Source organism: Anomaloglossus baeobatrachus, chromosome 11 (assembly GCF_048569485.1).
Source record: "Anomaloglossus baeobatrachus isolate aAnoBae1 chromosome 11, aAnoBae1.hap1, whole genome shotgun sequence".
NCBI lineage: Eukaryota > Metazoa > Chordata > Amphibia > Anura > Aromobatidae > Anomaloglossus > Anomaloglossus baeobatrachus.
Genome location: NC_134363.1, coordinates 17,605,676 through 17,670,536, shown reverse-complemented (window position 1 = coordinate 17,670,536; position 64,861 = coordinate 17,605,676). Strand labels below are relative to the sequence as shown.

Here is a 64,861-nt window from a genome sequence, read left to right as displayed (position 1 = left end):
ACTACCATGCTTGGGTGATCAGTACTGGTAACTAGTGATGAGCAGGCACTACCATGCTCAGGTGCTCAGTTCTGGTAACTAGTGATGAGTGGGCACTACCATGCTCGGGAGCTCGGTACTCGTAACTAGTGATGAGTGAGCACTACTATGCTCAGGTGCTCGGTACTGGTAACTAGTGATGAGCGGGAACTACCATGCTCGGGTGCTCACTACTGGTAACTAGTGATGAGCGGGCACTACCATGCTCGGGTGCTTAGTACTGGTAACTAGTGATGAGCGGGCACTACCATGCTCGGGTGCTCTGTACTGGTAACTAGTGATGAGCGGGCACTACCATGCTCGGGTGCTCAGTACTGGTAACTAGTGATGAGCGGGCACTACCATGCTCAGGTGCTCTGTACTGGTAACTAGTGATGAGCGGGCACTACCATGCTCGGGTGCTCAGTACTGGTAACTAGTGATGAGTGGGCACTACCATGCTCAGGTGCTTAGTACTGGTAACTAGTGAGGAGTGAGCACTACCATGCTCTGGTGGTCTGTACTCGTAACTAGTGATGAGCGGGCACTACCCTATGGTACTCATAACGAGAAGTTGAATGCTCGGTTGAGAGCAACTTGAGTACCCAAGTATAATAGAAGTCAATGGAAAACTCAAGCATTTTTCCATAAGATTTCCCTTTCTTTATTCTCCTTTCTTCCATTGCTGTAACCAATAAAATTAGCAATATGTTTCCAGATTTTTAGGACTCTACACAAGAATGCTCCCATCCACTGAGACAAACAGAAATTTTTCAAATAAAAAGGGATTTAAAAATAGTTTATTGGAAAATCACAAAACTTTTTATTTGGAATTTTAGTCATTAGTCAATTCATAATTAATATCAAATTGACACTTACAATCACATCTGTCATTGATCAGGAATGCAAAGAAGTCATAGAGCTCTGTTATCTACAAAATAGTAAACTATCAGCGTATAATACATTCTAATACGACCCTGCTCCAATCACTTAGCGGTGTTTGATTGTTGGCTTCTAAGAATTATATAGAAAATCATATTGTGTATACAAAGGAAACGGCCACAAAAGTGAGTGAAACTCGTGAAATTCATATTTTCAATTTGATAAAATGTGGCCGTGAAGTTTGATTTGGATCAAAGTTATGTTCTGTGTTTTTTGCCAGACCTCAGAACCTGCTCACTTGTTTAGGCGACTTTCACACATCAGTTTCTTTCCATCAGGCACAATCCGGAAAAAATTGGATAAAACGGCGCCGGATCCATTTTATCCCCATTGCTTTGTATTAGCGCCGAATTGTGCTGGATGGCATTGCGTTGCATTCGGCTTTTGCCGGATCCAGCGTAATTGGCTAATGCGACGGCCTGATGGAACGTCTCTGAGAAAAAAACGCATCGCGCTGGATCTGGCGCGATACGGCGTGATTTACAATAGAAGCCTATGGACGCCTGATCCGGCGTAATGCAGCAAAAAACAGATGCGGCCGCCGGATCCGTTATTTAAACTGAGCATGCTCCAATTTATTGTAAAAAAACTTTTCCAGCAAAAATACGGATGAAACAGATGCAAAAACGGATGCACCGGATCCGTTTTTTAAACTGCGCATGCTCCAATTTATTGTAAAAAAAACTTATCCGGCAAAAAAACCTGACGAAACTGATGCAAAAACGGATGCGCTGGATCCGTTTTTTAAACTGACCATGCTCATATTTATTGTAAAAAAAGGATCCGGCAAAAAATGGACGACACATTTGCAAAAATGGATGCGCTGGATCCGTTTTTTAAACTGAGCATGCTCAAATTTATTGTAAAAAAACTTATCGGGCAAAAAAAACGTACAAAACGGATGCAAAAATGGATGCACCAGATCCGTGTTTTAAACTGAGCATGCTCAAATTTATTGTAAATAAACTTATCGGGCAAAAAAACGGACGAAACGGATGAAAAAACGGATTTGCCGGATCTGTTTTTTGACAGATCCGGTATACCGGATCTGTCAAAAATAAGGTTCCGGCGCATCCGTTTTTGCATATTTTGCGCCGGATCCATTGCATCAGGCACACGCCAGATTGTGCCTGATGCCAAAAAACTGATGTGTGAAAGAAACCTTAGCCCATCAACCCATCCTACACGAGCCCTGTTCTCCAAGTGTCCTTCTTGGCACTCTCATCATCTCCTCTCGGCACTCGGGCTTCTGGAACATTGTAGACCTTGGACATTGGAATGACCATCATTTGAGACATAGTAAGGGCCGTAACCATAAAAAGTGTGATGCCACAACACATGGCAGAGCGTGAAGATGACAAAAGAGCCAAAATAGGACAGTTAGAAGACCAGTTAGCAGACAAAGTAAGATTTTTTTCCCGGCACTGTACTGTTCAAAAAATGGCATCTGGATAGCTTGAAGTGCTCTGACAAAAAAACACACCGCCCCTGATCTGGCATGATACAGCGTGATTTACAATGGAAGCCTATGGACGCCGGATCCGGCGTAATGCACCAAAAACCGAATATGGCCGCCAGATCCATTTTTTAAACTGAGCATGCTCTAATTTATTGTAAAAAAACTTATTGGGCAAAAAAAAACGGATAAAACGGGTGCAAAAACGGATGCGCCAGATCCATGTTTTGACGGATCCGGTATACCGGATCCGTCAAAAAGAAGGATCCGGCGCATCCGTTTTTGCATATCTTGTGCCGGATCCGGTGTATCAGGCACACGCCGGATTGTGCCTGATATCAAAAAACTGATGTTTGAAAGTAGCCTTAGCCCATCAACCCATCCTACACGAGCCATGTTCCCCAAGTGTCCTTCTTGGCACTTTCATCATCTCCTCTCGGCACTGGGGTTTCTGGAACATTGTAGACCTTGGATGTTGGAATGACCATCATTTGAGACATAGTTAGGGCCTTAACCATAAAAATTATGATGCCACAACACATGGCACAGAGTGAAGATATCAAAAAAAGCCAAAATAGGACAGTTAGATGACCAGTTAGTAGACAAAGTAAGATTTTTTTCCTGACACTGTACTGTTTGAAAAAATGGCATCTGGGTAGCTTGAAGGGCTTTGTGGAAAGTTAAGATTTAGGAGCATTCATTAAACTTTAAACAGTTAAGGCTACTTTACACACTGCGATATCGGTCCCGATATCGCTAGTGTGCGTACCCGCCCCCATCTGTTGCGCGACACGGGCATATCGCTGCCCGTGGCGCACAACATCGCCCAGAGCCGTCACACATACTTACCTGTCCGGCGACGTCGCTGTGACCGGCGAACCGCCTCCTTTCTAAGGGGGCGGTCCGTGCGGCGTCACAGCGACGTCACTGAACCGCCGCCCAATCGCAGCGGAGGGGCGGAGATGAGCGGGACGTAACATCCCGCCCACCTCCTTCCTTCCGCATAGCGGCCGGGAGGCTGGTAGGGAGACGTTCCTCGCTCCTGCGGCGTCACACGCAGCGATGTGTGATGCCGCAGGAACGAGGAACAACCTCGTTACTGCTGAAGTAACGATAATTGGGAATGGACCCCCGTGTCGCTGATTAGCGATTTTTCACTGTTTTGCAACGATGCAAAATCGCTAATCGATGTCACACGCAACGGCATCGCTAATGCGGCCGGATGTGCGTCACGAATTCCGTGACCCCAACGACTCCGCATTAGCGATGTCGTAGCGTGTAAAGCCCGCTTTAAACTTATCTGCAAAGAAAAATTTTGGACACTGGAATCTATATATATTATACATCTCCTTTGTAGTTAAGCTATTGCATGTCTATCATCTGAAGGCCATGTCTAGCTACCTCCATATTACAGATAAAGCATCTTATCCTAACTAAGCTATGCAGGAACGTATGTGATTATGCAGCAATCTTTTCAATATTTTTTAGCGCTATAAGTATAATTACTATTTTATCCTTCTATATACCATATTTTATGGTTTATAAGACACACCCCAAATATAGAGGAAGAAAATAGGAAAAAAAATAATTTTTAATGTTAAAATGAGGGTCCGTTTTATAATCCTAGCGTGTCTTAATCCTAATGCTTACCAGGGGGGAGCGGCAATGGTGGAGCGGCTCAGAAAGGTCACAAGAGGCAGGGTCAACGATGCTTCGGGTTTAGAGGAAGAGATCTCATAAGAGTCAGTGGACAGAGGGTCAGCAAACTGCGGCCTCGGGAGTGTTGTGGTGGGTGCCATTGATCTGCCGGTGTGCTGCGAGGGTGTCACTGCAGTGGATGACTCAGGAGCATCATAGGACCAGGTGTCGCTGTGGCAGTGTGCGCCTGATCTAACTGTGGACTCCATTGAATCACCCGCGGTTGACCAGATGGACTTCAAGAAAATGGCCACAGAGGTAGTGCGTGTTCAAAAAGGTGTCCACGGCTATTTTATTTAAGTCCATGTTAATCTGTGAACGCACCACCTCCAAAGCCATTTTCTTGAAATTCATCGCATCAACTGCGGGCGATTCAATAGAGTCCACAGTCAGCTCAAGGCACCCACCGCCACCGCAACACTGCAGTGACATCCTCAGTATCACCAACCCTGCATCCTATGACCCAACTCCACCACCGCTGCCCCGGTAAGTCATATCCACATTGTAAGATGCACCCCCATTTTACCCCCCAGTTTTGGGGGAAAAAAGTATGTCTTACAATCCAGAAAATATGATAATCATTTGTCAAAAGGACAGAGCAGAGCAGAATACATTAAAGATACTTATTTCATTCATTTAATGGAGTTGTTTTAATTATGGTGTAATTTATAACAGTCGACAAACTTCTTCTTTAGTTCTGAGACTCCGACGGCGCAGTCAAAGTTAAATTTGCAGGAATCCAAGTTAATACAACCTTTTACAGAAAATTTCCCTTCTTTTTCACCTAGAGACAAAAAAATGAACAAACATCATTAGGCAAAGTTTATATCCATATTACAAATTTGGATATCTTAAGGGAGCTTTACACGCAGTGATATCGCTAGCGAGCGTACCCGCCCCCGTCATTTGTGCATCACTGGCATATCGCTGCCCGTGGCGCACAATATCGTTAGGAGCCATCACACAGACTTACCTGCCTAGTGACGTCACTGTGGCCAGCGAACTGCTTCCTTTCTAAGGGGGCGGTTCGTGTGATGTCATAGCGGCGTCCCTAAGCGGCCGCCCAATAGAAGCGGAGGGGCGGAGATGAGCGGCCATAACATCCCGCCCACCTCCTTCTTTCCTCATTGCCGGCAGCCACAGGTAAGCTGTAGTTCGTCGTTCCCGAGGTGTCACACATAGCGATGTGTGCTGCCTCGGGAACGACGAACAACCTGCATCCTCAACAATCAACGATTTTTTGAAAATGAACGACGTGTCAACGACGGACGATTTGGTGAGTGTTTTCCATCGTTAACGGCTGCTCGTTGGTGTCACACGCAACAACGTCGCTAACAATGCCAAATGTGCATCACGGAATCCGTGACCCCGGCGATATATCGTTAGATACGTTGTTGCGTGTAACGGGGCCTTTAATGTCATGCACCCTTTGTATCCGTGCATGCAAATTACTTCTACTGCATCAGACCCTGTTCACATTGCAGAGTCCAATAGGCAACCTGGTCTCTATTAAGTGCTCAGCTCGGCTGGACGTTGGCTCAGTTATTTCACTGCTTCCAGCCATGCAGGAGTTAATCCTTGTGGAGCAGTGTGCTGAGAGCCAGGTTGCTAATTTTCTTTCACAGCTGGTCTCATCCTATTTAAGGCTGAGGAGTGTAGTGGGAGAGCGCCGAAGATAGTCTCTGCTTGCAGTGGTGAAATCCCAGCATCCGTGGCATACGTCTATATGGTGACCAGCTTATCTTCTGCTTAGTTTGAGAGTTCCCTGGTGTGAATTACGCCTACCCATTTTGATTTATTCCCTCTGGTGTCATTTTGTCTCTCATCTTTGGTCATTTGTGGTGTTTCAGTGTTACCCCTTGTCTGTGCCTTCTGGAGGTTGTTATCTTAGGTCTTGCCCATCCAGGGGTTGGTGTTATAAGAAGAGGTCCGGACAAGAGACAGGGCTTACGGTGGTGACCTGGACCTCCCTACCATCAAAGGTACCTCCAGGGTGAGGGCGAGCACAAGGCCCACAATCACAGGGCCAACATAGCACCCCCTGACAGTTAAATTCCATTACTGCAATATCAATGTGACCAGAGGTGCATGTCCAATGGAATCCAACAACTCTACTCATATGGAAACTCTACGTTTTTGAGGCTAAAGGCCAAATGTCCTGTTCATGGTCTGACAATTTTGTGATAATGTGAGCACTATTTGAACTGAACTATATATGAAAGGTTGGAGCTCAACAGTGAAGAAGAGAAATGATGGAGGAGGACCAGTGATCACCTTACCAAAAGTCAGATATATTTTTGTCTCACAATGCCTATAGGTATTTGCTTGATACACTGGGTACAACTATTTAGTCCACTCTTTTTGATCTATCCCTTGAACCTATGGACTCTATGGACCAGGCTGCCAAGACAACCTGATACTGAAATTTTCTTAAAGTATATATTTTAATAAGAGTGTATTATATATAAATGAGATTGGGCTTTTTACTGTGTTTTTAGGGGTTTTACCGTAGTTGTGTTTTACTATGGGGCCTAATGAATTCTATGTACGCAAGGTTATCAAATATGCAAATAAGGGTTTTTTTCAAGAACACTTATACATGATCATGCTTTACACATACTTCAAAAATAAACATTGCTGACCTGGATCAGTTACATCTGCTCTAAACTCAAAACATCGGTCCATGGATCCGGTGCAGTTCATTTCCTTGTCTTTTTTACATTCCTGCCAACTACCGGCACAATAGGCGGTTGGACATTTTGCACCATTTGGAGTTGGATCTTCTTTAGGAACTAGTGAAATATACAATAATTGTTTTTATTAAATATTTTAAGTGAGTTTTATAAATTAAATTTTGTTAATTAGAAATGAGCGACTCATTAAAAAATTGATTTTAACGTGTTTGTCAAGTTTTTTATATACACAAATAGGAAAATTCTCCAAAATGATTTTGTTGGCTTTTTCAAAAACAATCTGGTTAATACCTTTGCGGTATCTTGGATTTAAAGGTAACAGTGATTAGCAGATCACAGGTCAACTTTAACATGAGTAGAGAAGATTTATTTTCATTTGGTGTTGAAGGAGTTGAGTTCCATTTTGATCATGCGAAGATTCCATATAGCTCTAATCTTATCTGTTGCACCTTGCTGTTCCACCCTTTCATTATTTAAAGTCCCACTTTATCAGGGTCCCGTTAAACATAGCGAAGAACCAGTGATCCCACCAGCGATCCGACCAGGCAGGGATCGCTGGAATGTCACTACATGGTCGCTGTTGAGCTGTCAATCAGGCAGATCTCCACAGCGACTAACCATCAGCCACCAGCGACCTGTGTAACAACGGCTCCCTACACACTCAGAACCGGCGCTCATTGGTCTCCCGCCGTCAAACTCGCCGATGCGTGCTGCACAGTGGGAGACCAATGAGTAAAAAATGGTCCTGATCGTTTTGTTACAATCAGCCCACTCGCTGCTACGTGTCACACACAGCGATATCACTGGCAAGGTCACTGATACATCACAAAACCTGTGACATTTCAGGGATCTCACTAGCAATCTTGCTATGTGTGATAGGGGCTTTACTCTCCCATGTGCCGGTTATAGTTCTTCTATGCTGATCTCCCATAAGATCAGTATAGAAGATTCATAAATGTCCTTGTGAAAGCTGTGGTGTTCCATTTTTTATTCCTGCTTGTTTCTCTCTTGCAGTGTTGTATTATTGTAGCAGTAAAATTAGTGTTTTGCTGCCCAGCTCAATAAACAAGGTGAGCCAGGACTTACGCACATCATCACCAATGGGGGAAGGATCTTTCTAAGGATGATAGGGAGTGCAGGGTGCAGCTTCAGGTGAGTGTTAGGGGTCACTCATACCCCTTTTCCTTATAATCAGGGCCCCCTTTTTTTCTTTTTTGTTGTTTTTTTGTTGCACATGCTATTCAAAATGCATATGTGACGCCCTAGCAGCAGTCGGACTGCTCGGCAGACACTTCGATGAAAAAAAAAGGGTTATTTACAGGGGAGAATATTTGTGACGCCACCTGCGGTGTGCGGTAATAAGGAATACCGCCGCTGCCTTATGGGAGTGCCGGGGCTGATGGTATTGGGGCAGCCTGGTGATGATTCCCTCCGCAGGTAGGGGCCCCGGGACTCAGGGTAGGGAATAGGTAGGAACAGTCTATATTGATATAGGGCCGGCAAGGCGCTGGGGAGCCAGGGTACTCACTCAGATGTGATGACGCATTCAGTGGACACAGACTCTGAGGTAAACAAAGTCTTTTGGTACTGCTGCATTCGGTGACAGCACGTCCGGTGAACCCTTTCAGTGATTCTGTGGTAGACTGGAGCCTTCCTCCATACACTGTGAACTGTGTGTGTCCCTGGCCCTGTTGGCTTGAAACCTTCAGGTCCCGTCCCTCTTTTTACTGGGGTCCTGCTCTTAGCAGCTGGCACGTGGGATTTTGTGACTGCTCTGTGTGGGAAGTCCTATCCCTCTGTTGTGCTGACACCGCTAATCTCTGAGCCGTTGCAGATAGCACGTGAAGCTACTTCCCGCTGCAGGTTAATTGCCGGGTTGTGTGAAGCTACCTCCCGACTTAGGGGCCTGTCCCCCGCTGTGTGCTCGGCCCCCAGACCGGTTGCTGTGGATCCGATGGCTGACGGTCCTCTTGCCCCGTCCAGCCCTGTCCTCCAGTTTCCCGCGACTGGGTTTCCGTCTCCTCAGGCCCAGGCCACTGTCTGTGACCCAGCCAGACTCTCCTCAGGGAGCTCTTAATCCCCAGGTCCTCTCTCTTTTTCAGTTACTACCAACTGTCTAACTGACTCCTCCCACCAGCCTGTCTGACTCATAGGTGAGCGGTTCCTTTCCCAGCTGGAACCACGCCCCTGGTGTGCCTGACAAGTGTAGTGTTTGGGTGACTAAGATTTGTGCTGTTGGTACAGAATCACTGTTGCGGACCCCGGAACCAAGGAGGGTGGGCCCTGCACCAAGGATAGAGAATAGTGCAGTTCACTGTGACACCCTGGACTAGTCCAGGGGCGTCACATTCCCCCTTGGTTAAACGTAGCTCGTCCCCGAGCTACAGTGCACCCAGAGTGTTTATTTTTATCTGCAAAAAGTGAACATTTTAATAAGAAAAACATCTATTTATCCCACGCAGGGGAGGCACTTTGCTTGAACCCAACGTTTTGCTTTCCCAGTCCTTCATCCCACCCCCAAAGTTCCAAAAGGAGGCAAGCCACAGCTCCTGTTGGTGTCCAGACCTGGGCCATATGTCTCCCAGGTCTCTCCTCCACCTGTGTCTTCTAAATGGGAAATAACCATTTACAATAGCACCAGTTCGTGCTGGCTACCACCAGTCCTGTAGCCAAAGGTCCATTTTCAATAAAACTTATCATTGGTCGTCAATCAGGTCATGAATCCAGGTAATTAAAATAAAATCAACATTCTTCTTATCAACACTCTATATCAACATGTCTTACATGACTATCATTAGCATGGAAAATAGTAGAATTAAAAGCATGGAAAATACTAAACATTTTTAAATTTACTCTATATTTAGACTATTTACATTAGGGTAGAGTAGCCGGGTTCCGCTACCATTCCTCATCTCTGAACCTATGTGGGGGCTGACCAAAGTTCACACGGGTGGACCTTCTCAGCTCCTGGCTTCCCTCTAACCCTTGTACTGTAGACCAGTGCTCTGAAGGTAGGGCCTCTACCACTGCCTGGTAATTCTGTCCACGGGAGCCTACAGCTGCCCTGCACCATATCATCATCTCACTCTGTGGGGGCACTACCACAGGAGCTGCATCCATTACCCGTACACTGCCAATTTCCCCACCAGACAAAATTACCTGTTGCATCTGCTGGAGGGCTCGAATCTCTCTTTGCAGGACCCTCTGGCGTCTCGCTCCTGCAGTTTCAGAGAGCTGTTGGAGCAGAAACAATACTTCCGCCATACAATTCTCAATAACATTAGTCCCCAAAATCATCTTAGGGTTCCGGTCACTAGGGTCATTCTGCACTACTATGAGTCCTTGGCGTGCTAACTCCACCCTGCCCACCTTGATGGTCACCTCCTTGAACCCGAGTTGTGTTACTGGTAAACCATTCACAGCGTAAATAGTGAGATCATTGTCCGGTGGGGCGAGTTCCTCAGTTGACCAGAATTTGGTATACAGTACTTGGGGTATAGTTGTTACCTGGGAGCCGGTATCAAGAAGTGCTGAAATCGGAATCCCATCCAAGGTGATGGAAACGATGGTCCTTCTTCCAACATACCGCTCCCGCCAGTCTGCTGGGCCTTGTTGATTTAGTCCTGGGGAGTGGCCCTTGGCCCCAGGGGTGGCCCGTTTAAAGGACAAAAACGGGCGTAGTGACAAGTCTTGTTGCACCTATAACAAACAAGGTTTTCATACCGGTCACGGTTCCTTCCTCTGTATGTCGAGGTCCTCCCTCTCATCCAAGGGACGTCATCTGGGTGGTTAGCAAGCTTCTCCGATGGCTCTGTCTTGGGCTGGAGCTGCATTGCCTCTAGGATCCTTGCAACATCACTGCTCAGCTGCTGCACCTGTAAATACAAATCACTGGTACCGCCTGCAGGCGCTGCTGGGGTTTTTGGCTCTGGCAGTGCTCTAACAGGAGGCGGCACATGTAGAGGAGAAGTGCCGGCTTGCCAGGACGTAGCAGAAGAATCAGCTGGCTCTGGGGTTTGCAAAGCTTTGATGGCTCGGTCTTTTAAAACAGCAAAGTCCATTGCAGGATATTCCAGATTCCACAGCCGTAGCTGCTTGCGGTCCTCCAATGACCCCAGGCCTTGCAGAAACTGTTCAACAAGCATCTTGTTTCCTTCAGCTTCACTAATGGGGATGGTTAATTTGAGAGTCCGTAGCGCTGATTGCAGCCTCAGGGCATAGTCTCTAATGCTTTCTTGTGGGCGCTACTTGCAGTTGTAAAACTTTATCCGGAGTTCTGCCTCAGTGCGGTTTTCAAAGGAAAGTCGTAGACGTTCACAAATGGCAGTTACTGAGGCCCGGTCCTGATCTGTCCAGGTTTCTGCCTCCAGCTCTGCAGCGCCTGATAACTGACCGAGTAGTACAGACGCTTGCTGCCGGTCATTCATCCCATACATATCCAGGAGTGTGCGGATTTTTCTTTTGAATCCTTGCAGTGTGTCAGGGGAACCATCATATTGGGGTAGCCAGATAGCGCCTGGCACATACGGTAAAGTCATTGGCATTATCGGCGCGGTCGCTCGTGCGTCCATGTCACCTTGATCTTGAGGGGGAACCGCTGCTGCTCTCGCTTCACCCGGCGCCGACATCTTTCTATGCCCCCTTGGTTTTCAGCGGCAAATTGGCGGCAACTGAATTATTTTATTCACTTCGGGCTCAACAGTTTTGCAGAAGACGCACATCACCCAGGTTAGTGGGTCCAGTCCGATCCTGTTCGTGACGCCAAAAATCAATGTGTGACGCCCAAACAGCAGTCGGACTGCTCGGCAGACACTTCGATGAAAAAAAAAGGGTTATTTACAGGGGAGAATATTTGTGACGCCACCTGCGGTGTGCGGTAATAAGGAATACCGCCGCTGCCTTATGGGAGTGCCGGGGCTGATGGTATTGGGGCAGCCTGGTGATGATTCCCTCCGCAGGTAGGGGCCCCGGGACTCAGGGTAGGGAATAGGTAGGAACAGTCTATATTGATATAGGGCCGGCAAGGCGCTGGGGAGCCAGGGTACTCACTCAGATGTGATGACGCGTTCAGTGGACACAGACTCTGAGGTAAACAAAGTCTCTTGGTACTGCTGCATTCGGTGACAGCACGTCCGGTGGTCCCTTTCAGTGATTCTGTGGTGGACTGGAGCCTTCCTCCATACACTGTGAACTGTGTATGTCCCTGGCCCTGTTGGCTTGAAACCTTCAGGTCCCGTCCCTCTTTTTACTGGGGACCTTCTCTTAGCAGCTGGCACGTGGGATTTTGTGACTGCTCTGTGTGGGAAGTCCTATCCCTCCGTTGTGCTGAAACCGCTAATCTCTGAGCCGTTGCAGATAGCACGTGAAGCTACTTCCCGCTGCAGGTTAATTGCCGGGTTGTGTGAAGCTACCTCCCGACTTAGGGGCCTGTCCCCCGCTGTGTGCTCGGCCTCCAGACCGGTTGCTGTGGATCCGATGGCTGACGGTCCTCTTGCCCCGTCCAGCCCTGTCCTCCAGTTTCCCGCGACTGGGTTTCCGTCTCCTCAGGCACAGGCCACTGTCTGCGACCCAGCCAGACTCTCCTCAGGGAGCTCTTAATCCCCAGGTCCTCTCTCTTTTTCAGTTACTACCAACTGTCTAACTGACTCCTCCCACCAGCCTGTCTGACTCATAGGTGGGCGGTTCCTTTCCCAGCTGGAACCACGCCCCTGGTGTGCCTGACAAGTGTAGTGTTTGGGTGACTAGGATTTGTGCTGTTGGTACAGAATCACTGTTGCGGACCCCGGAACCAAGGAGGGTGGGCCCTGCACCAAGGATAGAGAATAGTGCAGTTCCCTGTGACACCCTGGACTAGTCCAGGGGCGTCACACATACGCGAATATTAGACAGTACTCGTTATGAATATAGCCAGTACAAATAGTTACTGTAGGTACTCGCTCAACTCTAATTGTATGTTAGAAAGGCATGTCCACAGAAATTGGAGCTTCAGAGACTGGAACGTTTTTGGAAATTTTTTGGGTAAAGTATACAAGGAGAGAACAATGGAAAGGACACCTTTGTAGGTGTTTACTACAAGCCACTTGGGCAAGTTGATGATACAGTATGGATAAACATTTTGTACATCAGATGTCCAAGTTCTCAAAAAAATATGATGCAGTGATCATGGGAGATTTAAACTATTAGGCTGGAGTCAGACTTAAGAGTATCTCTCATAAATCTTGCATCACATCAACCGGCATGGCTGCATACTCTCCAGACAGGAGCGGGTTGGCCGCATGTATTTCTATGTAGCTGAGACGCTTTTGTCCGAAGAGCGTCAGGCCATGCCAGGTGATGCGAGACTTATGAGAGATATGGTCAAGTCTGACTCCAGCCTAAAGACATTTGTAGGTGATCTCTCTCAGGCTAAAAGAACAGATCCAGCTAATTCTGTATATACATGTCCACTTTTAATTGTTAAGAAATGCGGAACATGTTGGTGCTACAAAAATATTATTATTAATATTACAATTATCATCACTATTGTGTCACTTACGTTGATATCCATCAATATTACATAAATTCCCAGTGCAGCAATTTATGTAAAATCGATATTTGGCTTTGTCCATTAGTGCTGAACCTTTGGCTCCACACAAAGTTTCATTGGCACAAGATTTCAATATTGATTTATAAATAATTCCATCTGCAAAATAAGTAAATCCAAGTCACAAAATGAGAACTCAGGTGGTGAAACAACAATTTTGGCAAAAGAAAGATTTAGACTTTTACTCACTGTTGTTAGTGTATTGGCAAGCGGTCATACATCGATCTCCAAGGCATTCGGTCTCAGACACGTTACATTTTGTAGAGTTGCGAGAGAAGCCTGAATAATATTTATAGGACAAGACTGGAAAATAAAAGTGATAACCCACTGATGTTATATGGATACAGTGAACATGAGACCGTCTGGTGAAACGGTGAATATTCTGGTTGTCTTTAGGATCATGTTTTTCACAATTGAAGCCAATTTGTCAACATTACTACTAGTGATGAACAAGCGTGCTCCACACTGCATGTTACTCGATCAAGTATCAAAAGTTCATGAGCGAAAGCTTAAGTTCTTGACCCACATGTTTCATGGCTGTTAGACAGCCAATCAACATCCAGGGATTGCCTGCTATACACGGTAATGCCGTGGCCATATTGGCTATTGGCATTACTATGATTGGCTGGCCAAATTGCATCATTGGGTCCTATATGAGACACCTGGGGCACAATGCTTATCACATTCTCTTCTGGAAGTAATTCCGGGAGAGTTGATGTACGAGAGACAGCTTAGATTACAGTAGAGTTTGTATACTTGCACATTTTAGTGCCTTTCATGTGACACTAAAGGGTGTTTTTAGCTTTGTTTAACTTAATAAATAAATATTTTAAAAAGTGGGTCCCCCTATTTTTGATAATCAGCAAAGGTAAAACAGACAGCTGGGGGCTGGTATTATCAGGCTGGGAAGGCCCATGGTTACTTGGCTCTTTCAAGCCTAAACATTCTAACCTCCAGAAATGGTGCTTCCTTTAGCTGTGCCAATTCTGGCACTTTGCTTGACTCTTCCCAATTGACCTCATGCGGTGGCAAACAAGGTAATATTTTGGGGGTTGATATCTGTGTAATGTCTGCTGGCATCAAGCCCAGGGGTTGGAAATGAAAATGCATGTATCAGACACCCATAAGTAACTCAGTAAGTGTAAAGTGAAACAAATATTTTATTTAAGGAGTCATTCAAACTCTGGTTTACACATCTAATGTGATGCACCATTTCTGGGACAGCTGTGGGCTGAAATTTTTAGACCAGGAAGGGGCCAATATCCATGAACCCTTCCAGCCTGATAATACCAGTCCTGCTTTACTTTTGCTTGTTATCAAAGTGTGGGGGGACCAGATGTTGTTATTTTATAATTATTTATTTAGTTAATCCAAGCTAAAAAACTGTTTGCAACAAAAAGGGGGAGAGATTGATTGAATTGATTGAAAATGGCCAGTTCTGACATTGTCCTGGTGTGTGTGGCATTTGCTGCACATGGTGGGACCTGGATTCCCTTCATCCCCATTTCCCTACCTTGAAAACATGGAATGGAAGCGGTTTCTGAAATGTTACAGGTATATGTGTTGCTTTAATACGGTTCTGCCTTTAATAAATGTAGGAGGCCGCATGGCACAATGTAAATATTAAATATAGAGTAGGAACCCCCTATTGAGATTTGCCATGACGTGGCAGGGGTGGCTCAAAAAATTGATCAATTATTTGCTAAAAATCTCATTTTGCATTATAGCACATTTGCATAATATGGGAATCTTCACTTTTAATTGTTTGCATGCCATTCTCAAGCAGTGCTGGCTCCCCCTTTTTATAAAAAAACTGTTAAGCCTGGCTTAACTAAATAAATAAATAATTAAATAATTAAAGAAAATGATGTGGGATCCCCCCGATAACCAGCCAAGGTAAAGAAGAAAGCTTGAGGATGATATTATCAGGGTGGGAGTGTCCATGATTATTTGTTGGATTTGCTCAATTTGAGTAAGGAGCACTCGAGTAGTTTAGTTCTTGTTCATCACCAGTTACTACCTTGATGACTCAATAACTTGAATTTTGGTCTAATATTTTTACTGTTGAGCCACTGATTTATTATTTGTTTCCTTTTTTTACCTGACTATGAATAATTCTGAAGTAGGACTTATTATGAATTTGGGGATATGCTTTTACTTCTATTTTTTTCTAAGGTAATTAATTGAAAATGAGCAACTTGATTAGATTTTTATTTAAATTGTACAAAAATCAGCGTATTTCAAAATATTAATTATTTTTCAATTTGCGCTACACGAATTCTGTAAAATAGTGGCCAGCTGAACTGTAGCGGATCAGGCAAATGGATAATAAGAAGACCAAAGAGAATTTGTCGGATGCGGGAAGAACAAAGAAGAGGCCATGAGTACCGGACAGGAGAGTGGGCAGTATTAACTTCTTTTTCACTGATTTGGTTTATTAGCTCCACAGCACTTTACAGACTTGACCATTACTATCACCATCAGGGCTCACAATCTATATTCCCTATCAGTACATCTTTGGAGAGAAGGAGGAAACTGGAGGAAACTCACTGAGAACATACAAACTCCTAGCTGATAATGGCATTGATGGGATTTGAACCCAGGGCCCCAGATCTATAAGACTGCAGTGCTAACCAGTAAGCCACCATGCCGCCCATATATTAGCTTTCCCTTTTCTTACATCCTGCATTTACTATGATCTGGACTCTGAATCTCTTGGAATATAAAATGGAGCATTCAATTTGTGGAGAATAACTTTGCTGTGAATTCTAATTTTCTGTAAAATTTTCATTTGGCCATTTTGAATTTTGACAAACTTCTCATCTCTACAATAAATCTCGAAACTACCAGTATGTGAGTAAGGATTAACTCTTTAAAACTACCAAGGAAGGTATAAGATATGGCTTCTTATAAACCTATTACTAGGCATGAAAGGTTTGGGTCTACAGTATAGGTCACACCACTGAACGTGGAAGAGATGGGTCTCTTACAAGTATTTGTCCATTTCCAAAAATGAACTAATGGATGTCTCAATTACCAAAACAAAACAAACATTTTGAGAATATGCATTTTTACATTTGGATACACTTGTTGAAAGTAATTGGTGAACATTACGATATTTTTTTTTCTAACACCCCTCTATGTATTACGTGTATAGTATATGCTGTGAAGTGACTACGCAAGTCTTACCTGAACCAGCAAGGGCAGAGATTGCGGAAAGTAAAACCACGAGCTTCTTCATTGTGGATGACTGGGCATCTTCTCGGATTCTCTTCTGCTCGTTCTGTTGTCTGTACGCCAGAGTCATATATATATATACTTTTTTGAAAGGTAAAGAAACTATTGTATCATGGGATGGATGACACTTCTTCCATAACACTGGCTACGTAACAAGTTTCACCGGTAAACCATTCTCCATAATACGACAATGGCATGATGAACTATATTATGACTCCATCACAATATCTACGATTTTATCTTGCCAAAACCAGTTCTGTTTTATTTGCCTTTGAATATCTTTAATTATCTCAAAACAATATATTTATTTTCCCAGCGGAATTATAATTGGATACATTTTAGCTGTGTGCACAGCTTTCTATTGTTTGTTTCTCCTTCAGGTGCCTTAAAGGGAACAGGCTACCACGGGAGGTAGTGAGCTCTCAATCAATGGAACTCTTCAAGCGGAAACTGGATAAACATATAGCTGGGATGATCGAGGAAAACCTGCACTCGCAGGGGGTTAAACGCAATGGCCCTTGAGGTCCCATCCTACTGTACCATTCTATGATGCTATGAACCAGTCACCAGATTTGGACCTTCTAAACTAAAGCTAGCACCTTAAGCAGCGCCTGTGCTGCATTCTATGAAGGTGCACGTTATCCCCTGACCCCCCTGTAGCCCCCAAAAAGCATTTTTATAAAATCTCCCGCCCAGTATGAAAATTGTCCAGTCTGGTCTTATGCGCATCCTATTCTGTGCCTCCTGTCCCTCCTTTCACCGTCCTCCTGTGCTGATTGACATGGATAAACTCACAATAATCTTTGTAAGGCAAAACACTAGAAAAAACAATGGCACAATTGTGTTGCTCTTACTATTTGACCAGATTTGGATTTTGTTTTTTTCCTGTGCACTGTTTGGTAGAATGACTGCTGTTAGGCACCATCATATCTATGTGCAATCAAGTCCTGATGATGTTTTTTAAGCCAGATGTTGGATTTCCACATCAGCAGCCCATAGAATGGAAGCGTTCTCACAGAGAAAGTGATCTGACATATAGTGATTGGAAGATGGTGGTGGATGGTGAAAGAAGAAAAGAGGATGAGGAGCTTGCACTTGCACTTGCACTTGCACTTGCAGGCCCAATCACTCTGCACTTGCAGCCCATTTACATAAAAGCAAATGCAGAGTTTAATCCCTGATGCAGTATTAACTCCTTTTCAGACCGGCCAATTTTTCGCTTTCCGTTCTTTTTGTCGCCATTATTCTTCTGAGAGATGTAACTTTTTTATTTTTTGGTCAATATGGTCATGTGAGGGTCGTTTTTTGCAGAATGAGCTGTCCTTTTAAATTAAACCATGATTTTTACCATATAATGTACTGGAAAAGGGCAAAAAAAATTCAAATGTGTAAAAAATTGCAAAAAGAGTGCAATAGCACTATAGTTTTTGAGATATTTTATTCACTATGTTCACAATATGGCAAAACTGTTGTGTCGTTGTGATGCTTAAGGTCGGTGTGAGTTCGTAGACACCAAACATGTAGAGGTTTACTTTTATGTAAGGGGTTAAACAAAATCAGACGTTTTTCTGAAAAAAGTGGAGCATGTTTTACGCCATTTTCCGTGACTTCCAGCGTTGTCAATTTTTGGTATCTATGGCTCAATGATGGCTTATTTTTTGCGTCTTGAGCTGACGTTTTTAAATCTATCATTTTTGCACAGATGCTACATTTTGATCACCTGTTATTGCACTTTTTGTGGCGCCCAAAAAAGTCATTTTGGCATTTGGAATTGTTGTGCTGCTACGCCGTTTACCGATCAGATTAATTAATTTAAATTTTGATAGATCGGGCATTATTGAATGCAGCAATACCAAATATGTGTCTATTTTTTTTAACCCTTTAATTTTCAATGGGGCAAATGTGGGGCGATTTGAACCTTTAGGTTTTTTTTATTTTTTAAAAACTTTTTTTAAACTTTTTTTCATTTTACTAGTAGGGGGCTATATGGATCAGAAATCTGATCGCTCTGCCATATCTGCTGATCACAGCTACAGAGCTGTGAACAGCAAATATACTCATTTCCTGTCTCACCCAGCTCTTGGCCGGGTGAAAGAGTGAGTGAGTCATGTGAGCTACAGGAGTCATCACATGACCCTGTGCTACCATGATAAGCACCTGAAGTCACGTGCAAACATTTACCGCGATTACTATTATAAAGGCGCTGTCACTTATTGACAGCTCCATTTATGGGTTTAAACAGCACGGGCGGATAACGATTCTTCTCGTGCCTAGCAGGCACACATGTCAGCTGTATAAATCAGATGAGATGGGCGCCGTAGATTAACCATTAACTATGACCACTATGATGTAATTTTACTGCCCGCAGTCATTACGGGGTTAATAATTATATTTTAAATAAACAGAACGTATCCTTTAACATTCCTGGGACAATTATTGTTGAACTTTCAAGTAAACCAACACATTTTGTAATTTGATAGACAAATAATATTTACATACACTTTAATGAAGATATTAATCTAAATTAAAGTTGTAATATTTTATCACGGGAAAGATCTATATATTATAATTGATGTAAATAAATGTGTAAATGCTTTAAACATCAATTATTCAAATTTGTATTGTGCCACTCTGCAACAGACATTCTATAAGACTCTCCCCAGACGGTAGCTTACTCCTCAAAGACTGAATAGAGTACGTCCTCAACAAACATCATTGTGTTGGAGAAACTGTGGAACTTTCCTCAAATTAACATTTTTGGGTTGGAAATCTAAGAGATGTTTTCTCAAATAACATTAATTCATTTTACTTCCCAACTAACTCTTTCCTCATTAGGTTTGGAGAAATTCCCCAGTAAATATACACATATTCTTTGTCATACTCTACTAATGTTTAAACACCTTTAGGCAGAAAAGTGGATATAAGCGTTAGTGGAGACAATTCAAGAAGTTACAGAAAGAATGTAATTGTCCCACTGTACAAAGGGCTAGTAAGACGTAGTACAGCGTATTCCCCACTAGGTGGCAACAGAGTAGTGAAGGAGAGACAAAGGGGTACTTTGCACACTGTGACATCGCTAGCCGATTGTAGCAATGTCGAGCGCGATAGCACCCGCCCCGTCGCAGATGCGATCTCTTGTGAAAGCTGCCGTAGCGAACATTATCACTACAGCAGCTTCACACTCACTTACCTGCCCTGCGACGTCGCTCTGGCTGGCAAACCGCCTCCTTCCTAAGGGGGCTGGTCGTGCGGCATCACAGCGATGTCACACGGCAGGCAGCCAATAGAAGCGGAGGGGTGGAGATGAGCGGGACGTAAACATCCCGTCCAACTTCTTCCTTCCGCATTGCAGGTGGGACGCAGGTAAGGAGATGTTCCTTGCTCCTGCGGCTTCATGCACAGCGATGTGTGCTGCCGCAGGAACGAAGAACAACATCGTACCTGTCGCTGCAGTGAAATTATGGAAGTGACCGACACTACACAGATCACCGATTTTTTGACGCCTTTGCGATTGTTTATCGGTGCATCTAAGCTTTACGCGTTGCAACATCGTTACCGGCACCGGATGTGCGTCACTTTCGATTTTACCCCGACGATATCGCAATAGCGATGTCACAACGTGCAAAGTACCCCAAAGTCAGACTGTAACAGAAAAGCAGATGAAGTGCAGCAGAGTAACTCCAGCAGGCAGTTAACAGGCGAACCACCAGGGGGAAAACTGTGAGATTCCAGCCAGAAAAGCTAAGGCACTGCAAAGGGAGGATCAAGATCCCGTCAGAAAACAGAACCAAGTCGGAAGCCGGGAGATCAGGAATGCAGAGAGAAACACAAACAGACAGGAGCGGGAAGTCAGGGACTGGAACAGGCAGGCAAACGTAGGAGGATACAAGTCAGGACACAGTAGCAGGGAGGCAGGACAGATTGGGAACACTCACCAGAGCCAGTATACAAGCTGCGAGGCAGAAATATCACTGGCATTGCACTATATGTAGATAGGCAAGATAAAGTGACCTGGGATCCAGAACGAGGCAAGAGAACCAGAGCTATGTGTAACCACAGCAAGGAAAAACTGTCCGGGATCATGACAATGTTGATTTTGAACAGTTTTACTATGAGAGAATTTCAAAAAGTATTGTTTAAGACGGTTCCTTAGGATTAATAATTTTATACCAAATATTAGACTAATTGAGTCCTCAAAATAATACATATTTATTGAGTAGTCCTTTTAATATATATTTTTTTTATTTTATTTATTTTATTTTATGTACATGTCTTTACATTAGTTGTTCAAATATTTATTTTGTATTATTTTGTATTATTACTGTATTTTTTTCCAGTTGAAATATAACTGCTACTCCTTAGTTACCTTTCCCCTTACCACTTTGTATTTCTTCAATTTTTTTCTGGTTACTAGGGCTGAGCAGATAAGGACTGTAAAATTCCGGATACGCGCGGTTTCAAAGATGCCTGGGTGCCCGATCCAGCACTGGGGAAATTAAAGGGAAAATAAAAAAACAAGAATTAAGCAAGAGTTTCATACTTACAGTGACTGGGTGTCATGGCGGCAAGCTACTTCCGGGTCCCGCATTCACTTCCTGTACTGCACATTAGGCTCATCGCATACACATGACTTTCCCCGCCCACTGACTGTCGTGGCATCTGTGATTGATTGCAGTCAGACGAGCCCCCAGCCTGTGACAGAGTCTGCCTGCAGTAATTGCTCAGTTATAGTCTACACTCACAGCTGGCGGTCGTGTTCTGTGACCACTCACTGTGAGATGTACCAGAGCTGGAAGCGGCGTGGGACCTCATGTGGATTATGCCGGACCTGGACGGTTGTGGTGGGGGTTAATAAAGTGGTGAAAGAGGGTTTGTTTTTGTATTTCGTTCCAAATAAAGGATTTTTTTTCTCTGTGTATGTATTTTTTTATTTTCATGTACAGGTTAGTGATGCAGGGATCTCATAGACGTATGTGCCATCCGTAACCTAGGGTTTAGTAGCAGCTGTGTGCTATTAACCTCTCATTATTCCAATTGCCACTGCACCAGGGCAATTCGGAAAGAGCTCGGAAAGAGCCCGGAAAGCACCGGAATTATCACATCTAATAGTTGCGGCAATATTGTGGGAGGCTGCGAGCTGAGAATACCAGCCCTCAGCTGGCTTTATCTTGGCTTGGTATCAAAATTGGGTGGACCGAACATCATTTTTTTTTAAGTAACAAAAAAATGTAAATTTGGTGCTGAAATCTGGTGCAGATGATTTCAGCACCAAATGTGCACCTCCTGACAAAACCGCGGCAAAAAATGCATAAAAAATGCCGTTTTTGCCAGGAGGTGCATATTGGGTGCAGGAATATGGTGTAAAAATTTCAGCACCAAATTTGAAAGAAATGCAAAAAAAAAATTAATAAATTCTGCCAGGCAGTGTAAATTTAGTGCTGAAATCTAAATCTGGTGCAGATGATTTCACCACCGAATGTGCACCTCCTGGCACAAAATCGTGGCAAAAATCATGGCAAAAAGCCTGGGCAAAAAACCACGGCAAAAACCATGGCAAAAAAATGCGTAAAAAACACATGTTTTTTGCCAGGAGGTTTAGATTGGGTGCAGGAATGTGGTGTAAAAACTTCAGCACCAAATCTGCATTTCTTGGCCAAAAAAAAATGTAATTTTCTGCTGGGAGATGAAGGTATGTGAACTCAGTGACCTCCACCTGATGTTGGGTTACCTGGAATCACAGGTGGAGGACCTTGGGAACCTCCCGCTGTGACAGCAAATGACCTGAGTGATATCACCGCTCATTGCGCAGTTCTTTCATTTTTGGAGCAAACAGCACACAGCGAGCGTTCTTGTTCTATGGCCGCCCACTGTGATATTCAGATGTTGCAGAGCTGAATATCCGTGGGACCGCGTGTGGATTACTTCAGACCTGTAGGGTTGATTGTGGGGTTAATAAAGTGGTGAAGGAGGGTGTGTTTTTGTATTTTATTCCAAATAGAGGATTTTTTTGGTGTCTGTGTTTTATTTACTTTCATGTAGAGGTTACTGATGCAGGTATCTCAGACGCCAGTGCCACCCATAACTTAGCATTTAGTAGCAGGTGTGCGCTGTTATTAACCGCTCATTACCCTGATTGCCACCACACCAGGGCAACGGGAAAAGCCAGTAAAGCACCAGGATTGTCACATCTAATGGATGCGGCAATACCAGGCAGCTGCAGGCTGAGTGGATTGGGTTTTTTTTGCGAGTCCAAGCAGCTCTACTGGTTACCCATTAACTTACATTTTTTCCCTGTACCCTTTACAGTGGGGAAAAAAAGTATTTAGTCAGCCACCAATTAAAAGGATGAGATTTGCCTGTAATTGACATCATAGGTGACCACAACTATGAGAGACAAAATGAGAAAACAAATTCAGAAAATCACTGCGTCTGATTTGGAAGATTTTTTTATAAATTATGTTGGAAAATAAGTATTTGGTCAATAACAAAAGTTCATCTCGATATTTTGTTATATATCCTATCCTTTGTGAAATTAATTGTTATTTGATTGACAGCAGCTACAGAATATCTAATAGGTGGGTTCGGTTTTGCTAGTCATTCCTGCCCATGTCTGCTGCCTGGCCTTCCTCCTTTCTTCCTCCCCCTGTAATAGCAGAGACAACGGGAGGATGGACAAGCAGCAGAAAGGGGCGGGTGTAATGCCTGCCTAGATCCACAGACTCAGACGGGCTGTAATGGACAGGCTAGAGGGAAGCCGCTCGCCAAGCAGGACCCCTAGAACTCTGAAACCCTTTAACCCCTATACAGGGATTTGGAATTACACTGGGCCCTGGAGATCACTACCTGTGGAAGGCTGCAGTCTGATAGAGTAGTCGTCAGGCAGGGTGAAACCAGGAATTGCGGAACAGGGACAGAATCGGCAGGCAAAGACGTAATCAGAAACAAGCAGAGATCAAAACCGGATCAGGCAGCGAGGTACAAAAACAGCAGGCAGGAGTGTAGTCAGGAAACAAGTGGTAATCAGCACACAAAATCACAGGACGAAACAGGAGCCAGAATTCTCAGAACTATCTCTGGCAGAGGTCAGCACACAGGAGGGGAATTAAAAAGGGTGTGGTGTCTTCCCATAGGCTGTAGCTGAATGATGGTACCTCAGCTGGGAGACACCCGCCACCTACAGTCAGCCAGTGGCACTGCAGATCCATAGGAAACCCAGACCAGTGGATGAACGGAGCCTGCGCCCACCGGTGCCGCTGGCATCGACTCCTCTCCCATCACCAGCACCATCAACGGCAGGAACACGGCGTCGCCTGGCGATCGGAGCAGAAGTTGATGGAGCGGACTCCGGTGGTGACGTAACAGTGGGGATAACTAACAAACCCGACCCACCAATTAGATATTCTGTTGTACCTATCAATCAAACAATGAAATAACCGTGCATTTCGCAAACTTTACTTGCCTGTATTTCAGAAACTATACATCCGATCTCACAACTGAAGGTATATATAGAATCAGCAAGATAGCACCAGTATAGCACTGGCTTTAGGTTATATAGGACATTCCTGGTGATTGGTTCTCTTTAAGGTGGTATTGAATTCAGGACACTAACATGGCAAGGCAACAGTGCTAAAAAATGAAGCCCCTGCCATGCTCATTCAACCATCAGGATGCAAAAGGAACGCTTATACTGCAATACTTGAATCTTGTAAAAAACTACTTAGCTGTCTGACAGCCACAGCCCTTTTAATAGTTCACAACGTATTTTCACCTGAAAACTACTCTAATATATTGTCATTAATTCAGATGCAACATGTTGCTTTTAGCATTTATTGAAGTGCTCACACTTTAATTCTACATTTTCAGTTATTATTAATGGCTTTTTTCCCAATTTTCTGCAATTTATTGCTGCTGAGTTTTGTACTTCTCCAACAGTGTAGATTAAGATCATTGTCTGGGATTTTTATGACTATAGGAAAAAAGTCTCAGCTCCCATCTATAAAGTATTTAGATGTCCCTATGGATGGTACATACATTGTATCCTTATTTAAATAGATTGACTATGACCTGCTAAAACAGCTCCCCTAATTGCTTTGACTGTTTCAAATTAGTTGGTGGGGTTCAAGTAATATGCACACACAGATGTGGCGTGCAATGACGTCCTTCAGATCTTTTATTTATAAAATGGTAAATTATCAATGTATAATACATTATACAATGACCTTGTTCTATTCACTCAACAGTGCTTTGTTGTTGGCTTCTTGCCACGGTCATCTCCCTGTTTTTGGAGACTAGTGACAGTTTTTGTTCTGCAGCCTCTCATCTCCATCTGGCTGTTTACATTGAAATGTGGTTTGTTTCTTTTTGTACTGAAACAGTAAATGTCAGTTTGCTGTTAGCAGCTTTTTCAGCAGTCCCTAGCTGAGTGCATCAGCTGCAGTTGCTTTGTATCACACCCTTCAGGTTTAACTAGAGGTGTTACCCAGCAATCCCTGCTGAAGATACAAATCCATTTGTATACTGGCCCCCTTGGTAGAAGGAGCTGAGTTGGCACATTCCAGAAGCCGATCTTTATCCTTTTGTGTTTCAATTTTTCCCCTGTTTGTCTCCCCTACCATCTTCCCTTATTAATGCAGCCTTAGGATTAGTGTATCTCACCGGCCTCTCACTAGTCAGGGCATCTAAAAAGTTTCCCAAAATCTCAGGGTGCTGCTTGGACAGGCTAGGAGAGTGGATATAGCTACAGGTGAAGATAAGAGGTGTCCCATCAACCATCTCACTAGCGTCAAGTTCCACCTCTGTTATTGTGCCCCCAGTTTTCCCCCCATTTGTGGTATGGTTTTGGTGTTTTTTTTATTGTGTTAGACTCCTTTTGGTCTGATAGCGCTCGCCACGCTTGAAGCATAACATTTCTAAGCATTATATAGAAAAACATATTGTGTACAAAAGGCTGACCTAGATGGACCTAGGTCTTTTTTCAACCTAAGTAACTATGTAACTATGTAAATATACAAAGGAAGCCTATACGAAAGTGGTGAGGGAAATTGGTGAAATTTATATTTTCAATTTGATAAAATGTGGCCTTGAAATTTGATTTGTAGCAAAGTTATTTAATATTTTCATTACTTTAGACCTCAGAACTTGATCACTTATTCAGCTGGTAGCCCCATCCTCCATGCGCCCCATCATTCAAGTGTTCTTTTTGGCTCTTTTAACATATTCTTTCAACATTGGGTCTTCTGGCACATTGTAGGCCTTAGACATCAGAATGACCATCATTTGAGACATAAGGGTGCTTTACACACTGCGACATCGCTAACGAAATATCATGGGGGTCATGTCGTTAGTGACGCACATCCGGCGCTGTTAGCAACATCGCAGCGTGTGACACCAAGGAGCGACGATCAACGAGCGCAAAAACGTGAAAAATCGTTGCTCGTTGACACATTGCTCCTTTTCCAAATATCGTTTCTGCTGCAGGTACGATGTTGTTCGTTGTTTCTACGTCAGCTTACATCGCTATGTGTGACACCGCAGGAATGACGAACATCTCCTTACCTGCGTCCACCGGCAATGAGGAAGGAAGGAGGTGGGCGTCATGTTCCGGTTGCTCATCTCCGCCCCTCCTCTGCTATTGGATGGCTGCCATGTGACGTCGCTGTGAAGCCACACGAACCGCCCCCTTAGAAAGGAGGCGGATCGCCGGCCAGAGTGACGTCACAGGGAAGGTAAGTCCGTGTGACGGGTGTTAGCGATGTTGTGCGCCACGGACAGCGATTTGCCCATGACGCACAACCGATGGGGGCGGTTTTGCTCGCTAGCGATATTGGTACCGATATTGCAGCGTGTTAAGTACCCTACAGTAAGTGCCTTGAGCATAAACATTAAGTTGTGTAAACACATGGCACTGAATGAAGATGACAAAAGAGCCAAAATAGGACAGTTCGAAGCTGCCGAGGTGGGACAGATGAGCAGCGAAGGTCGATTGTTTTATTCCGGCAAACTGTTTTGAAAGTGCATTGTATAAAAATTAGATTCAAGAGATGTCAATTAACTTTGAACAGATTCCTTCATCTCTAAAGAACATATTTGGAAATTTAAATTTTTATTTAACTCATTTCTAGGTAAGCTACTGCATATGTCTATTGGCTGAAAGGACATGTCTTTGTACCTCCACATTACATTTTATATGAATTAAGCTACTCATGAAAATATGTGATTATTCAGCAACCTTTTCAATAATTCTAAATCTATAAGTACAATTACTATTTTATCCTTCTAAATAATCATTTTTCACTAGGACAAATGTAGAGAGCAAGATAAGTATAACTTGAGATACTGATTTCTTTAATTTATTCACTGGAGTTTCCTTGATTATGATGTAACTTATAACAGTTCACAAACTTCTTCTTTACTTCTGAAACCCCGATAGCGCAGTCAAAGTTAAATTTGCAGGAGTCAGTGTTAATACAGCCTTTTACAGAAAATGTCCTCTCTCTGTGACCTGGATAAATAAAATAATAACAGACATCATTAGGTAAAATATATTTTGTCCGTATTACTAATTTAGATAAGTTAAAATCCATTATAGCAATATCAATGGGATCAGAGGCGCGCTGCCAATGGAATAAAGGGTGCTTTACACGTTGCAAGATCGCTAGCGATGTCGAGCGTGATAGCACCCGCCCCTGTCGTTCTTGCGACATTTGATGATCGCTGCCGTAGCGAACATTATCGTTACAGCAGCGTCACACACACTTACCTGACCTGCGACGTCGCTGTGACAGCCGAACAATCCCTCCTTCGAGGGGGAGATGCGTTTGGCGTCACAGTGATGTCACCGCGACATCACTAAGCGGCAGGCCAATAGGAGCGGAGGGGCGGAGATGAGCGGGACGTAACATCCCGCCCATCTCCTCCTTCCGCATTGCCAGTGGACGCAGGTAAGGAAATGTTCGTCGTTCCTGCTGTGTCACACATAGCGATGTGTGATGCCACAGGAACCAGTTTTTTACTCAAGAAGTAGGAGGGCACCAATTCCTGGGAACCACAAACAACATCGTACCTGTGGCAGCAGCGATATTAAGGAAATGAGTGATGTTTCATTGAGCAACGATTTTTCACATTTTTGTGCTCGTTGATCATCGCTCATTTGTGTTACACGCTGCGATGTCGGTAACAGTGCCGGATGTGCGTCACTAACGACGTGACCCCGACGATATATCGTTACCAATATCGCAGCGCATAAAGCACCCTTTAGACAATACTACTAATATGAAATTCCTAATTTGGGGGGGCTAAGTGCTAAATGTCATGTCCATGGTCTGCCCACTTCTGTGATAATGACTGCATTATGTTCATGAGAGGTCAGAGCTCAGCAGTGCAGAAGAGAAGTTATGGAGAAGTACCTGTGATCATGTGACCAGAGATCCGCCATATTTTTGTCTCACCATATATACAGGTATTTGCTTAATACACTGGGTACAGCTACTTAATCCACTGGTTTTGATCTATCCCTTGTACCTATAGAGTCTGTTGTAGAGTACATATTGTATACAAGTGGGATTGGGCTTTTTCCCGGTATTTTGTGTTTTTAGTTGTGTTTTTCTATGGGCCTAATGATTTCTGTGTATGTACCTTTAATGCAATTTGAAAATTTCCAAGTTATCAAATATACACAGAAGTATTTTTTTCATGAAAATTATAAACATTACTGACCCGGATCGATTGCGTCTCCCCTATACTCAAAACATTGATCCATGGATCCGGTGCAGTTCATTTCCTTGTCTTTCTTACATTCCAGCAAACTACCGGTACAGTAGCCGGTTGGACATTTTGCACCATTTGGGGTTGGATCTTCTGTAGGAACTGGAGAATAATACAATGATTGTTTCAGAAAATATTTGCATTGAGTTATAACTTTAAATGTGTTGATTAGAAATGAGCAAATCATTAGAAAATCGATGTCGACATGATAGTTAATTTTTTTATAGACTTTTTTCAATTACACATACAGAAAAATACTTAAAAATTAGAGAGTTGACCCCTGCAACAACAATCTGGTTGAAACCTTTTCAGTTTCTGGCATTAGAATGGCCCAGCCATTAGCAAATTGTAGGTGCTCTTTAACATGGGTAGAGCAAATTTATTTTCATTTGGTGTTGAAAGGGTTAGGAGTTCCTTTCTAATACTGCTGAAATTACATATAGCTCTAATCTAAGCTGCTGCACCTTGATGCCATTCCCTGTCATTATCTAAACTCATTCCCTACTCTCCCATTTATTTGCCAATGACAGTTCTTCTATGCTGACCTCCCAGGAGAAGTTTTTCTTGTGGGAGCTGTTAAGTAAAGCCTACTTTACCTGCTGCGATATCGGTACCGATATCGTTAGCGAGCGTACCTGCCCCTGTCAGTTGTGCGTCACGGGCAAATCGCTGCTCGTGGCGCACAACATCGCTTACACCCGTCACACAGATTTACCTTCCCCGCGACGTTGCTTTGGCCGGCGAACCGCCTCCTTTCTAATGCGGCGGTTCGTGTGGCGTCACAGCAACATCACACAGCAGCCGTTTAATAGAAGCAAAGGGGTGGAGATGAGCGGGCGGAATATCCCGCCCACCTCCTTCCTTCCTCATTGCCGGTGGACGCAGGAACGATGTAGTTCCTCGTTCCTGCAGTGTCACACATAGCGATGTGTGCTGCCGCAGGAAAGACGAACAACCTGTGTCCTTCAACAGCAACGATATTCAGGAAAGGAACTACGCGTCAACGATCAACAATAAGGTGAGTAATTTTGATCGTTAACGGTCGTTCCTGCGTTTCACACACAACGACGTCGCTAATAAGGCTGGATGTGTGTCACGAATTCCGTGACCCCAACGACATCTCATTAACGATGTCGTTGCGTGTAAAGCGGCCTTTACATTTGTTGATTTATTTCTGCTTGTTTGTTTCTATTCCAGTTTTTTTTATTGTAGTAGTAAGACTAGCATCTTGCTTCCAAGCTAACTAGCCATGGCTAGCCCAGAGTCATCCAGTGATTAGTCATTTGAGGTACAAAGGAAATGACTTGTCCAAAGATTATAGGGAGTGCAGTGTGTAGTCTCAGGTCTGTGTTAAAAGATGACCCGCGCTTTCTCCTCCCTAGTTCCAGGGCCTTGTGTGGTATTACTACCCTGGATTTCTAAGAGATGCTGTCATGGAATATCTCAATAAGAAAAGCCTAAAAACTCAACATCACCATGTGCATACAGCGGGCTTTACATGCTACGATTTTGCTACAGCTATCTCGTTGGGGTCACGGAATTTGTGACGCACGTCTGGCTGCTGTAGCGATCTCGTAGTGTGTGACTCCAAGGAGCGATTTTGGATCGTTGCAAAAATGTCCAAAATCGCTCCTCGTTGACATGGGGGTCCGCTCCCAATTATCGATACTATCGCTTTGCCGTTGTTGTTCCTCGTTCCTGCGGCAGTGCACATCGCTGTGTATGCAAGCAGAGTAAGGAACATGCAGGAGTGAGGAACATCGCCTTACCTGCCGCCGGCCACAATGCGGAAGGAAGGAGATGGACGGGATGTTCGTCCCGCTCATCTCCGGCCCTTCGCTTTCATTGGGCGGCCGCTAAGTGACGTCACTGTGACGCCGAACGGACCGCCCCCTTAGAAAGGAGTCAGCTCACCGGTCACAGCGACGTCGCTATGTAGGTAAGTATGTGTGACGGGGTTACACGATTTTGTGCGCGACGGGCAGCGATATGCCCGTTTCGCACAAACGATGGGGGGCGGGTCGCTTGCTAGTGATATCGGTACCAATATCGCAGAGTGTAAAGCCACCCTATATGACAGATTGGTTTTATCATACTAATCTAATCAGCTTCTATAAAGAGGTAAGTTACAGATTGAATTAAGGTAATGTCATGGATGTTGCATATCTGGAATTTTGAAAGGCATTTGATCCCGTGACATAATAGTTGGAACTTAAAATAAAAACAATATGTGTATTTGGTTTAACAACTAAGTCAGTGATAAGAAACATAAGGTGGTTATTATAGGTACACACTCAGACCTTGTGGGGTACCATAGGGGTCAGTATTGGGTCCTCTTCTTTCTAACACATTTATTAATGACCTTGTATAGGGTGTAATAGTTGAATTTCAATATTTACGGATTATAGTATACTCTGCAAAGTAATCAAAATGTACGGTTCGGTATTAATTAGAGATGAGTGATGTTCGAATCGAACCGTTCGCCAATTTCAAATTCGAGTGATTTTGGGCGGTGTTCGAGTCGCTCGACGAACTCAAACGATTTGCTTCACATTCAACAGTTCGAGTTAACGTTTGATAACGGTTCATCACCAAAAACGTGGCTTTTGACAGTAAGGCTATGTGCGCACGTTGCGTATTTGCATGTGTCCTGCGTCCCCAGCACAATCCCTCACTCTTTCCTACTCTCCGATCAGCTGCACGACTGTCACAAAGCTCCGGCGGCTTTTCCTCTTTTGAAAATGGCTGCCGCTCATTATTCAATCTCGTATTCCCTGCTTTCCCCACCCACTGGTGCCCATGATTGGTTGTAGTCAGACATGCCCCGACGCTGAGTGACAGCTGTCTCACTGCAACAAATCACAGCCACCGGTGGGCGGGTCTATATCGTACAGTAAAATAAATAAATAATTAAAAAAAAAAAACCTGTGGTCCCCCCCCAATTTTAATACCAGCCAGGATAAAGCCACACAGCTGGAGGCTAGTATTGTCAGGATGGGGAGCACCTCGTTATGGGGAGCCCACCACCCTAACAATATCAGCCAGCAGCCACCCGGAATTGCCGCATCCATTGGATGCGACAGTCCCGAAACTCTACCCGGCTCATCCCGAATAGCCCTGGTGAGGTCGCAATCGGGGTAATAAGGAGTTAAATGACAGCTTATAGCTGCCACTAAGTCCTAGGTTATTCATGGCAGGCGTCTCCCCAAGATACCTTCCATGATTAACCTGTAAGTGAAAATAAACACACACAACGAAAAATCCTTTATTTGGAATAAAAGACAAACCCTCCCTCATTTACCACTTTATTAATCCCCAATCACCCATCCAGGTTCAAAGTAATCCACACGATGCTTTCAGCTCTGCTACATGAAGCTGACAGGGAGCGCCGTAGAACACAAGCACTCTGTGCCAGCTCCACACTGCACCTGAAGTGAGCTGCTCCATCACCGGAGACTTCACTCGGATAGGGCCTGCGTGTGTGCAGGGATGATAATGGGGGCGGTAGTTCTTGCGTGTGTGCGGTGATGATGATGAGGGCGATAGTGGCGGGGTGTGTGCGGGGATGATAATGGGGGCGGTACTGCCGGGGTGTGTGCGGTGATGATAATGGGGGTGGTAGTGCTTGCGTGTATGTGGTGATGATGGGTGCGGTAGTGCTGGGGTGTGTGCGGGGATGATGATGGGTGCGGTAGTGCTTTCGTGTGGGCAGTGATGATGGGTGCGGTAGTGCTGGGGTATGTGTGAGGATGATAATGGGTCGGTACTTCCGGGGTGTGTGCGGTGATGATGATGGGGGCGGTAGTGCTTGCGTGTTTGCGGTGATGATGGGTGTGGTAGTGCCGGGGTGTGTGCATGAATAATGATGGTGGCGGTAGTGCTTGTGTGTGTGCGGCGATGATGATGGGGGTGTTAGTGCCGGGGTGTGAGTGGGGAGGATAATGGGGGCGGTACTGCCGGGGTGTGTGCGGTGATGATAATGGGAGCGGTAGTACTTGCGTGTGTGCGGCGATGATGGGTGCGGTAGTGCTGGAGTGTGTACGGGGATCATGATGGGGGCGGTAGTGCCAGGGTGTGTGCGGTGATGATGATGGGGGCAGTAGTGCCAAGTTGGGTGCGGGGATGATAATGGGGGCGGCACTGCTGTGGTGTGTGCGGTGATGATAATGGGGGCGGTAGTGCCTGCATGTGTGTGGTGATGATGTGTGTGGTAGTGCCGGGGTGTGTGCGGGGATGAAGATGGAGGCAGTAGTGCTTGCGTTTGTGCGGTGATAATGGGTGCGGTAGTGCCGAGGTGTGTGCGGGGATGAAGATGGAGATGGTAGTGCTTGCGTGTGTGCGGTAATGATGATGGGGGCGGTACTGCCGGGGTGTGTGCGGTGATGATAATGGGGCGGTAGCGCTTGCGAGTGTGTGGTAATAATGGGGGCGGTAGTCATGGAGTGTGTGCGTTGATGATAGGGCGGTAGTGCCAGTGTGTGTGCGGTGATGATGAGTGCGGTAGTGCCAATTGTGCAGTGATGATGAGTGCGGTAGTGTAGGGGTGTGTACATTGATGATGATGGGGGCTCGCTCTCTCTCTCTCGGTTTAACACAACGCGTTATTTCACAGGAATACATTGCCTTTATATCACACTATTTAAAACACACTGTGACGGATGCCAAGCATCCAGTGCGCATGCATTCTGCATCGATTCTGCAGTCACAATTCATTCACATGTGCTGCCAAACTGCTGCAGAATTATACGCATGGACACTACGCAATGTGCGCAATGTTAATAATAATATCCAAATTCAGTGTATAGTGTGCGGGGGGGGCGGGGGTTCCTGAAATAATGGCGATCTCCATTTTTTTTTCCTAACCGCACGTACAGTGGGGCGGTGCAGGCTGTCAGCCAATCACACACACAAACAGCAAAGTGCATTTTTTGCACACAAGCAAGGGCATGTGTCATTGGCTGTGTATGTCACATGTCCTTGCCCTATAAGGACTTCTGAGTAGTTTCACTTTTGGACATCGTAGAATGAGTTTACTCTGTGTATACGTACTTCATACCAGAACTGGCTCATCTGGATCCATCCGTGCACCTCCTGAGTTGTCCTGTGGCTTCTACGCAGGTAAGCTGAACCTTTTTTTTGTGTTTTCCATGTGTTTGCCTGCCATTGTTTTCAATGGGGTCCTCACTACCTGACCCCTTTAGGAAACGCACCCAACGGGAGGGCAGGAAGAATCGGAAAGGGAAAAGGTCGCAAAAGAAAAACGGTATCTTGGAGGAATTAATTGTCAATTTAACTGATATCCCTAGAAATTAAATAAGTGATAATCCTATGAATGATAATGTGGTAGTAAATCTGTCTGATCATGAACTCTCTAATGACATGCTTTCTGTGCTATCTTTTGTGTCCCAGAAGGGTTTGATTTTGTGGAATTTAAAGTGGATCTCTTTAAAGCTATAAGGAAGATCCACTTATATAAACACTTTCACCAGGTTTCTGTAAATAATAGAAGAGTTCCTGAGGGCGAACAGCCATGTGCGTCTTTTGGTGGAAATTTTGATGTAACAGGTGCATTTGATCCTGGTATAATACAAGACACAAGTCTTTTGCTTAGTCTGACTGAGCCTGTGTAGTGAGTAATAATGGAGAAGGGGTTTTATGCCACGCTATTCACCAGGCACAAGGACGAGAAGATATTCAATGTTCCTTTATTGTAGCTTGAGTCTACGCGTTTCAAGAGCTCTGCTCCCTTCATCAGGACAAGAGGCACAAAATTAACATTGTTAGGCATAGAGGCAGTTAGGGACATAGTAGCACGGAGTGGAAAAAGTCCCCTGTTTTGTGATTTTGTTGGGGAAGCACTAGAATTTGTTCTTTCAAAGAATGCCTTTATGTTTCTGGATCAATGGTACATACAGTGCGGGGATACCGCTATGGGTACCCCCGTATCTTGCGTCATGGCTAACCAGTTTTGGGCTTTTTTGAAAGCAAGTTTGTCTTTGATGACTCCAACCCATATTTAAAATACATCCGGCATTATCTGAGGTATGTGGACGACGTGTAACTTTGTTACCTATCTTAACTCCGTAAACACCATGAACATGTCGTTCACATCCGTGTTTGGAGGAGACTCACTTAGTTTTTTGGATGTGGATGTATGGGTGGAGCAAGGCAAAATTGCTACAAGAGTATATCGTAAGCCAACAGTGACTAATTCTTTGCTGCATTTTCGAAGTGCCCATCCCCAGCACACTAAAACCGCCTTACCGTATGCCCAATGTTTTGACTAAAAAGAACTAACAGTACTTGCGAAGGCTTCTCGGAACAAGCTATGGATTTAAAACAAAGGTTACGGGCTCGGGGGTATCCTGATACTGTTATTGATGTAGCATACAATAAAACTGTGAATCAGAAAGATCATAGCTGTCAAAAAAGCGGGAATTGTTATAATAAGAACAAAAGGAAAAAAAGTGACACTAATGACAGATTCATTTTCAGCTTCAAATTTGGCCCCATGCATGAAAAAATAAAAAAAGCGTTAGAGAGGAATTGGTACATCTTGGAGAGAGACTCTGATTTAATAAATATGACTCGTTCCCAACCACTTGTTACCTATAGGAGAAGCCACAACTTGAGAGACCTATTAGTCAGGAACAGACTAGTAAGTCCAAAATCCTGGCTCGATAAACAAACTCCTGTGGGGAACTACCGATGTCGACAAATCAGATTTTGTGATCTGCATTTAACCGGTAATTCCTTACAGATTGGTGCCCATATTCATAGAACTCAACAGTTTATTTCGTGCAAAACAAAATTCGTGGTTTATGTAGTGACATGCCCGTGTGGAAGGTTTTATATTGGAAAAACCATTAGGTGTTTGTATGTCCGATTTAGGAAACATTTTAACTCAATCCTAACGGGCAAGGGCTCCCCCAGGTTGATAGACCATGTACGTGAAGCCCATGGAAGTCGACCTGAGGTCCTGCGCTTTGCTGGATTAGTAAGAATGTCATTACCATCACAAGGAGGAGATCTCCATAAATTGTTATTGCAGGCTGAAGCGAAATTAATAATTAAATATGGAGCGCAGGGCAACTTGGGTCTGAATGACCGCAACGACATGACAGTCTTTTTATGAACGAAAATAGTATTGCCTGTATGATGTTTTTTTTTTTTTTTTGCAGTAACAGTAAGAATGCCCATTTATAGGGGTTATAAAAATATTAGATTATATGTAAGGATTTGACCAAACATCTTGCATCACATGATTGTAAAATAACCGTACTTCTCACTGTATTTTTTACTGTATTTTTTACTGTATAACAGTTTATATTACATTAATTGTTCCTCTTACCTCTCAAATGTTATCTCTGGTTTATCCATTTGGATTTTAGTATTATATTGTGTGCAGCACATACATATTGTGTTGTTTTATTTGTTTTTGTAAAACATTCCATATTTTTGTTTGTGCGGTGATGTTATCTGGATGCTGGCTCCTATTTAAGGAGAGGTACACTGCACTCACATGTGGACCCGTGAAAGCCTAATTACAGGCGAAACGGCCGTCGTCCCGCTAATGATTTTATCCTGCACTGAAATTTTGAAATAAAGAACTTCGGACACAGCAACGGTAATTGCGGTCAATTTCTTCTGCTACATATTGAATTGGCTGTGTATGTCACATGTCCTTGCCCTATAAGGACTTCTGAGTATTTTCACTTTTGGACACCGTAGAAGGAGTTTACTCTGTGTATACGTACGTCATACCAGAACTGGCTCATCTGGATCCATCCGTGCACCTCCTGATTTGTCCTGTGGCTTCTAAGCTGGTAAACTGAACCTTTTTTTTTGTGTTTTCTATGTGTTTGCCTGCCATTTTTTTCAATGGGGTCCTCACTACACCTTGGTGTTTTACATTATTCTAGTGTACCTGCTCTCCCTGGGGGTTAGCGTCAAACCTATAGATTGTAAGCTTGTGAGATGGACCCTCACTCCAACAGGATCTGTTGAATTGTGTTTATTTGTATTGTTTTTATTATGTGTACATGTCCCCTTTTGATTGTTAAGTAGAGTTGAGCGATGTTCGATTCAAACGGTTTACCAATTCAAATTCAAGTGATTTTGGTCGGTGTTCGAGTCGTTCGACGAACTCGAATGATTTGCTTCACGTTCGACAGTTCGAGTTACGTTTGATAATGGTTCGATCACCAAAAGCGTGGCTTTTCACAGTAAGGTTATGTGTGCACGTTGCATATCTGCATGCATCCTGCATCCCCAGCACAATCCCTCTCTCTTTCCTACACACCGATCACAATGCAGCGCTGCACGGCTGTCACAATGCTCCAGTGGCTTTTTTCTCTTTTGAAAATGGCTGCCATTTCATTCTTCAATCTGGTATTCCCTGCTTTCCCCGCCCACCAGCGCCCATGATTGGTTGCAGTTAGACACGCCCCAACGATGAGTGACAGCTGTCTCATGGCAACCAATCACAGCCGCCGGCGGGTGGGTCTATATCAAGCAGAAAAATAAATAAATAATAAAAAAAAAACCTGCGGTTCCCCCCCATTTTGATACCAGCCAGGATAAAGCCACACGGCTGGAGGCTGGTATTGTTCGGATGGGGAGCGCCACGTTTTGGGGAGCCCACCTCCCTAACAATATCAGCCAACAGCCGCCCGGAATTGCCACATCCATTAGATTCGACAGTCCCGGGACTCTACCCGGCTCATCCCGAATTGCCCTGGTGCGGTGGCAATTGGGGTAATAAGGGGTTAATCATGGCAAGCGTCTCCCCGAGATACCTTCCATAATTAACCTGTAAGTGAAAGTAAACACACACAATGAAAAATCCTTTATTTGGAATAAAAGACAAAAAAACAACCTTTCACGATTTTATTAAAATCCCCAAATACCCCTCCAGGTCCGACGTAATCCACGAGGTCCCGCGACACATCCAGCTCTGCTACATGAAGCTCACAGGGAGTGCCGTAGAACATAAGCGCTCTGTGTCAGATCCACGCAGCGACTTACGTGAGCCGCGCTGTCACCGGGGACGTCACTGAGGTAATGCCTGCGTGTGCGGTGATGATGGGGGTTGTAGTGCCTACGTGTGTGCGAGGATGATGCGTGCAGTAGTGCCTGCATGTGTGCGAGGATGAGTGCGGTAGTGCCGATGTTTGCCCTCCCATCCATCCATCTATCCATCCCTCCATCCCTCCATCCATTCATCCCTCCCTTCCTCCATCCCTCCCTCCATCTCTCCCTCCATCTCTCCCTCATCTCTCCATCCATTCATCCCTCCCTTCATCCCTCCCTTCATCCTTCCCTCCATCCCTCCCTCCATCCCTCCCTCCATCCATTCATCCCTCCCTCCCTTCATCCCTCCCTCCATCACTCCATCCATTTTTCCCTCCCTTCATCCCTCCCTCCATCCCTCCCTCCATCCATCCAATCATCCCTCCCCCCATCCATTTATCCCTCCATCCATCTCTCCATCCATTCATCCCTCCCTTCATCCCTCCCTTCATCCCTCCATCCCTCCCTCCCTATTTCCCTCCATCCATTCCTCTCTCCATCCATTCATCCCTCCTGCCAACCATCCCTCCATCTCTCCATCCATTCATCCCTTCCTTCATCCCTCCCTTCATCCCTCTCTCCATCCCTCCCTCCATCCATTCATTCATCCATCCATCCATCCATCCCTCCCTCCATGTCTCCCTCCATCCATTCATCCCTCCCTCCATTCCTCCCTCCATCTATCCATCCCTTCATCCCTCCCTTCATCCCTCCCTTCATCCCTTCCTCCATCCCTCCATCCATCCCTCCATCCATCCCTCTCTCCATCCATCCTTGTAGCTGAATATTCTACTTCTGGATTCTCTACTAATCTAACCAAATCTTCCTATGTTTCTCATTAGAGGCAAAAATATAGAGAAGCCTTTTTTTTAATTATTTCATGAATTTCATGAAAAAATAAAAAAAACAACAACATGGGCTTCGCCCCATTTTTGTGTCCAGCCAGGTACAAGTAGGCAGCTTGGGATTGGAATCCGCAGTACTGGTTGGTCCGAGCTTTCTGGGCCCCTCTCCTGCGAATTGCTGTCTGCAGCTGCCCCATAAAATGGCACTTTCATAGAAGCTCCATCATCTGGTGCTGTATCCAACTCTTCCAGCTGCCCTGATGACGGTGGCTCGCTGGGTAATAATGGGCTAATACTAGCATTGTTTTACTAGCTAGTATTGAGCTAGAGATTCTTAATGTCAGGCAAGTTTGACCCAGCCATTAAGAATCTCCAATAAAGGGTTACAAAAAAGACACCACACAGAGAAAAAAATACTTTAATAAAAATAAATACACAGACACACTTAGAGACTCCATGTTTATTACTGCCTGTCAGCCCTCCACGATCATGGTCTGTCTTCTTTCTCCTTCAACCCATGCAGCTCTGCTACATCAGACAGCACAGCATGGGAGGAAGAACGCTGCTGCTTCCGTGCAGTTTAATCACTCAGTGAGTGAGCAGAGGCTGCGGGTTGTAAGCGGTGACGTCACCGCTGCCACCTTTACAATAGCAACCTGACAGGCGGGTTACTATAGCAACGGTGATCTCCGATCACATGATTCCCGGCGCTGCATCTCGCCGGTACACGGAGATGCTCAAATGAGCACCGCATACCGGAGAGATGCACTGACAGGACCTAGCATAACGTCTAGCCATGTGACCAGTCTGTAGCCAATGAGATAATAGACACGTGACTGGTCACATGCTATTTTGACGTCACGATAGGTCTAATCATCAGTGCTGGTTACCGGGAGGACGCATCAATTATCGGAAGGAAAAGCGGCGGGAGCCAGAGTGCAGGATGCGTCGCGGGGACCTGTAAGTGTAATGGCAATGTTTATTTACTGTATGTGTACATGTATAATGTGTTTCTATGTGTTTGTGTTTGCCTCCCATTGTTCTCAATGGTTTTCGAAGGTGTTCATCGAACGTTTGTCGAACGTTTGCCAAATTAAGCCGCCGTTCGCTGAACCGAACTCGAACACTAGTGGGGTGGCTCATCTTTATTAAGTAATGCAGAATATGTTGGTAATTTAAAACACAATTATTATTAATATTACAATTATCATCACCATTGTGTCACTTACATCCATATCCATCAGTATTGCATAAATTCCCAGTGCAGCAATTCATATAAAATCGATATTTTGCTTTTTCCATTAATGCTGAACCCTTGGCTCCACACAGAGTTTCATTGGCACAAGATTTCAATATTGACTTATACACAATTCCATCTGCAAAATGAGTAAATCCACATTACAAAACCAGAGCACGGATGGAGAAACAGCAATTTTGGCAAAATAAAGACAAGACTTTTATTTACTGTAGTTAGAGTATTGGCAAGCGGTCATACATCGATCTCCAAGGCATTCAGTCTCAGACACATTACACGTTGTAGAGTTGCTGGAGAAGCCGGAATAACATTTATAGGTAAAGACTGGAAAATAAAAGTGTTAACCCACCGATGTTATATGGAGACAGAGATCATGAGACCGTCTGGTGAAATGGGGAATGTTCTCGTTGTCATTACGATCATGTTTTTCACAATTGATGTCATGTTGTCAATATTACTACTAGTGTGACAAATACTGTAGACCCAAATCTTTCATGCCTAGTGATAGGCATGTTAGGCTGGTTTCACATCAGCGTTTTTTGCCGGTCGGCAAAAAAAGGCAAAACGCATCTTACAGGATCCGTTTTCTGCTCAATGCAATGTCAATGGACTTGCAGCAACATGCGTTTGCATGCGTTTGTGTGCGGTAGTGTCAGGATCCGGTAAGTTGCAGTTTTTTACCTTTTATCAAAAACGCAACTTGTTGCGTTTTTCACCTTCATCCAAAAACTGCAACTCACCGGATCCTGTACATTGCGGCAGTAGCTGCAATGTATTTTATTGGGTGCCGGATCTGGTTTTAACAGTTTTGGTTGTATGCTGCAGGAAGGATCCTGTTTGCTGTTCAGAACATGGCCTGAATATCACTCAAACACACTCACACACACTCACTATCACTTACACTCACTCTCACTCACACTCTCTTACTCACTCTCATGCACACTCACACTCGCTCACTCTCACTCACACTCACTCTCAATCTCACTCACACTTTCACTTACATTCACTCTCACACTCACTCTTGCACACTCTCTCACTCACACTCACTTACACTCTAACTCACTCTCACACTCACACTCACATTCAGTTACTCTCACTCACACTCACTCTCACTCACTCACACTCACTTACATTCCCTCACACTCACGCACACTCACTTACACTCACTCACTCTCACTTACACTCACTCACATTCCCTTACACTCACTCACACTCACACTCTCACACTCACTCTCGTCCAGAGCTGCATCCACGCTGTAATGGCAGATTCAGCTCACTCCCGATCATGACTTTAATGCCCGCCCAGGCCCATTCATCTCATTCCCAACCACATGACTCAAGCTGATAGTCACAGGATCCAGTAAATAACACTTGCATTTGCATGCGTTCAACTCAAATTCAACAGGATCCAGTCACATGCAGTTTGCGGTTTTTTTCCTCAAGGCAAAAAAACGCTAATGTGAAAGCAGCCTTACTCGATCAAGTATCAAAGGTGCTTGAGCAAAGGTTTAAAGGGCACTTTACACGCTGCAATATCGGTACCAATATTGCTTGCAAGCGTACCAGCCACCGTCGGTTGTTTTGTCACGGCCAAATCGCTGCCTGTGGTGCACAACATCGCTTACACCCATCACACGGACTTGCCTTCCCTGTGACGTCGCTGTGGCCGGAGATCCGCCTCCTTTCTAAGAGGGCGGTTCATGCGGCATCACAGCGACGTCCCACGGCAGCCGTCTAATAGTAGAGGAGGGGCGGAGATGAGCAGCCGGAACATGCCACTCACCTTCTTCCTTCCTCATTGCTGGTGGACGCAGATAGGATGATGTTCGTCGTTCATGCAGTGTCACACACAACGATGTGTGCTCCCGCAGAAATGAGGAACAACCAGCGGCATGCCCCACCAATGATATTATGAAAAGGAGCGACATGTTAATGATCAATGATTTTTGCCATTTTTGTGATCGTTGATCGTCGCTCTTTGGTGTCACACGCTGCGATGTCACTAACGGCGCCGGATGTGCGTCACTTATGACTTGACCCCGACGATATATCATTAGTAGACTTGAGTGCGGTTCGCGAATCGCGGTTCTCCAGTTCGCGGTTCGAGTGATTTTGGGGGCTGTTCTAGATCGAACTAGAACTCGAGCTTTTTGCTAAAGTTCGATAGTTCTAGATACGTTCGAGAACGGTTCTAGCAGCAAAAAGCAGGGCTTTTTAAAGCTACAGTGTGCAGGAGCCATTGCTGGCAGCCTGCCAGAAGCTGGTAACCAAGATAAACATTGGGTATCCAACCAAAGCGCTTTGGTTAGTAACCCGATGTTTATCCTAGTTACGTGCATGAAGCCCACACTTCCCCGCTCAGCTCACTCCGCCCCCTCCTGCACGCGGCATGTACGTGTACACATACACACACACACACACACACTGCACTCTGCACACATGGTCCCGCTCGGCTTACCTGCGGTGATGAAGTCCCGCCATTCCGACCTCAGCGCTGTCACTGTCCTCCATGGCCGCCGCTTGTCACATCACCTTCTCTCGCTTCTGACCCGAGACTGACTAGCGGTGACGTCACGGGCCTCTCGTGATACTTGGCTGTGAAGGCGGCGGTCATTGAACTCAGTGACAGGTGCTGTCAGTGTGCAGGAGATCAGCGCAGGTAATGTACCTCGCTGACAGCAGCACTTGTCATGCCCTGCAGTGACCTGGGCTGACCCATTGATGTTAGCTCAGGTCACTGCATTGTTCTCCCAGCCAATGGGGAACATTCTGCTCTTCATTGACTGGGACAGTGTGGATCGTCATGGCAACCCCTTGGATTACACCAGACCTGGATTTGTTTTTCTTTCTAATAAATTGGTTAAAGAGGGAATGTATTGGGGAGTGTTTTTTCAAATAAAAATGTGTTTGTCGTCTATTTTTTTTTATTACTGACTGGGTTGGTGATGTCGGGTATCTGATAGACGCCTGACCTCACCAACCCCAGGGCTTGATGCCAGGTGACATTACACATCTGGTATTAACCCCATATATTACCCCGTTTGCCACCTCACCAGGGCGCGGGATGAGCTGGGGCGAAGCACCAGGATTGGCGCATCTAATGGATGCGCCACTTCTGGGGCGGCTGCGGCATGCTATTTTTAGGCTGGGGAGAGTCCAATAACCATGGACCTCCCTAGTCTGAGAATATCAGACCCCAGCTGTTTGCTTTACCTTGGCTGGTGATCCAATTTTGGGGGGACCCCTGCGTGTTTTTTTTTTTTTAATTATTTATTTAATTTAAAATAACAGCGTGGGGTGCCCTCAGTTTTGGATTACCAGCCAATGTGAGGTTGCCAGCTGTGGTCTGCAGGCTGCAGCCATCTGCTTTACCCTAGCTGGCTACAAAACTAGGGGGAACCCTACGTCATTTTTTTTTTCTTTTTTTGGCTAAATACAAAGCTAAGCACCGCTTAGTGCCACATGAAAGGCACCAAAGGGTGCAAAATTACAAAATGCAGGAGAGTGGGACATTATGTGTCTTTCTGCCATTATAATGACAGAAAAGACTGATATGAAGTGCACAAGCACAAGAAAATCACCAGAGCGCTCTACGCTGTGAAAAGCAGTAGAAAATGTCAATGGAGTGAACATGTGGCCGCCTCATGTAGGATGAAGCTATGGATCCTGGGTAATTTTATGCATTTACCCTCCTTCAGTTTTTTTGCAGTACACAAAAAAAACGGAAGGCACACGGATGACAAACAGATGACATACGGACCGTCTACGGAACGGAAACGGATGCCACACGGATGCACCCATGAAAAAAAACAGACTGTTTTTTGCAGACCGCAAAAATGGATCGGTCGTGTTAATGTAGCCTTATTCTGATCTGCGTTTATAAACAGCAGGCAGAAATAAGTGAATAACGCCCCCCGGCGTCAGAAAATCTCCGGGGTTTCAGGGCTAGCTGAGACCCTGGAGATCATGATTCAGGACGGTTTTTCCGGTCCCCGCTCACGTGATCACAGGTATACACCGTACACCGATGATCATGTTACAGTAAATGACAGCGCCGGTAAAAAATTATTTATCTCCCATCTGGCATGAACAAACATGATAAATCTCCTCCTCCCCGGTCCCCTCCGGTCCCCCGGTGTCGCCAAAGTGCCCCCCCTGATGCCCTCCCAGAAATCCAAGATGGCTGCACGCACAGCAGCGCGCCGGCCGCATTCACCCTACTCCTCTGATTTCTGTCGCATGTGCAATGACACATGCGACAGAAAACTCCTCCCCAGGCCCTGCCAGGTCACCCCCTATAACCACACCGGTGTTCCCCGGTGTCCCACGGTACCTGTGCAGCGTTGATCCCCCGCGGCCCTCTCCTTCACAATAGACGCTGCCGCATGCACAGAGCGGCTGTCAACTCAGCTTCCTGTGTTCAGACACAGTGAGTGGTGGTTATGCATCTGTAAGCTAAATGGGCGGCACGGTGGCTCAGTGGTTAGCACTACAGTCTTGCAGCGCTGAGGTCCTGGGTTCAATTCTCACCAAGGACACCATCTGCAAGGAGTTTGTATGTTCTCCCCGTGTTTGCGTGGGTTTCCTCCGGGTACTCCAGTTTCCTCCCACACTCCAAAGACATACAGCGCTATGGAATTAATAACGCTATATAAATGAATAAATTATTATTATTACTGCAATGCCCTGCTCATGAGGTAAGGAACATAATTGATCAGGAGAGCTATACTACATTTCCAAATGGAGGGATTTGCTTTTATAGTTGCCCTGCTGAATGACTACCAAACATGAGAGTCTGTTATACGCCACAAGAAAACACATCTAAATAGCGAGCTCTGTTGTTAAGTATTCATTCAGCTGGATAACTGGACTTAAAGGGGTATTCCATCTCCAAGATCCTATCCCCAATATATAGTAGGTGGAATAGCAATAATATCAGCAAATACCAATATTTGGAAATGTAGAATAGTTCTCCTGATTAGGCATGCCCTTACCTCATGAGCAGGGCATTGCAGCTTTGGTAGCAACCATTACGACATGGACTCTGCTGCTGTGGACCCGGGGAGAGTGAGTGCAGATTCATTGCACCCACACTCCTCACATGAAGGGTCTGCACTCCTAGAAAATTGGGGATACGTTCCCTGAGTGTCTCCCCCCCATATTCTAGACGGTCCAGAGTCGTCGTGGGACCCCTTTTATTTTTTTCTTACAATAAATTGGTGAAAGAGGGAATGTTTTGGGGACTGTTTTTTCAAATAAATTTCTTTTGTCGATTTTTTTTTTTTTGTTAGTACTGACAGTTTATGATGTTGGGTATCTAATAGACGCCATGACATCACAAACTGCTGGACTTGATGTCAGGTGACCTTACAGCTAGTATCAACCCGATTTATTACCCCGTTTGCCACTGCACCAGGGCACGGGATGAGCTGGGGTGAAGCGCCAGGATTGACGCATCTAGTGGATGCGCCACGTCTGGGGTGCCTGTGGCCTGCTATTTTTAGGCTGTGAAGGCCAAATAACTATGGACCTTCCCACCCTGAGAATACCAGACCACAGCTCCGCTTTACCTTGGCTGGTGATCCAATTTGGGGGGGACCCTACTTTTTTTGTGTAAATATTAATATTTATAAAATAATTATAAAAAAGAGCCTGGGGGGACCTCCACATTGGATCCCCAACCACGGTAAAGCTGCAAGCGGTGGTTTTCAGGCTACAGCCGTCTGCTTTACCCTAGCTGGCTATCAAAAATGGGGGGACCCAACGTCATTTTTTTTTTAACTATTTTTTAAATAGAAAAAATTAATGGGCTTCCCTGTATTTTGATTGCCAACCAAGGTAATGGCAGGCAGATGGGGGTGGCAACCCATAGCTTTCTGCTTTATCTGCGCTGAGAATCAAAAATACCGCGGAGCGCTACGTCATTTTTTTAAAGATTTTTTTTTACAGCACTGTGATGTCCAGCAATCAAAATACAGGGAAACCCATTTTGTTTTTAGTTATTTAAATAAATAATTAAAAAAAATATATATGGGCTCCCGCTGCATTTTTTGTATTGCTAGCTAAGGGTAATCCAAGCAGCTACTGGCTGCTAACCCCCACTGCTTGGTGTTACCTTCACTGGCAATGGAAAATCCAGGGAAGCATTTTTTATTTTTTTTGCCAAAAAACTACAAAAAAAGGACGTGAGCTTCGCCATATTTTTGTATGCTAGCCAGGTATAGCAGGCAGGTGCTGAAAGAGTTTGATACAGCGCCAGAAGATGGCGCTTCTATGAAAGTGCCATTTTCTGAGGCGGCTGCAGACTGCAATTCGCAGCAGTGGGGCCCAGAAAGCTCAGGCCAACATGTGCTGCGGATTCCAATCCCCAGCTGCCTAGTTGTACCTGGCTGGACACAAAAATGGGGCGAAGCCTACGTCATTTGTTTTCTAACTATTTCATGAAATTCATGAAATAATAAAAAAAGGGCTTCCCTTTATTTTTGGTTCCCAGCCGGGTACAAATAGGCAACTGGGGGTTGGGGGCAGCCGTACCTGTGTGCTGTACCTGGCTAGCATACAAAAATATGGCGAAGCCCACATAATTTTTTCAGGGGGCAAAAAACTTCTGCATACAGTCCTGGATGGAGTATGCTGAGCCTTGTAGTTCTGCAGCTGCTGTCTGTCTGTATGGAGAAGAGCAGACAGCAGCTGCAGAACTACAAGGCTCAGCATACTCCATCCAGGACTGTATGCAGAAGTTTTTTGCCCACCAAAAAAATGACGTGGGCTTCGCCATATTTTTGTATGCTAGCCAGGTACAGCAGGCAGCCACGGGCTGCCTCCAACCCCCAGTTGCCTATTTGTACCCGGCTGGGAACCAAAAATATAGGGAAGCCCATTTTTTTTAATTATTTCACTAATTTCATGAAATAATTTAAAAAAAAACGACGTGAGCTTCGCTCCATTTTTGTGTCCAGCCGGGTACAACTAGGCAGCTGGGGATTGGAATCTACAGCACAGGTTAGCCCGAGGTTTCTGGGCGCCTCTGCTGTGAATTGCAGTCCGCAGCCGCCCCAGAAAATGGCGCTCTCATAGAAGCGCCATCATCTGGCGCTGTATCCAACTCTTCCAACAGCCCTGGAGCCGGGTGGCTTGTTGGGTAATCATGAGTTAATACTGGCTTTGTTTTACTAGCTAGTATTAAGCCAGAGATTCTTAATGTCAGGCACGTTTGACCCGTCCATTAAGAATCTCCAATAAAGGCTTAAAAAAAAGACACCAAACAGAGAAAAAATACTTTAATAGAAATAAATACACAGACACATTAGAGACTCCATCTTTATTACCCCCTGTCAGCCCTCCACGATCCATGGTCTTCTGTCTTTCTTGTTCAACAAATGTAGCTCTGATCCATCACTGCTGCATGGGGGAAGACGCTGCTTCCCGTGCAGAAATCACTCCGTGAAGGCTGCACGGAAAGCAGCGTGCAGCCTTCACGGAGTGAGAGATCAGTGCTGCTGGCTGCTGGCGGTGACAGACGCGTTACTATAGCAACAGGGCTCCGATCATGTGATTTCCGGAGCCGCGGTTAGCGGTGACGTCATAGCAACGCAGTTAGCGGTGACAACGGTGATCCCCGTTAATGACCGGCTGTGTCAGCCGGTCCCTAACGGAATGGGGAGTCGACCGTGTGCTACAGCATGTCGCTGGTACACGGCGATACACAAATGTGCACCGTGTACCGGAGAGATGCACTCGCAGGTCCTACATGACGCGTCATAGTCATGTGACCAGTCTGTAGCCAATGAGATAATAGCCACGTGAATGGTCACATGGCTATTTTGACGTCACGATAGGTCCTGCATCACTGCTGGCAGTGCCGGTCACCGGGAGGATTCAGCGATCATCGGATGGAATAGCTGCAGGAGACAGAGTGCAGGAGGGATCGCGGGGACCGGTAAGTGTTATGGCAATGTTTATTAACTGTATGTGTACATTTATAATGCGTTTTTATGTGTTTGTGATTGCCTCCCATTATAGCCTATTGGTTCGAGTTCGGTTCGACGAACCGAACTCGAACGAGACCTCCGTTCGGCGAACCGAGCTCGAGCCGAACCACGGCCAGTTCGCTCATCTCTAATCATTAGTGATCCCCCGTGCCGCCCATAAATTAGTTTTCTCTTTTCTCACATTCTGCATGTACTATGATTTGGACTCTGAATATCCCGGAATATAAAATGGAGCATTTAATTTGCAGAGAATAACTTTGCCGTGAGTCCTAATTTCCTGTAAAATTTTCATTATTTGACGATTTTAAATCTTGACCAATCTTCCCATCTCTACAATAAATCTCAAAACTACCAGTATGTGAGTAAGGATTAACTCTTTAAAACTACCAATGGAGGTGTAGGGTATGACTTCTTATAAACCTATCACTAGGCATGAAACATTTGGGTCTACAGTATAGGTCACACCACACAACGCGTAAGAGATTCCAGTATGTATCCATTTCCAAAAATCAAGTAATGGGTGTCACAATTAACAAAACAAAACAAAATGTTCAAGAACGTGAATTTTTACATTTGAATACACCTGTTTAAAGTAATTGATGAACATTACAAAAAAATGTTTTCCTAACACCCCTCTGTGTATTACGTATATAGTATATGCTGAGAAGTGGATACACAAGTCTTACCTGGACCGACAAGGGTCGAGATTGTGGAAAGTAAAGCCACCAGGTTCTTCATTGTGGGTGACTGAGCGTCTTCTCGGATTCTCTTCTGCTCGTTCTATTTTCTGTACACAGGGATAATATATATATACTTTTCGGAAAGGTAAAGAAACTAATATCTCTTGGGATGGATGAGATTTCTTCCCTGACACTTGCTATGTAACAAGTTTCACTAGTAAACCATTCTCCATAATACGTCAATGGCATGATGAACTATAATATGACTCCATTACAATATCTACCATTTTAGCTTGCCAAAACCAGTTCTGTTTCACTTGCCTTTGGGAATGTTTAATTAACTCAAAATAATATATTTATTTTCCCAGCGGAATTATAATTGGATACATTTTAGCTGTGTGCACACTTTCTATTATTTGTTTCTTCTTCGGGTGCCTTAAAGGGAACAGGCTACCACGGGAGGTAGTGAGCTCTCCATCAATGGAAATATTCAAGCAGAAACTGGATAAACATATAGCTGGGATGATCGAGGAAAGCCTGCACTTGCAGGGGGTTGGACCCAATGGCCCTTGAGGTTCCTTCCAACTCTACTACTCTATTATTCTATGATTCTATGAACCTGTCACCAGATTTTGGCCTACTAAACTAAAGGCCCCGTCACACGCTACGATATATCTAACGATATGTCATCAGAGTCAAGAAATTTGTGACGCACATCCGGCATCGTTAGAGATGTTGTAGCGTGTGACACCTCTGAATGACTGTTAAAGAGTAAAAATACTCACCTTATCATTGCTCGTTGACACGTCATTCATTTTCATAATGTCGTTCCTCCTTCTGTGTGCCGATTGTTCGTCGTTCCTGAGGCAGTACACATCGCTACGTGTGACACCCCGGGAACGACGAACACAGCTTACCTGCGTCCCACAGGCAATAAGGAATAAAGTAGGTGGGCGGGGTGTTCCGACCGCTCATCTCCGCCCCTCCGCTTCTATTGGGCGGCTGCTGTGTGACATCGCTGTGATGTCGAACGTCCCACCCCCTTGAGGAAGAGGATTTTCGCCGCCCACAGCGACGTCGTTAGGGAGGTAAGTACATGTGACGGGGGTTAACGCCATTGTGCGCCACGGGCAACGAATTGCCCGTGATGCACAAACAACGGGGGCGGGTGCAATCGCTCATGCGATCGCACGATATATCGTAGTGTGTAACGGGGCCTTAAAGCTAGCAACTTTAGCAGCGCATGTGCTGCATTCTATGAAGGTGCACGTTATCCCCTGACCCACCTGTAACTCCTAAAAACATTTTTATAAAATCTCCCGCCCAGTATGTAAATTGTCCGGTCTGGTCCTAACGACATCCTATTCTGTGCCTCCTGTCCCTCCTTTCTCTGTCCTCCTGTGCTGATTGACATGGATAAATTCACAATAATCTTTGTAAGGCAAAAAACTAAAATAAAAAACAATGGCGCAGTTGCGTTGCTTTTACTATTTGACCAGATTTAGGTTTTATTTTTTTCCAGTGCACTGTTTGGTAGAATGAATGCTGTTAGTGTAAGGGCCCAAGGACAGAGGACCTCAAATGTTCTATATGTCACAGTTGCTGTTCTGGCACAAGGGTGCAGGGGCCATGTTCCCTGGGTGGTCTACAAGGCCCTGATGTTCCCTGCTATCCACCCCCACACAGTATCCACAGCTGATAGACAGTCCACAGACACGGTCTTGGGGATAACAGTTGCTTTAATACAGCGGGAACAAAGGAAAACAACACAGAATATACAGTATGTTTCACGGTCTTTTGTGGGTAGGCCACAGCAAATACAGCTTGGTGTTGAATGCTGAAGTGTAATTAGGGTTCTGTAGCTTTAAGAGCACAATTTGCTTCAGATGTAATACTGGTATGCCTTTAGAAGCAGGTTCAGAGTCTCTTGAGTTTAGAGGGTAGATATAATAAGATTTTACAGACCTGGAGTCCTGGAGTTAATTTCACTGCTAGTTCAGACACGTGCAGTACATGTAAGCAAATGTAGAAAGTCGCCCAGCGCGCTACGGGGACCGGACGGCTGGTGCGTGGACAATGGCATGAAAGCCACTAATATTGCAGTGGGGTGGGAGACCCTCAAACTTTCCCAATCTGCGTGCAGTAGGGTCTGGTATATACTCAGTATGCCCTACTGTCTAAAGACATGCACAATGTATATCTGGCCAGTGAGGATTCAGGACAGGAAGCCTTCAGTATATTGGCTGTAAAAGTCAGTATATGGTGAAATTCTAGGGCTCGGGACTAGCAGGAGTCTTGTGGTGAAGAGAAACTCCACATAATATCTTCCCTCAGAGGAGATTCAGCCAGAACCAGAACATTCCAGTTCTTTCCAGACAGAGGCTGGAGAATACAGTTAGGTCCAGAAATATTTGGACAGTGACACAAGTTTTGTTATTTTAGCTGTTTAGAAAAACATGTTCAGAAATACAATTCTATATATAATATGGGCTGAAAGTGCACACTCCCAGCTGCAATATGAGAGTTTTCACATCCAAATCGGAGAAAGGGTTTAGGAATCATAGCTCTGTAATGCATAGCCTCCTCTTTTTCAAGGGACCAAAAGTAATTGGACAAGGGACTCTAAGGGCTGCAATTAACTCTGAAGGCATCTCCCTCGTTAACCTGTAATCAATGAAGTAGTTAAAAGGTCTGGGGTTGATTACAGGTGTGTGGTTTTGCATTTGGAAGCTGTTGCTGTAACCAGACAACATGTGGTCTAAGGAACTCTCAATTGAGGTGAAGCAGAACATCCTGAGGCTGAAGAAAAAGAAAAAATCCATCAGAGAGATAGCAGACATGCTTGGAGTAGCAAAATCAACAGTCGGGTACATTCTGAGAAAAAAGGAACTGACTGGTGAGCTTGGGAACTCAAAAAGGCCTGGGCATCCACGGATGACAACAGTGGTGGATGATCGCCGCATACTTTCTTTGGTGAAGAAGAACCCGTTCACAACATCAACTGAAGTCCAGAACACTCTCAGTGAAGTAGGTGTATCTGTCTCTAAGTCAACAGTAAAGAGAAGACTCCATGAAAGTAAATACAAAGGGTTCACATCTAGATGCAAACCATTCATCAATTGCAAAAATAGACAGGCCAGAGTTAAATTTGCTGAAAAACACCTCATGAAGCCAGCTCAGTTCTGGAAAAGTATTCTATGGACAGATGAGACCAAGATCAACCTGTACCAGAATGATGGGAAGAAAAAAGTTTGGAGAAGAAAGGGAACGGCACATGATCCAAGGCACATCACATCCTCTGTAAAACATGGTGGAGGCAACGTGATGGCATGGGCATGCATGGCTTTCAATGGCACTGGGTCACTTGTGTTTATTGATGACATAACAGCAGACAAGAGTAGCCGGATGAATTCTGAAGTGTACCGGGATATACTTTCAGCCCAGATTCAGCCAAATGCCGCAAAGTTGATCGGACGGCGCTTCATAGTACAGATGGACAATGACCCCAAGCATACAGCCAAAGCTACCCAGGAGTTCATGAGTGCAAAAAAGTGGAACATTCTGCAATGGCCAAGTCAATCACCAGATCTTAACCCAATTGAGCATGCATTTCACTTGCTCAAATCCAGATTTAAGACGGAAAGACCCACAAACAAGCAAGACCTGAAGACTGCGGCTTTAAAGGTCTGGCAAAGCATTAAGAAGGAGGAAACCCAGCGTTTGGTGATGTCCATGGGTCCCAGACTTAAGGCAGTGATTGCATCCAAAGGATTCGCAACAAAATATTGAAAAGAAAAATGTTTTTTTTTGGGTTTGGTTTATTTGTCCAATTACTTTTGACCTCCTAAAATGTGGAGTGTTTGTAAAGAAATGTGTACAATTCCTACAATTTCTATCAGATATTTTTGTTCAAACCTTCAAATTAAACGTTACAATCTGCACTTGAATTCTGTTGTAGAGGTTTCATTTCAAATCCAATGTGGTGACATGCAGAGCCCAACTCGCGAAAATTGTGTCACTGTCCAAATATTTCTGGACCTAACTGTAGCTCCACCTATTGAGCCATGTGACCAAGAACTAGCCAATAGGATAACACCCAATGAACACTTCAGATTCTTGCAGTTTTCACCAGTAGATGGTGCTAGAACACAACAAATGAAAAATGGTTTACTTATAACATATAGCATAATATTACATATAAGTGAATGTACTTAAAAAAACAGACACAATCTGGACCGGGCCACTACATTAGGCACCATCATATCTATGTGCAATCAAGTCCTGATGATGTTTAGAGGGCCAGATGTTGGTTTTCCACATCAGCAGCCCAGAGAATGGAAGCGTTCCGACTCAGATAAAAGTTATCTGACATTTAGTGATTAGAAGCTGGTGTTGGATGGTGAAAGAAGAAAAGAGGATGAGGAGCTGCAAGTGCAGGGCAGATCGCTCTACACTTGCAGTCCATTTACATAAAAGCAAATACAGAGTTTAATACCTGGTGTAGTATTAATAATAATATTTTAAATAAACAAAATATATCCTTTAAAATTCCTTGAACTTCTAAATAAACCAAGAAATTTTATAATTTGATAGACAAATAATATTTCCATATACATTAATGAAGATATCAATCTAAATTAAAGTTCTAATATTTTTACAGCAGCAAAAATCAAAACCATATAATTTACTGCTTCTTATTAAGTTTATATATAAAGTATTAAATAACATTGCACCAGTCAGTTGTATCTTGATCAACAGCTCTCAACAAAATATGATGCCTTCAAAGTATCAACAAAGTATGATGTTCCCACATTGTATGATGTCACCATATAGCACCTTCATTGAGGTCACCTGGGATCAGATTACCTGTGATGACAGGTGGAGGACTGTGGAAGCCTCCAGCTTTGACCACAACTAACCTGAGTGACATCAGCACCGATTGCGGGGCTAACTCAGTCTATGCCTGAACCTCACAATGGGCAGTCTTGTTCTATGGCACTTACTGTGAGCTTCAGATGTAGCAGAGCTGGAATTGGCATGGGACTTCGTGTGGATATCGTTGGACCTGGAGGAGTGTTTTGGGGGTTAATAAAGTAGTGAAAGAGAGTGTTTTTTTGTCTTTTAGTTCAAATAAAGAATTTTTTCAGTGTTTGTGTTTATTTACTTTACAGATTAGTAATGGGGGTCTCATAGACACAACCCATTACTAATAAAAGGTTTAGTAGAAGATGTGGGCTGTCATTAACCCCTGATTTTACCCTGATGCCACCACACAAGGGCAATTCGGAAGAGCCTTGATAAAGCACTAGGATTGTCACATCTAATAGATGGGACAATTCTGGGTGGCTGCAGGCTGCTAATTTTAGGCTGGGGGGCTCCCAATAACCATGGGTCTCCCCAGCCTGAGAATAAGAGCCCACAGCTGTCGACTTTATCTTGGCTGGGTAATAAAATTGAAGGGACTGCACACTTTTTTTTTTAATTATTATTTATTTAAATAATAATAGAAAATGCTACATGCAGTTTTTATTTTGATACACAGCCAAGAAAATTGCAAGCTGGGGGCTGCCGCTTGTAGCCATGGTCTTTATCTGTGTTGGGTATCATAATTTGGGGGGACCCTACATCATTTTTTTAATTTATTTATTTTTACTGTATGATGTAGACCCGTAGACCGGGTCTGTGATTAGAAGTGTCAGACAGGCTGTCACTTAAGGGGGGTAGGTGCATATGACTGCAACCAATCATAAACGCAGATGAGCGGGAAAAGCATTGCATATGCGTATAATGTGTTACCCTGGAAGTGAATAGGTAGCCGCAGGAACAGTTATAGCCGTACTGGAGCCTCAGTAAGTACAGCACACTTGCTTTATTACTTTTCTCTTTACTTTTCCGTTATTCTTTTTTATTTCCTGGGTGCCAGATCCAGATCATTAGCCAGAGTTTCCTGAGAATCCAGGGCCCGGGTCCGCCACCTGGGTACCTTTCAAACAGTGCGGACCCAGGCTTTTACTCTTCAGGTCCACACAGCATTAATCAAGAGGAACACGTCAGGATTGTCCTCTACTACCACTTTTCTTCACCTTGGTTATTTATCCTCTAAGCCTTTATATTTGTGCAGCTCCTCAGCCAATAGGTCCAATACAAGTGAGTGAAGAAAGGCAAATTCTCCTCAAAGAATATCTGCAAAATTGTATTAGGAATAGTAACATGACTTGTTTTTTTCTTGAAGATTGGTGATTAATTAGAGGAATTCTGTTCTGAGGGGTGCTTTACACGTTGCGACATCGCTTCCGAAATATCGTTGGGGTCACGTCGTTAGTGACGCACATGCGTCGCCAGTAACAACATCGCAACGTGTTAATCCTAGATGCACTGATAAACAATCACAAAAGCATCGAAAATTGGTGATCTGTGTAGCGTCGGTCATTTTCATAAAGTCAGGTCGACCGCAGGTACGATGTTGTTTGTCGCTCCTGCGGCAGCACACATCACTGTGTGTAAACCCGCGGGAGCGAGGAACATCTCCTACATGCTTTCACCGGGTATGCGGAAGGAAGGAGGTGGGCGGGATGTTACGTCCCGCTCATCTCCACCCCTCCGCTTCTGTTGGCCGGCCGATTAGGGACGTCACGGTGACGTTGCTGTGACACCGAACGCACCTCCCCCTTGAAGGTCGGATAGTTCGGCAGTCACAGCGACGTCACTGAGCAGGTATGTGCGTGTGAAGCTGTCGTAGCGATAATGTTCGCTACGGCAGCAATCACCACATATCACATGTGCGACGGGGGCGGGTGCTATCGCTCTCGGCATCACTAGCCGATGCTAGCGATGTCGCAACGTGTAAAGTATCCCTTATTCCCAAGTAGAAGATTAACTGAAGTAAGATACTTTTTCCAACTGATCTTTTGAAAATTTGGGGTATTTATATGGGCTAAAATGCATGATTAGGAACTGAAAAATAAACCTGTAGTAAAAATTATGTCAATCAAAAATTAAGATATGGATTTTGCCCCCATTCTGAAGGGCTGACATAATTAGTTAACTTGAAATGATATTGTTTACATCTTTCTTGTTCATTTCCAGGAATTATCCAACTGGACTAGAGTAAAGCGGGCTTTACACGCAACGACATTGCTAACGAGATGTCGTTGGGGTCACGGAATTCGTGATGCACATCCGGCCTCAGTAGCGACGTTGTTGCAGGTAAAACGCACAAACGACTTTTAACGATCCTAATTACTTACCTAATCGTTAATCGTTGACCGGTCTTTCTAATCCCGATTATCGTTGCTGTTGCAGGACGCAGGTTGTTCGTCTTTCATGTGGTAGCACACATCGCTGTGTGTGACACCGCAGGAATGAGGAACATCACCGTACCTTGGGAAGGAAGGAGGTGGGTGGGATGTTCCGTCCGCTCATCTCCGCCCCTCCACTTCTATTGGTGGCCGCTTAGTGACGCTGCTTTACGCTCCCCCTTAGAAAGGAGGTGGTTCGCCGACCACAGTGACGTTGCTAGGCAGGTAAGTATGTGTGATGGGTGTTAGTGATCTTGTGCACCACGGGCAGCGATTTGCCTGTGACGCACAAACGACGGGGACGGGTACGCTCGCTAGCGATATCGTTAACAATATCGCTGCATGTAAAGCCCCCTTAAGACTTTAAAAGTTTAAAAATCCCATTAATATGCATTGATTTAAAGAGACAAAATTCTGCTCTATCAATTATAGTCTTCATTTCATTCCACCTATATGTATATCTTATGAGAGTGCATTTTAAGAGGACCAACCACTAGGATTTTCCTATATAAGCTAAATCCAGTGCTATACTGGCACTATCATGCTGATACTATACATTGGTCTGCAGCACCTCACCTCCATCTAGCTCTCTACATATAAATGTGGTCTTGTTTCTATTTTGTACTGAAACAGGTAATGTCAGTTTGCTGCTAGCAGCTTTTCTAGCAGTCCCTAACTGAGAGCTTCAACTGCAGTAGCTTTGTTGTCACGCTCTTCGGGTTTAAATAGAGGTGTAACCCAGCAATCCTTGCTGAAGATACAAATCCATTTGTATACTGTCCCCCTTGGTAGAAGGAGCTGAGTTGGAGTGTTCCAGAAGCCGATATTTATCCTTTTGCATTTCAGTTTTTCCCGTTTGTCTCCCCCACCCTCTTGTCTTATTAATGCAGCCTTAGGATTAGTGTACCTCACCGGCCTCTCACTAGTTTGGGCATCTTTAGAGTTTCCCAGGGTCTGAGGGTGCTGCTCAGTGACAGTTGTGGAGACTGTATAGGGACTGGCTAGGAGAGTAGAGATAGCCCCAGGTGGATATAGGAGGTGTCCCGTCAACCATCTCACTAACATCAGGACTCACCGCTGTTATTGTGTCCCCTCCTGTTTGTGGAATGGTTTTTGTATTTTTTTCATTGCGCATTAGACTCCTTTTGTTCTGATAGTGTTTGCCATGCTTGAAGCACAACATTTCTAAGCATTATATAGAAAAATATATTGCCTTTCCAAAGGAAGTATATGCAAAAGTGATGAGTGAAATTGGTGAAATTCATATGTTCATTTTGATAAAATGGGGCCTTGAAATTCAATTTGCATCAGATATTTATTATTTTTATTACTCGACACATCAGAACTTGATCACTTATTTAGCATGTCGCCTTATCCTCCATACACCCAATCTTTCAAGTGTTCTTTTTGGCTCTTCAAGCTGGAGCTTCTGACACATTGTAGACCTTAGACATCAGAATGGCCATCATGTGAGACATAGTAAGTGCCTTGAGCATAAACATTAAGGCGGGCTTTGCACACTGCGACATCGCAGCCCGATGCTGCGATGCCGAGTGCGATAGTGCCCGCCCCCGTCGCAGCAGCGATATGTGGTGATAGCTGGCGTAGCGAAAATTATCGCTACGCCAGCTTCACACACACACTCACCTGCCGTGCGACGTCCCTGTGGCCGGCGACCCGCCTCCTTGTTAAGGGGGCGGGTCGTGCGGCGTCACTGTGACGTCACACGGCAGGCGGCCAATCGGAGCGGAGGGGCGGAGATGAGCAGGATGTAAACATCCTGCCCATCTCTTTCCTTCCGCATATCCTACGGAAGCCGCAGTGAGGCCGGTAGGAGATGTTCCTCGCTCCTGCGACTTCACACACAGCGATGTGTGCTGCCGCAGGAGCGAGGAACAACATCGGACCGTCGCGTCAGCGTAATCATGGATTACGCCGACGCTGCACCGATGATACGATAACGACGCTTTTGCGCTCGTTAATCATATCATCTAGGCTTTACACACTGCGATGTCGCATGCGATGCCGGAAGTGCGTCATTTTCAATTTGACCCCACCGACATCGCACCTGCGATGTCGCAGTGTGCAAAGCCCGCCTAAGATGTGTAAACAGATGGCACCGAATGAAGATGACAAAAGAGCAAAAATAGGACAGTTTGATGACCAGACAGTAAGCTGCGGAGGTGGGACAGATGAGCAGCGAAGGTAAATTGTTTTCTTCCGGCAACTGTTTTGAAAAACGGCATTTGGATGGAACAAAGTACATTGTATAAAGATTAGATTCAGGAGAATTCAATTAACTTTGAACAGATTGCCTTATTTCTAAAGAACTTATTTTTTAATGGAGAGCAGAAGCGGGGTTAATGCCATGCTACCGCCAATAAGAAAGATTGTTGATTAATAATACATTTTTTCATTCCATAGTAGAGATGAGCGGTGTTCAAATAGAACTGTTCGCCAATCTCAATTCAACCTGTTTTAGGTGATGTTTGAGTCGTTCGATGCACGCGAACAATTACCTTCAAGTTCGACAGTTCGAGTTTATGGTCGATAACGGTTTGATCACCAAAAGCGTAACTGGCTTTTCACAGTAATACTGTCATTCAATGTTAATACAGTGGAAACTTGGTTAATGAGAACAATCCATTCTGGGAGTGTGCTTGTTAACCAAATTACTCATTCAGCAAAGCAAGATTTCCCATAGGAAACCATTACAATGCAGACAATTCCTTCCACAACTTGTTAAATATCCGATCCTGGTTCTCTATTGTGCCATTCTACACATGCACAAACACACATAAACACGTACAAACACACACAAACACACAGAAAAACACACAAACATACACATACATGCACAAACACACACAAACACACAAACATACAGAAACATACACGCACACACACACATGCACAAACACAAACAAACACACACAAACATACACGCACAAACACATATTATGCTCACCTTACCTTCCGTTTCATCGCCGGCTTCCTGGGACTTGCAGTTCACCGGTACAAGATGTGTATCAGGTAACAATTGCGACCTTTTTCTCCACTTTTTCTCCACTTATTCTGCACTTTTTCTCCACTTTTTCTCCACTTTTTCTCCATTTTTTCTCCACTTTTTCTCCACTTTTTCTCCATTTTTTTCTCCATTTTTTCTCCACTTATTCTCCACTTTTTCTCCACTTTTTCTCCACTTTTTCTCCACTTTTTCTACATTTTTTCTCCACTTTTTCTCCACTTTTTCTACATTTTTTCTCCACTTTTTCTCCACCTTTCCTCCACTTATTCTCCACTTTTTCTCCACTTTTTCTCCACTTTTTCTACATTTTTTCTCCACTTTTTCTCCACCTTTTCTCCACTTATTCTCCACTTTTTCTCCATTTTTTCTCCACTTATTCTCCACTTTTTCTCCACTTTTTCTCCACTTTTTCTACATTTTTTCTCCACTTTTTCTCCACCTTTTCTCCACTTATTCTCCACTTTTTCTCCACTTTTTCTCCACTTTTTCTACATTTTTTCTCCACTTTTTCTCCACTTTTTCTACATTTTTTCTCCACTTTTTCTCCACCTTTTCTCCACTTATTCTCCACTTTTTCTCCACTTTTTCTCCACTTTTTCTCCATTTTTTTCTCCACTTTTTCTCCACTTTTTCTCCACTTTTTCTCCACTTTTTCTCCACTTTTTCTCCATTTTTTTCTCCATTTTTTCTCCACTTATTCTCCACTTTTTCTCCACTTTTTCTCCACTTTTTCTCCATTTTTTTCTCCATTTTTTCTCCACTTTTTCTCCACTTTTTCTCCACTTTTTCTCCACTTTTTCTACATTTTTTCTCCACTTTTTCTCCACTTTTTCTCCATTTTTTTCTCCATTTTTTCTCCATTTTTTCTCCACTTTTTCTCCACTTATTCTCCACTTTTTCTCCACTTTTTCTCCACTTTTTCTCCATTTTTTTCTCCACTTTTTCTCCACTTTTTCTCCATTTTTTTCTCCACTTTTTCTCCATTTTTTTCTCCATTTTTTCTCCATTTTTTCTCCACTTATTCTCCACTTTTTCTCCACTTTTTCTCCAGTTTTTCTCCACTTTTTCTACATTTTTTCTCCACTTTTTCTCCACTTTTTCTCCATTGTTTTCTCCATTTTTTTCTCCATTTTTTCTCCACTTATTCTCCACTTTTTCTCCACTTTTTCTCCACTTATTCTCCACTTTTTCTCCACTTTTTCTCCATTTTTTCTCCACTTTTTCTCCACTTTTTCTCCATTTTTTTCTCCACTTTTTCTCCACTTTTTCTCCACTTTTTCTACACTTTTTCTCCACTTTTTCTCCACTTATTCTCCACTTTTTCTCCACTTTTTCTCCACTTTTTCTCCATTTTTTTCTCCACTTTTTCTCCACTTTTTCTCCATTTTTTTCTCCATTTTTTCTCCACTTATTCTCCACTTTTTCTCCACTTTTTCTCCATTTTTTTCTCCATTTTTTCTCCACTTATTCTCCACTTTTTCTCCACTTTTCCTTTATTTTTTTCTCCATTTTTTCTCCACTTTTTCTACATTTTTTCTCCACTTTTTCTCCACTTTTTCTCCACTTTTTCTCCACTTATTCTCCACTTTTTCTCCACTTTTTCTCCATTTTTTTCTCCATTTTTTCTCCACTTATTCTCCACTTTTTCTCCACTTTTTCTCCACTTATTCTGCACTTTTTCTCCACTTTTTCTCCACTTTTTCTCCATTTTTTCTCCACTTTTTCTCCACTTTTTCTCCATTTTTTTCTCCATTTTTTCTCCACTTATTCTCCACTTTTTCTCCACTTTTTCTCCACTTTTTCTCCACTTTTTCTACATTTTTTCTCCACTTTTTCTCCACTTTTTCTACATTTTTTCTCCACTTTTTCTCCACCTTTCCTCCACTTATTCTCCACTTTTTCTCCACTTTTTCTCCACTTTTTCTACATTTTTTCTCCACTTTTTCTCCACCTTTTCTCCACTTATTCTCCACTTTTTCTCCATTTTTTCTCCACTTATTCTCCACTTTTTCTCCACTTTTTCTCCACTTTTTCTCCACTTTTTCTACATTTTTTCTCCACTTTTTCTCCACCTTTTCTCCACTTATTCTCCACTTTTTCTCCACTTTTTCTCCACTTTTTCTACATTTTTTCTCCACTTTTTCTCCACTTTTTCTACATTTTTTCTCCACCTTTTCTCCACTTATTCTCCACTTTTTCTCCACTTTTTCTCCACTTTTTCTCCATTTTTTTCTCCACTTTTTCTCCACTTTTTCTCCACTTTTTCTCCACTTTTTCTCCACTTTTTCTCCATTTTTTTCTCCATTTTTTCTCCACTTATTCTCCACTTTTTCTCCACTTTTTCTCCACTTTTTCTCCATTTTTTTCTCCATTTTTTCTCCACTTTTTCTCCACTTTTTCTCCACTTTTTCTCCACTTTTTCTACATTTTTTCTCCACTTTTTCTCCACTTTTTCTCCATTTTTTTCTCCATTTTTTCTCCATTTTTTCTCCACTTATTCTCCACTTTTTCTCCACTTTTTCTCCACTTATTCTCCACTTTTTCTCCACTTTTTCTCCACTTTTTCTCCACTTTTTCTCCATTTTTTTCTCCACTTTTTCTCCACTTTTTCTCCATTTTTTTCTCCACTTTTTCTCCATTTTTTTCTCCATTTTTTCTCCATTTTTTCTCCACTTATTCTCCACTTTTTCTCCAGTTTTTCTCCACTTTTTCTACATTTTTTCTCCACTTTTTCTCCACTTTTTCTCCATTTTTTTCTCCATTTTTTTCTCCATTTTTTCTCCACTTATTCTCCACTTTTTCTCCACTTTTTCTCCACTTATTCTCCACTTTTTCTCCACTTTTTCTCCATTTTTTTCTCCATTTTTTCTCCACTTATTCTCCACTTTTTCTCCACTTTTCCTCCATTTTTTTCTCCATTTTTTCTCCACTTTTTCTACATTTTTTCTCCATTTTTTCTCCACTTTTTCTCCACTTTTTCTCCACTTTTTCTCCATTTTTTCTCCACTTATTCTCCACTTTTTCTCCACTTTTTCTCCACTTTTTCTCCACTTTTTCTCCACTTTTTCTACATTTTTTCTCCACTTTTTCTCCACCTTTCCTCCACTTATTCTCCACTTTTTCTCCACTTTTTCTGCACTTTTTCTACATTTTTTCTCCACTTTTTCTCCACCTTTTCTCCACTTATTCTCCACTTTTTCTCCATTTTTTCTCCACTTATTCTCCACTTATTCTCCACTTTTTCTCCACTTTTTCTCCACTTATTCTGCACTTTTTCTCCACTTTTTCTCCACTTATTCTCCACTTTTTCTCCACTTTTTCTCCACTTTTTCTCCACTTTTTCTACATTTTTTCTCCACTTTTTCTCCACTTTTTCTACATTTTTTCTCCACTTTTTCTACATTTTTTCTCCACTTATTCTCCACTTTTTCTCCACTTTTTCTCCACTTTTTCTACATTTTTTCTCCACTTTTTCTATGGTCGGTCTACCCATTAGCTCTGCCATGCGTACTGTAGCTCTACACCTACTGCACATGTTACTTTATGATTGACATCTCTTTCGTACCCGAGCTGTCTAAGCCTACTCTGACCCCATATTTGTCATTACTATATTGTCCTTGTACTGTATTATGACATTTGTATCATGTGTTTCATTTCTTGCTGTGTTGCAATTTTTTTGCTGCATCCCAATTGTACCTCTACATTGTTCGAGTTTATGTTATTGTTCTCTCACTCTTATGTGATACTGATTATTGTCATTTTTCATGATTACATGCAGATAAGTCCAATCTGACGAAGGCTCAGGCCGAAACGTCATTTGTAACTTGTTTTGGACAAAAACATATATGCTTATGAAAAAAAAAATTTTTCTTAATACGGACCAATAAAGAGTGATTTTGCATTACTATCCGTTGTGACTTACTGACTTAGTCTGGGAGATTTAGAGTGCCGAGGTTACTCACTAATTTTATCTATTATTACCTCTGAGCACCTATATACCAGTGAGCAGAGCTTCCTCTACAGTAGTTCTCCTGATTAGGCATGCCCTTACCTCATGAGCAGGGCATTGCAGCTTTGGTAGCAACCATTACGACATGGACTCTGCTGCTGTGGACCCGGGGAGAGTGAGTGCAGATTCATTGCACCCACACTCCTCACATGAAGGGTCCGCACTCCTAGAAAATGGGGGATACGTTCCCTGAGTGTCTCCCCCCCATATTCTAGACGGTCCAGAGTCGTCGTGGGACCCCTTTATTTTTTTTCTTACAATAAATTGGTGAAAGAGGAAATGTTTTGGGGACTGTTTTTTCAAATAAATTTCTTTTGTCGATTTTTTTTTTTTTTTTTTGTTAGTACTGACAGTTTATGATGTTGGGTATCTAATAGACGCCATGACATCACAAACTGCTGGGCTTGATCTCAGGTGACTTTACAGCTAGTATCAACCCGATTTATTACCCCGTTTGCCACTGCACCAGGGCACGGGATGAGCTGGGGTGAAGCGCCAGGATTGGCGCATCTAGTGGATGCGCCACGTCTGGGGTGCATGCGGCCTGCTATTTTTAGGCTGTGAAGGCCCAATAACTATGGACCTTCCCACCCTGAGAATACCAGACCACAGCTGTCCGCTTTACCTTGGTGATCCAATTTGGGGGGGACCCTACTTTTATTGTGTAATTATTAATATTTATAAAATAATTATAAAAAAGAGCCTGAGGGGACCTCCACATTGGATCCCCAACCACGGTAAAGCTGCCAGCTGTGGTTTTCAGGCTACAGCCGTCTGCTTTACCCTAGCTGGCTATCAAAAATGGGGGGACCCAACGTCATTTTTTTTTTAACTATTTTTTAAATAGAAAAAAATAATGGGCTTCCCTGTATTTTGATTGCCAACCAAGGTAACGGCAGGCACATGGGGGTGGCAACCCATAGCTGTCTGCTTTATCTGCGCTGAGAATCAAAAATACCGCGGAGCGCTACGTCATTTTTTTAAAGATATATTTTTACAGCACTGTGATGTCCAGCAATCAAAATACAGGGAAGCCCGTTTTGTTTTTAGTTATTTAAATAAATAATTAAAAAAAATATATATGGGCTCCTGCTGCATTTTTTGTATTGCTAGCTAAGGGTAATCCAAGCAGCTACTGGCTGCTAACCCCCACTGCTTGATGTTACCTTCACTGGCAATGGAATATCCAGGGAAGCATTTTTTATTTTTTTTGCCAAAAAACTACAAAAAAAGGACGTGAGCTTCGCCATATTTTTGTATGCTAGCCAGGTATAGCAGGCAGGTGCTGGAAGAGTTGGATACAGCGGCAGAAGATGGCGCTTCTATGAAAATGCCATTTTCTGAGGCGGCTGCAGACTGCAATTCGCAGCAGTGGGGCCCAGAAAGCTCAGGCCAACCTGTGCTGCGGATTCCAATCCCCAGCTGCCTAGTTGTGAAATTCATGAAATAATAAAAAAAGTGCTTCCCTTTATTTTTGGTTCCCAGCCGGGTACAAATAGGCAACTGGGGGTTGGAGGCAGCTGTACCTGCCTGCTGTACCTGGCTAGCATACAAAAATATGGCGAAACCCACATAATTTTTTCAGGGGGCTAAAAACTTCTGCATACAGTCCTGGATGGAGTATGCTGAGCCTTGTAGTTCTGCAGCTGCTGTCTGTCTGGAGAAGAGCAGACAGCAGCTGCAGAACTACAAGGCTCAGCATACTCCATCCAGGACTGTATGCAGAATTTTTTTGCCCACGAAAAAAAATGACGTGGGCTTCGCCATATTTTTGTATGCTAGCCAGGTACAGCAGGCAGCCACGGGCTGCCTCCAACCCCCAGTTGCCTATTTGTACCCGGCTGGGAACCAAAAATATAGGGAAACCCGTTTTTTTTTAATTATTTCACTTATTTCATGAAATAATTAAAAAACAAATGACGTGGGCTTCGCCCCATTTTTGTGTCCAGCCGGGTACAACTAGGCAGCTGGGGATTGGAATCCGCAGCACAGGCTAGCCCGAGGTTTCTGGGCGCCTCTGCTGCGGATTTCAGTCCGCAGCCGTCCCAAAAAATGGCGCTCTCATAGAAGCGCCATCATCTGGCGCTGTATCCAACTCTTCCAACAGCCCTGGAGCCGGGTGGCTTGTTGGGTAATCATGAGTTAATACTGGCTTTGTTTTACTAGCCAGTATTAAGCCAGAGATTCTCAATGTCAGGCACGTTTGACCCGGCCATTAAGAATCTCCAATAAAGGGTTAAAAAAAAACACCACACAGAGAAAAAATACTTTAATAGAAATAAATACACAGACA

General features: G+C 44.0%; 1 protein-coding gene across 2 annotated transcripts; it reads right to left on the bottom strand.

Moving 5' to 3' along the window:
• Positions 1-26,742: 26,742 nt before the first annotated feature.
• LOC142256440 (uncharacterized) lies at positions 26,743-48,472 on the bottom strand. Of its 2 annotated transcripts, XM_075328127.1 has the most exons (5): positions 48,240-48,472; positions 39,773-39,886; positions 39,537-39,683; positions 28,343-28,492; positions 26,743-27,128 (listed from the first exon to the last, which is right to left on the bottom strand). In XM_075328127.1, exons 1-5 carry the CDS (start codon positions 48,289-48,291, stop codon positions 26,977-26,979), a joined length of 615 nt encoding a protein of 204 aa, XP_075184242.1. In that variant the 5' UTR covers positions 48,292-48,472; the 3' UTR covers positions 26,743-26,976. The 2 variants fall into 2 exon arrangements, with proteins under 2 accessions (XP_075184242.1, XP_075184241.1); XM_075328126.1 differs by lacking the exon at positions 39,773-39,886.
• Positions 48,473-64,861: the final 16,389 nt, after the last annotated feature.

Bases quoted from the DNA above. Each gene is read 5' to 3' on its own strand.
- LOC142256440 (XM_075328127.1), bottom strand. From the start codon at position 48,291: ATGAAGAACCTGGTGGCTTTACTTTCCACAATCTCGACCCTTGTCGGT. The intron at 39,887-48,239 runs GTAAGACTTGTG...TTTATTTTCCAG, and splicing joins CTCGACCCTTGTCGGTCCAG to TCTTTACCTATAAATGTTAT. The intron at 39,684-39,772 runs GTAAATAAAAGT...CTCATTTTGCAG, and splicing joins TTGCCAATACTCTAACTACA to ATGGAATTGTGTATAAGTCA.